General features: G+C 47.7%; 1 protein-coding gene across 1 annotated transcript; it reads right to left on the reverse strand.

Moving 5' to 3' along the window:
* Positions 1–286: 286 nt before the first annotated feature.
* On the reverse strand, positions 287–31,128 carry CALHM2 (calcium homeostasis modulator family member 2). The gene is made up of 3 exons (XM_073685340.1): positions 30,939–31,128; positions 26,165–26,750; positions 287–2,148 (listed from the first exon to the last, which is right to left on the reverse strand). Exons 2-3 carry the CDS (start codon positions 26,705–26,707, stop codon positions 1,732–1,734), a joined length of 960 nt encoding a protein of 319 aa, XP_073541441.1. The 5' UTR covers positions 26,708–26,750; positions 30,939–31,128; the 3' UTR covers positions 287–1,731.
* Between the last annotated feature and the right edge of the window lie 39,816 nt (positions 31,129–70,944).

Consider the following 70,944-nt stretch of genomic DNA (forward strand, 5'->3'; position numbering starts at 1 on the left):
TATAAAGATCCAAATATTTTGCTTTATTTAGCGCCAATTCTGCAGCAGTGATGCCAATATACCGAGCACAATGTGCACAATCCCTTTCTTCCTTCAAGATATGTTCGGTTGTAATCTGTTGGTCTCACAATAGGTCCTATTTGTGATCACGTCAAACTAAAGATTTGGGGCATTGTACAAGTGCCAGGTTCTCCATTTATTACCAAAGCCATCAATAGGATTTACAATATTGTTCAAGGTCCCAGCAGCAACAGTTACAAAATTGCAGTAAAAAATAAATATCATCTTTACTTCTACATTTGTTTTATTTCAAAGAATCTGCCGCAGAAAAACTGATCACATGTCCAACATAGGCTCCAAGAGAGCTACATCACCCAATGGGTCCTGCACTAGACATACTATAGAATACAAGTATCCCAAGAATGCTTTATTTTTAAGAGAATCTATCTGCAGGTTTTTACTTTGTGATACAAGAGCAGCATGATGTAGGGGCAGAGACCCTGATTCCAGCAGTGTGTCACTTACTGGTCTGCATTTTGCTGTTTCAATACAATCAGTGTTTTATCAGCAGGGGATTATCACTGCTGGACTAGTTGTCTCGTGCCTCCTGGTCCAACCTTGTCCCCAGTACTGATTAACAGCTTTCTGTCACTATGCACAGAAAGCTGCCAATCAGCGGTGTAGGTGGGTTATACCAGGATCAACATCAGAGCACTGCTAGATCTGCAGCAGAGAAAACAGTTATTGTATCACAACTGCACCTGGTAAACTAAGTGATATCTTGCTGGTATCAGGGTCTCTGTCCCTACATCGTGCTGCTTTCAGATTACATAGCAAAAACCTGATGACATGTTTCCTTTAAAAGTTGTACACCTTCTACAAGTCCTTTAGGACCTTTCTGTTTCCAAAGATGCACAACTTGCGGGGATCACTGTGCTATGAGCAACTGTGCTAGTGTGGAAGCTGATATTTAATTTACCTAGTCTTCCTGAGATCGTGGGCGTTTATGGATTTCAAATGGAAGCATAAAGTCTTCTAGAGAACAGAGGAGACCGAAATACAAAGAGAAACTGATATTCCCTCAATCCATCACCCATCATCAGCTCCACGTGTGGGGAACTGTCTAAACTAGGCACCTATGCAGGCCGAGTTCACATCCCATCTGTTTCCCAGTTCATAACTCCATCTGGGGCTTCCACCTCAATCCCCAAAAAGCAGGATTCAGAAAAGTCCCCAGATGAGAAGTAGACTGAACCAGTCTGGCTAAAAAGAGAAAGGAGGTAAAAACAGAGTCCGTTTGCATCATTGAAGATCCATTTGATGAATGTCTGAACTCCTTTCTTTGGGATTCAGACAAAAGTTCCAGATGGAGTCATGAATAAAGACACCAACAAGATGGGATCCCTTATGCTTTGAAGATTATTGGCAGTGCAGAATGTATAAAATAGCATATAACAGATTTAAGAAAGTGGTTGCAGATATCAGACGGATTCATAAACTTCTTCTCTGAACCATAGTCAATAGTTGAATATACCACTTTATGTATAAAATGTAATCCCTGTACAAGATATGAGATTTAGCTCAAGCACCGTACACAATCAGAAATGGATTGACCTCTTGGATTGATCTGTTTTGCCCTTTAGGAAGGTGCTCGTTAAAAAGAGCTCTTTTAGTACCTTTTAGTTCTCGTATTTATAGAAATTGTATATAGTTTGTGTAATGATCCCCACCTCACACTGCCAGCAGTGCCATTTCTCTGCCTCCACCATCTGTGCCATTTCCAATCACCTTTTTAGCCCATTTGTGCAAGCGACTGTAAAGGGGTAAGCCTTTGTTTTCCCGATACAGGTATAATCCCGTTATTTCATTCCACTGGGGACTCGGCTGAGCTTCGTCCACTGGATATTCTGCTACCATTTCTTTTTCTTCTTTATTCAAAGCAACAAAACCAAAAAATTGCTTGACGTTACCAGCTGCTAGGATCTTAGCGTGGACTTCGGCAGTGCGGTTAAATAGCTCCTTCTCGGAGAAACGATACTGGTGCCAGTAAGATTCCTGGTGGTAACTTAAAGGAGAACAACAATGGTGTAAGCACTTAAGAAGGAATATAGTTGAAGCAACCACACCAATTAGAATCCAGCCGAGAAACTGCAAGAGAATAGAAAAGAACACGTGAGTTCAACTTATTAACAAAATGCCCTTTTGTTACTTTACTGTTACCACTTATTAAATCTGCTGGACTAAAGTGATGGGACAAGAAAAGAATATATATTATATATACACACACGCACATTTTTTTGCTTGCATCAAATCCAAGTTTTCCTTCCTATCTAGATGAAGAAAAGCCAAAGTGAGAGTACAATGATCTTAATCGTGCACGTACAAAGAACATATAAGCTGATAAATGTAAAAAAAAAAAATTAAACCGCCAGGTTTACACACCAATATCTAAATTTCCTCATGAAATCAACCCATATGCATATGTACTACTAGAAGCGTCCCCAAATCAGCCAAAACTGAGAAATTTATGGTCATATAGAAAATGCCTGACTGACCATCAGTGTCGGACTGGGATGCCAAGGGCCCACCAGTAACAGCAACTCCAGGGCCCCACGCAAATATGACTATCTTCATTCACAAAATTCCATAGCAATAAACTGGGTTAATTGTTAAATTAATAACATGTTGCCTTTGCCTGTATATGGTGAATCAAGTATATTGTGTGAAGTACTGTTTATATACAGTACAGACCAAAAGTTTCTCATTTAAAGATTTTTCTGTATTTTCATGACTATTAAAATTGTACCTTCACACTGAAGGCATCAAAACTATGAATTAACACATGTGGAATTATATACTTAACAAAAAAGTGTGAAACAACTGAAAATATGGCTTATATTCTAGGTTCTTCAAAGTAGCCACCTTTTGCTTTGATGACTGCTTTGCACACTCTTGGCATTCTCTTGATGAGCTTCAAGAGGTAGTCACCGGAAATGGTTTTCACTTCACAGGTGTGCCCTGTCAGGTTTAATAAGTGGGATTTCTTGCCTTATAAATGGGGTTGGGACCATCAGTTGTGTTGTGCAGAAGTCAGGTGGATACACAGCTGATAGTCCTACTGAATAGACTGTTAGAATGTGTATTATGGCAAGAAAAAAAGCAGCTAAGTAAAGAAAAACGAGTGGCCATCATTACTTTAAGAAATGAAGGTCAGTCAGTCCGAAAAATTGGGAAAACTTTGAAAGTGTCCCCAAGTGCAATTGCAAAAACCATCAAGCGCTACAAAGAAACTGGCTCACATGAGGACCGCCCCAGGAAAGGAAGACCAAGAGTCAACTCTGCTTCTGAGGATAAGTTTATCCGAGTCACCAGCCTCAGAAATCGCAGGTTAACAGCAGCTCAGATTAGAGACCAGGTCAATGCCACATAGAGTTCTAGCAGCAGACACATCTCTACAACAACTGTTAAGAGGAGACTTTGTGCAGCAGGCCTTCATGGTAAAATAGCTGCTAGGAAACCACTGCTAAGGACAAGCAACAAGCAGAAGAGACTTGTTTGGGCTAAAGAACACAAGGAATGAACATTAGACCAGTGGAAATCTGTGCTTTGGTCTGATGAATCCAAATTTGAGATCTTTGGTTCCAACCACCGTGTCTTTGTGCGACGCAGAAAAGGTGAACGGATGTGTGGCACCCCAGGGGTCTGGTTTTCCACAGTAATGTAATGTTATGTCTGAGAGCAGGTGGGAGGTCCTTTGGTCAGGGATCCTGTGCATGCCACACCTCCTGCCCAGTCTTGGGAGGGGAAGAGCTTCCCCTGTAAAAACCCGGGGCTGAGGCAGGGAGAGTCAGACAAGGAGAGTGGAGACAAGAAGCAGCATAGAAAACAGCAGAGTTACAAGGAGTCAGGGGCTGGCAGCTGTAGAGTTCGCCCTGACTAAGAAGATTCTTTACCGGACCCGGAGTCCGAGGCTGTGGGGACTAACTCCTACCCAGCAGCAGAATCCGACAGGCAGGGGATTTCAGGTCCTCTGGCCCAGAAGCCCGAAGGCACGGTCACACGCGTGGGACCAGCACCGCCATCGTGGAGCGGAAGCCATTAGAAGGCCCCGAGTCACCGGCCATACGGGTGAGCACCACACGGTACACTCAGGGACGTGGGCTACTTACATCAGCTTCTAGCAAGGTAGCCAGAAGAGTACAGTCAGTTTGGGAGGCCTACAACTACACCTGGCCAGGGGAGATCCCATCTGCTCAAAGACTGACCAGGCCCCGTTTGCTAGCAAGTACTCCGGGAGGGTCTATCGTTGTTACCAGTAAAGACCCTGAACTACACCGTACCGTCTCTGAGTGGTTCCTGCTACCCCCATCATCCACGTCGGCTGCCCTGAGGTCATACCCTTCCCGTTGGGGGTTATACTATCACGCTGCACAATCCTACCACCGGCCTCAGCGGTCTGCCCTGCAGCAGCAGCTCCCTGGCTGCACTCAACGGGTGGCGTAGTCATCAACTAATTACTACTAATAGACAGCCGTCTAGTTTGACTCCCTGGGCACGGACCGGGTCACCGCCACGAGACTACAACCCTCCACTGATCCGGCTCCGGGTAGGCTCCCGCGTGCGCAACGCAGCGCGACACAGGCCCAGGGGCGCGTCAACTTTGGCGTAGTCAGCAGGATTTCGTGCCCGCAACCACCGGGTACTGCGTGCCTGAAAAGCAAAGACTGTTCAAACTTACCAGTGGTGAAGATTCCCGCTATCCGTGGAGGTTTCCCGCCATCCGGCGCCATCTTCTACCTTCTTCCCGCCATCGGTGAAGTTTCCCGCCATCCGGCGCCATCTTCGGCCTTCTTCCCGCCATCCGTGGAGTTTTCCCGCCGTTGGACGCCATCTTGGGGACGCCGCGCGGGAAGAAGAGGGGCGTGGACTCCGAAAGCGCGCGAGAACTGAAGCCCCGCCTCACGTCCGGACGTTGCGTAAGGTCCTGGAAGGAGCCCAGCAGACGCCGACGTCACAGGAGCGCGACGGAAGGTCCTCAACCCTGACGATCCACTGCGGAGCCGCGGCCTACGGAAGAGGATCATCGCAAGGTAGGCCACGGTCCACTAGGGGGGAGGAAGATGTCGGATACGGAGGAGAGCTTCACTGCCCCAACCCCCGCCAGCGCTACCGCTGCTGCAGTTATGCCCTTCACCATGCCCTATATCCCGGGAGCAGCTTGGCTACCCCAGTATTCAGGGGAGTCACATACCCTGCATGACTTTAGAGAAAAGCTGGATAGCCTCTTCCAGGTGTACCCCCTCACAGAAGAGCAAAAAGTGAGCATCCTGGTGGCCCAACTAACCGGGGCAGCCAAAAGGGAAGTAAAATCCTGGCCACCTGGGAGGAAGACTGTCGCAGGGATACTAACCCGGCTGAAGGACACCTTTGATACCCGCACCTCAGCCGAGATTAAGCTTAGATTCTACGGGTGCAAGCAGCGAGCGCATGAGAGTATAAGGGACTATGCACTAAACCTACAAGAGGCCCTGAGGGCCATAAAGCAGACCGACCCTGATGGGGTGGGAAACGAGGACAGGCTGTTGACTGAACAATTTATAGAGGGTTTATATTGCAATGCCCACCGAACCCAGTTGCGGGCAATGGCCTTACAGGATCCCCATCTGGACTTTGCACAGTTCAAGGACAGAGCCATCCGGGTGCTCCGAGAACCGGCACCAGGTGGCGTTGTGACCCACAGACGCCCCACTACCACTTACTACCAGGAGGCGGCGCCCTTGTCAGCAGGGCCTGTGGGAGCTGATGCGCAGGCTTTGGACAATGACCCGGCTCCAGACCTACACCATCAGGTCCAAGAGCTAGCTAAGAGCGTTGCTGTGCTAACCCGAACTGTGCAGTCTTTACAGGTTTCCACCCCAGGGAAGATCCAGCTGGCATCCGGACCGGAGGACATCCCGTGGCGTCGACCAAGGAGGACCCCACCGGCCAGAGGAAGACCCAGTGACCGATACAGCGAGGACGGACGACCCATCTGCCGCCGCTGCAATCAACCCGGACATATGGAAAGGTACTGTTCTTTAAACGGGCACAACCTGGGGTAGAGGGCCAACCCCCAGGAAAAAGATCACCAGGCCCATCGAACTGGCGCGACAGATATGTGGGAGGACGTCCAGTCTTGCCTGTGGTACTGGATGGCATTCCCATGAGTGCCCTACTGGATACCGGGTCACAGGTCACCACCATCCCGTACGTGCTCTTCAAGCAGTACTGGAATGACTCGGATATTACCCACTACCCTGACGACGACTTGAGTATCATCGCCAGCAATGGCCAGCCCGTGCCACAGATCGGATTTAAGGAGGTGGCCCTCAAAATCGGTAGAGTCGAACTGGCCGCACAGGGACTGATCATTGTAGATATTGATAAACATGAGAGTCACCCAAAAATAACTCTAGGAACTAACGTAATTGAAAATTGTCTTGCAGAGGTGATTTTCCTTTTACAGCAGGTTGCCAAGAACGCCAGCTCCGGCGAGCAGCGGGTGCTCCAGAAAGAGATCCGGGCACTGATGCAACGGCAACAAGTGGAACTCTCCGGCGGTGAGATTGGTAGCGTAAGAATGTGTGACCCTTTTCCTATTGCCATGCCCCCAAAAAGTGAAATGATGATTTGGTGCCGGGCAGCTATTGGTCTGAGAGGAAGAGATTACCAGGCAATGGTAGAACCAGTTTACTCAGACAGTAGGCCCACCATTTTGACAGCACGGGGGGTGGTCAATGTACGCCATGGGAGGGTGCCCATTCGCATAATAAATATCGGGGAGAGGGAAGTGTACCTGCCCCGGTATGCCACGCTAGCCAAATTATATACCACTAATCAAAATTCTATACAATCTGTGGAACCCTTGCCTCCATCTCACCCGGAGGAAGGTAACGGCTCTAAGAAAGACATGGAGGACTGGTGTCAGCAACTACATTTGGGTACTGATTCCACTCCCTCACATCAGAAACAAGGAGTCTATCGGGTGGTTCAAGAGTATGAGAGAGTGTTTAGTAAACACCCGTTAGACTTCGGGCGAGTCAAGGGGGTAGAACACCGCATCCCCACGGGAGATCATCCTCCCATAAAAGAGAGGTATCGACCCGTACCCCCTGCACATTACCAACACGCTAAGGGGATGCTTAGAGACATGAAGGAGGCTGGGGTAATCCGGGATAGCTGTAGCCCCTGGGCAGCCCCACTAGTTTTAGTCAAAAAGAAAGACAACACCATGAGAATGTGTGTAGATTACCGGAAAATCAACCGTATCACACACAAGGATGCGTACCCCTTACCAAGGATAGAGGAGTCATTGGCTGCTTTAAGATCTGCTAACTTCTTCTCTACCTTGGATCTCACTAGCGGGTACTGGCAGGTTCCTGTAGCAGAGGCGGACCGGGAGAAGACCGCATTCACCACCCCGATGGGACTTAGCGAGTTCACCTGCATGCCGTTCGGACTCTGCAACGCCCCAGGAACCTTCCAACGATTAATGGAGTGCTGTCTGGGCCACAGAAACTTCGAGACGGTCCTGTTGTACCTGGACGATGTCATCGTATACTCCAAAACTTATGAGGACCACCTGAAACACCTGGCGGAGGTGTTCGAAGCTCTGGCGAGTTACGGCCTAAAGGTGAAACCCTCCAAGTGTCACCTCCTGAAACCAAAGGTGCAATACCTGGGACACGTGGTGAGCGCTGACGGAGTGGCTCCCGACCCCGATAAGATCACCGCAATTAAGGGATGGCCAAGCCCCTCCAGCGTAAAAGAAGTGCGGCAGTTCCTAGGGTTGGTAGGCTACTACCGAAGGTTTATTCCCGGTTTCACCAAAAAGGCAGCGCCTATGCAGGACCTCCTGATAGGCCAGTCCCGGAAGGCCAAGAACCAGAAGCCGCCCTTCAAATGGGAAGAGCTAGAAGAAGAGTCCTTCCGCCAGCTGAAGATGGCCCTCACGGGGGATGAAATCTTGGCGTACCCAGACTATAGCCAGCCCTTCATCCTCTACACCGACGCCAGTAACATCGGGCTAGGAGCCGTACTATCCCAGATTCAGCAGGGGAGAGAACGAGTGATCTCCTATGCCAGCCGAAAACTGCGACCCACCGAAAGGAATTCTGAGAATTACAGCTCATTTAAGCTAGAGTTCCTGGCCGTGGTATGGGCAGTCACCGAGCGCTTTAGGCATTACCTCGCTTCTTCCCGGTTCACCGTATACACGGATAACAACCCGTTGATACACCTGGACACGGCAAGACTCGGTGCCCTGGAGCAGAGGTGGATGGCCCGTCTGTCCAACTACGAGTTCACAATCAAATACCGGGCAGGACGCTCCAATACTAACGCGGATGCCCTGTCCAGGATGCCCAACCTGCCGGACGAAGGAGAAGATCCGGAGGGACTGGAAGAAGTTGAACTCCCTGCGTTCCACCGTCATGGGACTATCCAGTATTCCCACCGGGTAAGGGGTAAACAGGCTGCTACGTTGAACCCCTTACCCCACTACAACTGGGCGGAAACGCAAGACAGCGACCCTGCCGTCCGACTGGTGAAGGAGATGCTGACTCGGCCGGAGGCTCGACTTGAACCAGACGCTCCGGAGGAAGCCAAACAACTATGGGCGGAGAAGAGTCGACTATTCCTTTACAAGGGGAAGTTGTGCCGCAGAATGGTCAACTCCCGGACGCATGAACTACTCTGGCAAGTAGTGGTGCCACGAAGAGACGCAGCCATGGTGATGGAGGCATACCACGACGGAGCTGGACACTTCGGGTGGAAAAAGCTGGAGTTCCTGCTGCGCGAGCGGTTCCACTGGGTAGGCATGAGGGGAACCATCGAGAAGTGGTGCAGAGACTGTGGCCCGTGCAATCTGAGAAGGAAGGACCGGGCCAGCCAGAAGACTCCCCTGCAGTCCATCGTCACCCGGCAACCGTTGGAACTGGTAGCCTTGGATCAGGTAAAACTGACCCCAAGCAGAAGTGGCTACGTCTACGCGTTAACCATCGTGGATCATTACTCCCGGTTCTTGGTTGTCGTCCCCGTCAAGGACTTAACGGCTCAAACAGCAGCTAGAGCCTTCCAGCAGCACTTCTGCCGTCCACACGGGTACCCGGACCAAGTGCTGACGGACCAGGGACCTGCCTTTGAAGCGGAGGTCTTCCAGGAATTCTGCAATCTGTATGGCTGCCGGAAGATAAGGACGACACCCTACCATCCGCAAACTAATGGACTTTGTGAAAAAATGAACCAGGTGGTAATGGATCTGCTAAAAACATTGCCCCTGGAAGAACGCAGTCTGTGGCCTGAGAAGTTGCCCGATCTGGTGGACCTATACAACCACATCCCGGTAGGTTCCACCAACTGTACCCCGGCTTACCTAATGAGGGCGAGACCTGGTAAGTTACCTGTTGACCTGGAAATGGGAGTCCTGACACCTGAGGACACTTCACCAGAAACAGACTGGGACACAGAGAGGCAGCAGCAGTACCGGAGAGTACAAGAGAGCGTGGAGCGAAGTCTCTGTCAGGCTAGGGAAAGACAAGAGAGGACTTACAACCAGTATGCTCCCGCTGTTCCCCTGGTACCCGGAGAGCAGGTCTTGAAGAGGAAAAGACGGCTCCACAAGTTGGATGACCAGTGGGAGGAGGACCCGTACACCGTACTGCCCTCAAGCCACGAGAACCCGAAGGTCTGTACCATCAGTAAAGACGGAGGGGAAACCACAGCCATTGTATCCCGGGACCATCTGAAGAAGTGTCCCGAACAACTGAGGAACCCTGAAGAGGAACAAGAAGACCATCGACCCGTGGAAGAAAGGGAAGATATGGTTAGTACCGTGCTCGGGGACTTCCCTCAGTCTTGGACTCAAGTCAATGGTGCAGTTGTGGTACCCGTACTCACCTTCCTCCAACCATCATCCCAAGAACCTACGGAGCAACGGGTAGAGCTGGAAGAACAGCCGGTCCAGGAGGCAGAAGACTCCACACAAGCAGAACAGGAGAATCAACCCTCTGCTTATAGTGAGCCTGCCGTACCCCTAGTGAGACAAAGAGCCGGTAGACAGCTGCCCAGTTTACCCTTGACAGCTCCTACACCCTGTAGTTCAGGGCCAGACAGTCAGCTCCGTAGGTCCACTCGGGCCACTAGAGGCCAGTTACCCGCACGCTGGAGAATTTAAAGTGTATAAATTGTTTTATTTATGTTTTTTTTTTCTGTGTATTGTTGCTTGTGAATAATTTTGTGTTTCCAGTTGTTTTTAGGAAACCTTGGTGGATTTACCGGGAATCCTTGTATATAGTTGGAGCGTAACCCAGGATGGACTAGAGACTGTTAAGGACTCGGGGTAGGACAGACCCCTACCTGGTTACGTCTCCCTGTGTTGGTGAAATGGACACCTTTGCTTTTCTTCAAAGACTGCACCCGGTTGCGGACACGCCGCAACCATCTTATGTGTTTTTCTTATTGTGTTGTTATTGTTATACTTTGTTATGTTTTTCTAAATGTGTTTAGTCCCGGAGTACTAAATTTCACTAGGGGGGAATGTGGCACCCCAGGGGTCTGGTTTTCCACAGTAATGTAATGTTATGTCTGAGAGCAGGTGGGAGGTCCTTTGGTCAGGGATCCTGTGCATGCCACACCTCCTGCCCAGTCTTGGGAGGGGAAGAGCTTCCCCTGTAAAAACCCGGGGCTGAGGCAGGGAGAGTCAGACAAGGAGAGTGGAGACAAGAAGCAGCATAGAAAACAGCAGAGTTACAAGGAGTCAGGGGCTGGCAGCTGTAGAGTTCGCCCTGACTAAGAAGATTCTTTACCGGACCCGGAGTCCGAGGCTGTGGGGACTAACTCCTACCCAGCAGCAGAATCCGACAGGCAGGGGATTTCAGGTCCTCTGGCCCAGAAGCCCGAAGGCACGGTCACACGCGTGGGACCAGCACCGCCATCGTGGAGCGGAAGCCATTAGAAGGCCCCGAGTCACCGGCCATACGGGTGAGCACCACACGGTACACTCAGGGACGTGGGCTACTTACATCAGCTTCTAGCAAGGTAGCCAGAAGAGTACAGTCAGTTTGGGAGGCCTACAACTACGCCTGGCCAGGGGAGATCCCATCTGCTCAAAGACTGACCAGGCCCCGTTTGCTAGCAAGTACTCCGGGAGGGTCTATCGTTGTTACCAGTAAAGACCCTGAACTACACCGTACCGTCTCTGAGTGGTTCCTGCTACCCCCATCATCCACGTCGGCTGCCCTGAGGCCATACCCCTCCCATTGGGGGTTATACTATCACGCTGCACAATTCTACCACCGGCCTCAGCGGTCTGCCCTGCAGCAGCAGCTCCCTGGCTGCACTCAACGGGTGGCGTAGTCATCAACTAATTACTACTAATAGACAGCCGTCTAGTTTGACTCCCTGGGCACGGACCGGGTCACCGCCACGAGACTACAACCCTCCACTGATCCGGCTCCGGGTAGGCTCCCGCGTGCGCAACGCAGCGCGACACAGGCCCAGGGGCGCGTCAGATGGACTCTACATGCCTGGTTTCCACCGTGAAGCATGGAGGAGGAGGTGTGATGGTGTGAGGGTGCTTTGCTGGTGACACTGTTGGGGATTTATTCAAAATTGAAGTTATACTGAACCAGCATGGCTACCACAGCATCTTGCAGCGGCATGCTATTCCATCCGGTTTGCATTTAGTTGGACCATCATTTATTTTTCAACAGGACAATGACCCCAAACACACCTCCAGGCTGTGTAAGGGCTATTTGACCAAGATGGAGAGTGATGGGGTGCTACACCAGATGACCTGGCCTCCACAGTCACCAGACCTGAACCCAATCGAGACTGTTTGGGGTGAGCTGGACCGCAGAGTGAAGGCAAAAGGGCCAACAAGTGCTAAGCATCTTTGGGAACTCCTTCAAGATTGTTGGAAGACCATTTCCGGTGACTACCTCTTGAAGCTCATCAAGAGAATGCCAAGAGTGTGCAAAGTAGTCATCAAAGCAAAAGGTGGCTACTTTGAAGAACCTAGAATATAAGACATATTTTCAGTTGTTTCACACTTTTTTGTTAAGTATATAATTCCACATGTGTTAATTAATTGTTTTGATGCCTTCAGTGTGAATGTACAATTTTCATAGTCATGAAAATACAGAAAAATCTTTAAAATAGAAGGTGTGTCCAAACTTTTGGTCTGTACTGTAAGTGAGTGGTGGCCCAGTTTTGCACGGGGGCCCACCGGAGGATTCTTCTGTTCTCCTGTGGGCCAGTCTGAGCCTGCTGGCCATGGCTTTCTCTTGCAAAATTAGCCACTAGCCGGGAATGGTAGGAGGTAGACATGGGCGATCAGCTGATTTCCCTAGAGGAAAAATTTTTCAAAGACATTGCTTCTAATGAGACAACCTCTTTAATAATCTAGCTAGGTGCAGACAGGACTCTACATAGGGGAGACTCTGCACAAGACATTCTCCCCCTGAGTGGGTAGAAGCCTACTCATATAATTTAATTGTATGGTCGTCACTAAAGGCCTCCATACACATTAGACTAAAGTCAGCCGAACCTGTCGATAGCGTCCCTCCCCTGAATTTTACTGGCCATTGCTTTTAAGACTGCTGGCGACTTTCTCATAGAGAACACCAGAGCGCCGGCCAAGAAACCGTTCCTGTGTATGGGGGAGTTGGGATCACACAGCAGTTATTAGATTAGGATAGCGTGATCTTCAGCTTTTGCATTGTTCTGTTAGAGGAGATTAATTCTGTAACAGGAAACCAATTTCAGCAGCCGGGCACATAGTTACAGTACATTGTAGAAAAAAAGACAAATATCCATCAAATTCAGCCAAAGAATGTGGGGAATGGGATATATGTACATCCAGAATACATAATCCAGTCTGTCTTAAAAAGTAAGTTTTTCCTTCTTGATCCCGAGTGTTGATCAACATTTAGAACTTTACATAAGTATTTAAATTTTATGTTATTTTTTTTAATTATCTGTGACCAGATTTGTAGTTTACATGGTAAAGAAGACCTGTCTCCTATGGAGACTGAACCTTTTTTTCTCCAGACGAAAGGAGTATCCACTTGCCTTTTGAGTGGGTTTTACATGAAACAGCCTTTGATCATGTTTTGTGTATTGGCCATTTATGTACTTATACAAGTTAATAATGTCCCCCCTTAGGTGTCGCTTCTCCAGAATAAATAAATGTAATTCTTTTAATCTTTCCTCATAACTAAGATCCTCCATGTCCCTTATGTTTTTGGCTCTTCTTTGTACCTTTTCTAATTCCAGAATATATCCTTTCAATGAAATGGTTCTCAGAACTGAACTGCATATTCCAGATGAGGCCACACCAAAGAGGTCGTATTAGGCTATGTTCACACATCATGTTTTTTTCAGCAGCAAAACGTGATCTCTTGTCAGAGGGTTGTTCAGGATTTTTCTTGCTTTTTTGCTTGTTTTTTGGTGCGGTTTTTCAGCTTTTTTTTTTTTCACTGTCCTTTTGTCTCTTATGCATGTTCATGAAGTTCAGTGATAAAAAAAAATCTCATTCTGGTTATGGCACTAAACACACTGAAAAAAAAAATGCTGAAAACCCTGACACCTGCATTTTTGCAGCGTATTTTCAGCACCCATTACTTCCAGTGGCTGAAAGAGGTGACATGCTCTATTTTGCAAAATAACATGCAAAGCACAAAATCCTCAACAACAAAAAAAAAAAGCCAAGCCGTGTGCATGAGATTTCTGGAATCTCAAAGACTTTGCTGGCACTGTAAAACACAGCTGAAAAAAACCCATGATGTGTGAACATAGCCTTATATCCCTGTTATGCGAGTCCATGCCTCTTTTACTACATGACAATATCCTACTGTCTATAGGAGCCGTTGATTGACATCACATGCTGTCATTTAGTCTTTGATCTACAAGTACACGCAGATCCTTCTCTACAAGTGACTCTCCTAGTTTAACTCCTTCTAAAGCATATGATGCACACATATTAGTGTTCAGGTGCATAACTTTACATTTCTCCACATTTAACCTCATCTGCCACATGGATGCCCAAACATTCAGTTTGTCCAAGTCAGGCTGTAACTTCTGAACATCCTCCATAGACTTTACTATACTAGATAGCTTGTATCTGCATAAATAGAAACAAACACTATTCATTTATTCTTGTATATCATTAATAAATATAGTTGAATAATAGTGAATCCAGCACTGAACCTTGGGGTACATAGAACTGGAGGCCATTCGGAGAGGCCTTCATTCACCAGTTTTTTATCCAATTACAAGCCTTACTTTCTAAGCCTATAGACCTTAATTTATCCATCAGGCATCTATGTGGGACATGTATCCTTCAAGCCGAGGGTACTTTGAAGGAGTAGGGCATGTACCACTGTAGGATAGGGACAAGATACAACTGTAATCAGTGTTGGGAAATTGGAGGTATAAATTATCAGGCTTATTCCAGCCTTAAATGTTTAAGAAACTTAAAATACAGTTTATCCCATTGTCTGTAGCATCTTCTTGTCAAGGCCATTGGTTTAAAGGGAATGTGATGAAATGTCCTATTATTTAAGAGCTAATTCCTGTCCTTTCAGAAGAGTTTTCAGCAGTCTCTTTATCATGAGAGGCAGGGTTACAATAACTGGTAAACCCCCTATAAACAGCTGATAACACAGGATCCAATCACAGAACATGTTCTCACAGTTCCCCCTGTTCACCATCCTTTCACAATGACACTTGAACACGCTCAAAATATGCTTGAATACAAAAGATAGGGTCAGAGTCTGTTCATTAATGCCATTTTTTATGAAATATTAACTTTGAAGGTCTTTCAGCACAAGATGACAATTTGATATACCCTTGGGGTAGCCAAGTTGTACAGTGCATTTTCTCATCTATTGTTTTCATCTATCTCCGTCCTACTTTTCCTTGCAGGTCTGGATATACAGGAGTCAGAGGGGAACAGAGATGCTTTAAAATTAAGAAGGTGGGAAGGTGAACTGTTTGGAAATGCCAAGATACCAGCCAGTGCCTGAGCTTGGTTTGAACAGTCATTTTATGCTGACACACTAGTGTTGAACAGAAGGAAACAGCAGGCACTGCACATGGGTTAGTATTCAGTATAAATGATCCAGAAGTGAGTTTGCACCTTTTATACTGTATGTCAACACTCCATAAACCAGTCCATGTACAGAATATTAATATGCGATAGAAGTGGGGCACAAGCGTACCCCCGTGCAGAAGTTGGGGTATTAGTTGACATTTAGCCCAAAATATTCAAACTTGTAACCCATATCAAGATATTGCCTTTGTGGCACCCCAGGGGTCCGGTTGCCACAGTGGCATTGCCTCCCTCACAGAGAGTGATACCATGCAAGGAAGGGGTCCCCTAATCAGGTTTATCAGCATACAACACTATCCTGGCTCCAGACCAGCAAGGGGAGCTCCTCCCCTTCAAACTGGAATCTGGAGGCGGGGTTAGTAAGAGTGAGTTGAGAGGGGTTGGAGACAAGGCAGCCACGAGGAAGGACCTGGGGAAGGGAGCTGTAGACAATCTCACCCCAGAGAGAAGCGCAAGTGAACCGGACACCAGAGTCCAAGGCTGTGGGGCACTGAAGGCCCAGCAGCAGAAACCGGAGGGCAGGAGACTGCAGGTCTCCTGGCCCCATCAGACGGTCGGCGGCACAGCAGCTCCATAGAGCCCAGCACCGCCACGTGGGAGCGACACTTGAGGAAGGCCCGAGCTGCCTGCCATACGGGTGAGGAAAAAGACATTTTACTCAGGGACGAGGGCCAAACAGCTTCAAACAGCAGGGCCAAAAGAATAACGCAGAGGGAAGGCCTACAACTCCACCTGGCGAGGTGGATCCCCAACTTGCTTCCAGGCCGCCCAGACTTCCACTACCAGCTAGGACCCGTGCCCTGATCTGCTCTGACAAACCGCAAGTAAAGCTAAGAGGAAACCGCCATTAATGTGTTGTCTGTTCATTACCTGCGCCCTCAGCCCTGCACGACACTGTCCCAGCCGACAACATCTACTCTTCAAATCATCTACACTGCCCTGGAGCTAAGCTCTGCCTGTGGAGAGCTGAACCAACTCGGCTGCGTCACCATCAGCTCCAGAGGATCTGCACCACAGCGGCGGCTCCATAATGCCACATACCACAGGTGGCGTCACGAACATTATTATCCTAAAAACTTTATTCCCTTTTACTTTCCCTTTAATTGACCACCCTAGGTCGCGGACCGGGTCACCGCCACTGTGACATCCCCCAGCATCGACCGGCCCGGCTACCGAGTACCCTACGGCCCAGGGGGCGCGTGACCTTGATCATCAGATTTTCTGTGGGTAAGATATACTGATATTAAGAAATTTTAAGGTACCCTTGTAGCTTTTGAGAAGTATGATCTTTTTTTTGCAAAGCAAGTTGCGCTTGATCCAATTTTTTATTGTGAAATGACATCAATGCAAAGATATTCTGACACAATCCAAAAAATGTTATCAAGGCAATGTGCTCTAGTTGTAGGAAAAAGTGTCATTGACCGCTTGCACTGCTCTACATAGAGAAAATGATACAGTTTCCAAAGTTTTCCTACTGATTCGGCTGATTGTTCTGTGCTGGACTTTTTAGATATTTGTCCACCTTGCCAATACCCAATATTAGCTTTAGACTTCTCAACATACATATATTAATACATCAATCAAATGTTCAGAATTGCAGAACTTGTATTTGTGGCACCCCAGGGGTCTGGTTTCCACAGTAATGTAATGTTATGTCTGAGAGCAGGTGGGAGGTCCTTTGGTCAGGGATCCTGTGCATGCCACACCTCCTGCTCAGTCTTGGGAGGGGAAGAACTTCCCCTATATAAACCCGGGGCTGAAGCAGGGTTAGTCAGTCAAGGAGAGTAGAGACAAGAAACAGCAGAAGCTCAGTGGGAGCAATACTACTACGAGTCAGGGGCTGGCAGCTGCAGAGCTCGCCCTGACTGAGAAGCTTTCTTACCGGACCCGGCGTCCGAGGCTGTGGGGACTAACTCTTACCCAGCAGCAGAAGCCGACCGGCAGGGGATTTCAGGTCCTCAGGCCCAGAAACCCGAAGGCACGGTCACACGCGTGGGACCAGCACCGCCATCGTGGAGCGGAAGCCATTAGAAGGCCCCGAGTCACCGGCCATACGGGTGAGCACCACACGGTACACTCAGGGACGTGGGCTACTTATATCCGCTTCTAGCAAGGTAGCCAGAAGAGTACAGTCAGTTTGGGAGGCCTACAACTCCGCCTGGCCAGGGGAGATCCCATCTGCTCAAGGACTGACCAGGCCCCGTTCGCTAGCAAGTACTCCGGGAGGGTCTATCGTTGTTACCAGTAATGACCCTGAACTACACCGTACCGTCTCCGAGTGGTTCCTGCTACCCCCATCATCCACATCTGCTGCCCTGAGGCCATACCCCTCCTGTTGGGGGTTATACCATCTACGCTGCACCATCCATCCACCGGCCTCAGCGGACTGTCCTGCAGCGGCAGCTCTATAGCTGCATTCAACGGGTGGCGTAGTCGTACAACATCTACCGCTGATACATCGCCGCTCAGTTTGACTCCCTGGGCACGGACCGGGTCACCGCCACGAGACTACAACCCTCAAGAGATCCGGCTCCGGGTAAGCTCCCGCGTGCGCAACGCAGCGCGACACAGGCCCAGGGGCGCGTCAACTTTGGCGTAGTCGGCAGGATTTCGTGCCCGCAACCACCGGGTACTGCGTGCCTGAAAAAGAGACTTTTCAAACTTACCTGTGGTGAAGATTCCCGCCATCCGGCGCCATCTTCTGCCATCTTCCCGCCATCCGTGGAGTTTTCCCGCCATTGGACGCCATTTTGAGGACGCCGCGCGGGAAGAAGAGGGGTGTGGACTCCGAAAGCGCGCGAGAACTGAAGTCCCGCCTCACGTCCGGACGTTGCGTAAGGTCATGGAAGGAGCCCAGCAGATGCCGACGTCACAGGAGCGCGACGGAAGGTCCTCAACCCTGACGATCCACTGCGGAGCCGCGGCCTACGGAAGAGGATCATCGCAAGGTAGGCCACGGTCCACTAGGGGGGAGGAAGATGTCGGATACGGAGGAGAGCTTCACTGCCTCAACCCCCGCCAGCGCTACCGCTGCTGCAGTTATGCCCTTCACCATGCCCTATATCCCGGGAGCAGCTTGGCTACCCCAGTACTCAGGGGAGTCACATACCCTGCATGACTTTAGAGAAAAGCTGGATAGCCTCTTCCAGGTGTACCCCCTCACAGAAGAGCAAAAAGTGAGCATCCTGGTGGCCCAACTAACCGGGGCAGCCAAAAGGGAAGTAAAATCCTGGCCACCTGGGAGGAAGACTGTCGCAGGGATACTAACCCGGCTGAAGGACACCTTTGATACCCGCACCTCAGCCGAGATTAAGCTTAGATTCTACGGGTGCAAGCAGCGAGCGCATGAGAGTATAAGGGACTATGCACTAAACCTACAAGAGGCCCTGAGGGCCATTAAGCAGACCGACCCTGATGGAGTGGGAAACGAGGACAGGCTGTTGACCGAACAGTTTATAGAGGGACTGTATTGTAATACCCACCGAACCCAGTTGCGGGCAATGGCCTTACAGGATCCCCATCTGGGCTTTGCACAGTTCAAGGACAGAGCCATCCGGGTGCTCCGAGAACCGGCACCGGGTGGCGTTGTGACCCACAAGCGCCCTGCTATCACTTACCATCAGGAGGCGGCGCACTTGTCGGCAGGGCCTGTGGGAGCTGATGCGCAGGCTTTGGACAATGACCCGGCTCCAGACCTACACCATCAGGTCCAAGAGCTAGCTAAGAGCGTTGCTGCGCTAACCCGAACTGTGCAGTCTTTACAGGCTTCCACCCCAGGGAAGATCCAGCTGGCATCCGGACCGGAGGACATCCCGTGGCGTCGACCAAGGAGGACCCCACCGGCCAGAGGAAGACCCAGTGATCGATACAGCGAGGACGGACGACCCATCTGCCGCCGCTGCAATCAACCCGGACATATGGCAAGGTACTGTTCTTTAAACGGGCACAACCTGGGGTAGAGGGCCAACCCCCAGGAAAAAGATCACCAGGCCCATCGAACTGGCGCGACAGATATGTGGGAGGACGTCCAGTCTTGCCTGTGGTACTGGATGGCATTCCCATGAGTGCCCTACTGGACACCGGGTCACAGGTCACCACCATCCCGTACGTGCTCTTTAAGCAGTACTGGAATGACTCGGATATTACCCGCTACCCTGACGACGACTTGAGTATCATCGCCAGCAATGGCCAGCCCGTGCCACAGATCGGATTTAAAGAAGTGACCATCAAAATCGGTAGAGTCGAACTGGCAGCACAGGGACTGATCATTGTAGATATTGACAAACATGAGAGTCACCCAAAAATAACTCTAGGAACTAATGTAATTGAAAATTGTCTTGCAGAGGTGATTTTCCTTTTACAGCAGGTTGCCAAGAACGCCAGCTCCGGCGAGCAGCGGGTGCTCCAGAAAGAGATCCGGGCACTGATGCGACGGCAACAGGTGGAACTCTCCGGCGGTGAGATTGGTAGCGTAAGAATGTGTGACCCTTTTCCTATTGCCATGCCCCCAAAAAGTGAAATGATGATTTGGTGCCGGGCAGCTATTGGTCTGAGAGGTAGAGATTACCAGGCAATGGTAGAACCAGTTTACTCGGACAGTAGGCCCACCATTTTGACAGCACGGGGGGTGGTTGATGTACGCCATGGGAGGGTGCCCGTTCGCATAATAAATATTGGGGAGAGGGAAGTGTACCTGCCCCGGTATGCCACACTAGCCAAATTATATACCATTAACCAAAATTCTATACAATCTGTGGAACCCTTGCCTCCATCTCACCCGGAGGAAGGTAACGGCTCTAAGAAAAACATGGAGGACTGGTGTCAGCAACTACATCTGGGTACTGACTCCACTCCCGCACACCAGAAACAAGGAATCTATCGGGTGGTTCAGGAGTACGAGAGAGTGTTCAGTAAACACCCGTTAGACTTCGGGCGAGTCAAGGGGGTAGAACACCACATCCCCACGGGAGACCATCTTCCTATAAAAGAGAGGTATCGACCCGTACCCCCTGCCCACTACCAACACGCCAAGGGGATGCTTAGAGACATGAAGGAGGCTGGGGTGATCAGGGATAGCTGTAGCCCCTGGGCAGCTCCACTAGTCTTAGTCAGAAAAAAGGACAACACCATGAGGATGTGTGTAGATTACCGGAAAATCAACCGTATCACACACAAGGATGCGTACCCCTTACCAAGGATAGAGGAGTCTTTGGCTGCTTTAAGATCTGCTAACTTCTTCTCTACCTTGGATCTCACTAGCGGGTACTGGCAGGTTCCTGTAGCAGAGGCGGACCGGGAGAAGACCGCATTCACCACCCCGATGGGACTTAGTGAGTTTACCTGCATGCCGTTTGGACTTTGTAACGCACCGGGAACCTTCCAACGATTAATGGAGTGCTGTCTGGGACACAAAAACTTCGAGACGGTCCTGTTGTACCTGGACGATGTCATCGTATATTCCAAGACTTATGAGGACCACCTGAAACATCTGGCGGAAGTGTTCGAAGCCCTGGCAAGTTACGGCCTGAAGGTGAAGCCCTCTAAGTGTCACCTCCTGAAGCCAAAGGTGCAGTACCTGGGACACGTGGTGAGCGCTGACGGAGTGGCTCCCGACCCTGACAAGATCACCGCAATTAAGGAATGGCCAAGCCCCTCCAGCGTAAAAGAAGTGCGGCAGTTCCTCGGGTTGGTAGGCTACTACCGAAGGTTTATTCCCGGTTTCACCAAAAAGGCAGCACCTATGCAGGACCTCCTGATAGGCCAGTCCCGGAAGGCCAAGAACCAGAAGCCGCCCTTCAAATGGGAGGAGCTGGAAGAAGAGTCCTTCCGCCAGCTGAAGATGGCCCTCACGGGGGACGAAATCCTGGCGTACCCGGATTATAGCCAGCCCTTTATCCTCTACACCGACGCCAGTAACATCGGGCTAGGAGCCGTACTGTCCCAGATCCAGCAGGGGAAGGAACGAGTAATTGCCTACGCCAGCCGAAAACTGCGACCCACCGAAAGGAACCCCGAGAATTACAGCTCATTTAAGCTAGAGTTCCTGGCCGTAGTATGGGCAGTCACCGAGCGCTTTAAGCATTACCTCGCTTCTTCCCGGTTCACCGTGTACACGGACAACAACCCGTTGACACACCTGGACACGGCAAGACTCGGTGCCCTGGAGCAGAGGTGGATGGCCCGTCTGTCCAACTACGAGTTCACAATCAAATACCGGGCCGGACGCTCCAATACCAACGCGGATGCCCTGTCCAGGATGCCCAACCTGCCGGACGAAGGAGAAGATCCGGAGGGACTGGAAGAAGTTGAACTCCCTGCGTTCCACCGTCATGGGACTATCCAGTATTCCCACCGGGTAAGGAGTAAGCAGGCTGTTACGTTGAACCCCTTACCCCACTACAACTGGGCGGAAACGCAAGACAGTGACCCTGCCGTCCGACTGGTGAAGGAGATGCTGACTCGCCCGGAGGCTTGCCTTGAACCAGACGCTCCGGAGGAAGCCAAACAACTATGGGCAGAGAAGAGTCGACTGTTCCTTTACAAGGGGAAGTTATGCCGCAGAATGGTTAACTCCCGGACGCATGAACTACTCTGGCAAGTAGTGGTGCCACGAAGAGACGCAGCCATGGTGATGGAGGCATACCACGACGGAGCTGGACACTTCGGGTGGAAGAAGCTGGAGTTCCTGTTGCGCGAGCGATTCCACTGGGTAGGCATGAGGGGAACCATTGAGAAGTGGTGCAGAGACTGTGGCCCGTGCAACCTGAGATGGAAGGACCGCGCCAGCCAGAAGACTCCCCTGCAGTCCATCGTCACCCGGCAACCGTTGGAACTGGTAGCCTTGGATCATGTAAAACTGACCCCAAGCAGAAGTGGCTACGTCTACGCGTTAACCATCGTGGATCATTACTCCCGGTTTCTGGTTGTCGTCCCCGTCAAGGACTTAACGGCTCAAACAGCAGCTAGAGCCTTCCAGCAGCACTTTTGCCGTCCACCCGGGTACCCGGACCAAGTGCTGACGGACCAGGGACCTGCCTTTGAAGCGGAGGTCTTCCAGGAATTCTGCAATCTGTATGGCTGCCGGAAGATAAGGACGACACCCTACCATCCGCAAACTAATGGCCTTTGTGAGAAAATGAACCAGGTGGTAATGGATCTTCTAAAAACGTTGCCCCTGGAAGAACGCAGTCTGTGGCCTGAGAAGTTGCCCGATCTGGTGGACCTATACAACCATATCCCGGTAGGTTCCACCAACTGTACCCCGGCTTACCTAATGAGGGCAAGACCTGGTAAGTTACCTGTTGACCTGGAAATGGGAGTCCTGACACCCGAGGACACTTCACCAGAAACAGACTGGGACACAGAGAGGCAGCAGCAGTACCGGAGAGTACAGGAGAGCGTGGAGTGAAGTCTCTGTCAGGCTAGGGAAAGACAAGAGAAAACTTACAACTAGTATGCTCCCGCTGTTCCCCTGGTACCCGGAGAGCAGGTCTTGAAGAGGAAGAGACGGCTCCACAAGTTGGACGACCAGTGGGAGAAGGACCCGTACACCGTACTGCCCTCAAGCCACGAGAACCCGAAGGTTTGTACCATCAGTAAAGACGGAGGGGAAACCACAGCCATTGTATCCCGGGACCACCTGAAGAAGTGTCCCGAACAACTGAGGAACCCTGAAGAGGAACAAGAAGACCATCGACCCGTAGAGGAAAGGGAAGATATGGTTAGTACTGTGCTCGGGGACTTCCCTCGGTCTTGGACTCAAGTCAATGGTGCAGTTGTGGTACCCGTACTTACCTTCCTCCAACCAGCATCCCAAGCACCTACGGAGCAACAGGTAGAGCTGGAAGAACAGCCGGTCCAGGAGGCAGAAGACCCCACACCCGCAGACCAGGAGGGTCAACCCTCTGTTTGCAGTGAGCCTGCCATATCCCTAGTGAGCCAGGGAACTCGTAGACAGCTGCCCAGTTTACCCTTGACAGCTCCTACACCCTGTAGTTCGGGGCCAGACAGTCAGCTCCGTAGGTCCACTAGAGCCACTAGAGGCCAGTTACCCACACGCTGGAGGATTTGAAGTGTATAAATTGTTTTATTTATGTTTATCTGTGTATTGTTGCTTGTGTATAATTTTGTGTTTCCAGTTATTTTTAGGAATCCTTGGTGGATTTACCGGGAATCCTTGTACATAGTTGGAGCGTAACCCAGGATGGACTAGAGACTGTTAAGGACTCGGGGTAGGACAGACCCCTACCTGGTTACGTCTCCCTGTTTTGGTGAAATGGACACCTTGCTTTCTTCAAAGACTGCACCCGGTTACGGACATGCCGTGACCACCTTTATGTGTTTCTTATTGTATTATTATTGTTTATATCTTGTTATGTTTTTCTAAAATATGTTTAGTCCCGGAGTACTAAATTTTACTAGGGGGGAATGTGGCACCCCAGGGGTCTGGTTTCCACAGTAATGTAATGTTATGTCTGAGAGCAGGTGGGAGGTCCTTTGGTCAGGGATCCTGTGCATGCCACACCTCCTGCTCAGTCTTGGGAGGGGAAGAACTTCCCCTATATAAACCCGGGGCTGAAGCAGGGTTAGTCAGTCAAGGAGAGTAGAGACAAGAAACAGCAGAAGCTCAGTGGGAGCAATACTGCTACGAGTCAGGGGCTGGCAGCTGCAGAGCTCGCCCTGACTGAGAAGCTTTCTTACCGGACCCGGCGTCCGAGGCTGTGGGGACTAACTCTTACCCAGCAGCAGAAGCCGACCGGCAGGGGATTTCAGGTCCTCAGGCCCAGAAACCCGAAGGCACGGTCACACGCGTGGGACCAGCACCGCCATCGTGGAGCAGAAGCCATTAGAAGGCCCCGAGTCACCGGCCATACGGGTGAGCACCACACGGTACACTCAGGGACGTGGGCTACTTATATCCGCTTCTAGCAAGGTAGCCAGAAGAGTACAGTCAGTTTGGGAGGCCTACAACTCCGCCTGGCCAGGGGAGATCCCATCTGCTCAAGGACTGACCAGGCCCCGTTCGCTAGCAAGTACTCAGGGAGGGTCTATCGTTGTTACCAGTAAAGACCCTGAACTACACCGTACCGTCTCCGAGTGGTTCCTGCTACCCCCATCATCCACATCTGATGCCCTGAGGCCATACCCCTCCCGTTGGGGGTTATACCATCTACGCTGCACCATCCATCCACCGGCCTCAGCGGACTGTCCTGCAGCGGCAGCTCTATAGCTGCATTCAACGGGTGGCGTAGTCGTACAACATCTACCGCTGATACATCGCCGCTCAGTTTGACTCCCTGGGCACGGACCGGGTCACCGCCACGAGACTACAACCCTCAAGAGATCCGGCTCCGGGTAAGCTCCCGCGTGCGCAACGCAGCGCGACACAGGCCCAGGGGCGCGTCATATTTATAATAGTTTGTGCCATATACACAATATTATTGGTGATTTACACTATTGAAATAACGCTGTATCGGCTTTGTACTTTATAAGATATATGCACACTGGGAAACATATCACAGGGTGAACAGAAATAGCACAGCTTTCCCTCTGCCTCTTGAACATATTTCCAGTACGTGGTTGGCATTTATGATAGGTCACAGGAAACACCTGGCAGATCCCGAAGGCAGGAATTTGCTAGTGCAGAAAATGTATTATTTTAATTTAATTTAATTCTCTTTATTTGGTCCATTGACATAACAATAAGGCGGATGCTGACCCCGAATAGGAGCGCATGTCCGCCCAGTCAGCAGAAAATTACCATTTTACATTTTCATTATCTAATGAAACTCAAGCCCACCCTGTCCCCACTTACCAGTTCATCTAAGGTAGAACATCATATAAAGGTAATGTCATCTAAAAAGCAAAGATAAAAGGCCAATATAGAAATTCAAAGCCTCACATTAGTGCAGTAAATCTTACTCTATCGGGACTGGATTATTTCCAGATAGTGTGGAATATCTGAAGAAAAGTCCTGGTGCACGCTCAATGAAACAGAAGCAATTCATCTATGAGGCATACAGCATGGGAAAGATGACATTATTGCCCGATCATGTAATGCATGGACAGGCTGAGTCCTAAGGGTTAAACATGTCTGCAGTTCATAGCTTAAATCATTGTTGGACTTACTATGAAGGTTGCATCCAGTTGAAAACCATTGTGGGTAACACAGGGTCAAAGTGGCGCCATAGCTTAAGACTTGGCACAGTGGGTCCAATAAATGGATCATATAAGTTGACCTGTTTCCCGACTCAATTGGTTTGTGACCCCTACTAGAAAAAAAAACAAATCGTTCCTAACTGATCACAAAAACTATGTACTAAGTCAGTTGTCCCCAACCGTTCTTACCTTGAAAGCCACATTCAGTTCTGAGAGATGGTCATGAGCCACATCCAGTGCGCTTCCCCTCCCCCACTGCAGTGTCCCCCACTGCCCCAATTACCGGCATAATGACAGCTAAAGCTTCACCACAGAAAGAACCTTGTGCCAACCTCTCAAAGACAGTATACTGAGATCCAGGGGATCCCACATTCAGAATTCTCGCATGAGGCATTCCCACCATAATATCGTATGCAGCTTCAAAATCACCCCTATAAGTAATATGATGATACCATCTCCAGCTCACCATATTTATTCCCCCACCCCTCTTCCACCAACCAGTATCTGTGCATCCAGATCTACTCTTCTGCGAAGGGCAACTCACAAAAGTCACCATGACTGATGGAGACCTTCTCTTCACGGCTGTTTGCTAGACCTAGTGCTAATGCACTAAGTTGGCAGATAGCCGCAAGTCACGCGCCCTAGGACCAAGAGCCACGCGCCCTGGCTCCACGAGCCACAGGTTGGGGACTTCTGTACGAAGTAAAATATACCTACCTCCAATGGTCACTAATGGGACAAAAATACGATGATGTGATGGGAGACGTGGAAAATCTTTTAGCATACATAAAAGTTACCCAACATATAATGTATCACCTATATTTATCGGCCATATTTCAGGACTATAGAACTTACCTGTGATTCGTACTTTAATCTCCGTATAACTTCTTCTTTGAAGACCAGAAGCTCAGCTGGTGTGTCTTTGCATGGAAATTTAGCCATGTCTTCTCGTCCTTTGTCCAGAGGAAATTCGTGAAATGTTATGGGGTTTAAGAACTCGCTGCGGGCGCACACGTAAGCCTCTCCCCGGAGCAGTGAAATAACCGACCAAGTCACAGGGGCAACAGCTGCCCTCCCTGCTATGGATCCAAATAATAGGAAGGTAGCGGGGATCGAACAGTTCCTCACTGCCCTTTTCCGACATTCTGCTACTAGATTCCAAGTGTGGTTATTTAATATGATGCCAACGAGAAACAAGACGAGGGCGGGCACTCCAATAGCTGCCAGTCCGTACATATAGTTTCTCTCTGGAGAACAAGGGCAGTGAAATGCCACTACAGAGAACAACTCCTGGCTGCCAACCGTTCCCAATGCCACCAGTCCATTGAATATCATCACATCTCTGCTCTTGAAGAACAGAGAAAAGAACTTCAAGTTTTCAGATATTAATGAAGCCATTCTTTTGTGGTTCCAAGGTCCAGAAAAGCGTGCAAACTTTACACTGCAGAGAAAAAAAGAAGGTTTCAACTCAACAGAAGAAAAACTAAATGAAAATGATAATGTGATCTTATTTTAATGTTTTCGCTGCCTTTTCCGGTTTCCATTTCCTTTTCAGACTTGACAGTCTAGAGATAATATTGTGGTAGAAGGAAAAACAAAATGACAAATAATGTGAGCTCAGCACAAAGTAAAGTTCAAAACTACTTTGTGTTAATTGATCATTTCATGCAAAATGCATTTCAAAATGCAAAATGTGACTTTCTACAATATAAAATTCTAGATAAAAAGCTATAATGTGAATCATATGATGAAAAACCAACATGAATCCTCTATGTGACAATGTAGGAACCAAAACCTTAGTGTATGTGCACATGTTAAGTATTTGGTGCAGAAATTTCTGAAACGTTTTTGTATCTCTTGGTAGGAAAAACGCAGCGTAAAATACGTGAACTTTTTATTCTTTTTTTTTTTTTTTTCTTTTTTACATGTTTTTGTTGCAGATTTCTCCCCATTCATTAGTATGGATGAAAGCTGCAGCAAAAAAACTGAAAGAATCGATCTAAATCTGCACGGAAAAATAAACAGCGTGTGCATGAGACTTCAGGATTCTCATTCACTTTGCTGATATCAGGAAACCTTTCAGGTTTTGTGACAATTCTACACTGAAAAAAAACACGACAACGTGTGCACACAGCCTCAATGTATGCCTGCTTATAGTTATTGTCTGGTGTGCGAGTGTATGAATAATGTACAGTATACGGCTCTGGTTGTCACAACAGTAACAAGCTTCACACAAGCACATTCAAGTTCTGAAAAGCCTTGTTAGACTGCAAAAAATAACATACAACGTAACAATAAAAGTACAACGTCTCTGGAATAATTATTAAAAAAAAAGGAAATAAAAATGTGCTTTTCTCTTCAGAAAAGAAAAGAAGTAAAAAAAAAAAAAGAAATAGAAGGAAAAGTTTTCACAAACTTGATGTATCCACAGTATAACCTAGGAAAAATTACCAGTGAAGTTTTCTGTATTACAATGTGGATCTGCATGGTGATTCTGAAGCCATTTAAAAGAACGGATACAATTCACAGCTTTTACAATAGTAATAGCATACAGCGTATTGTTCTTGATTATATTTTATCTATGTTTCTTACCTGTTCTGTGGCAATCACTCTCTTTTCACACTTCACCTACCATTGTACAATAAATGGTAAGGGAGCAAATGCCCAAAAAAAGCACTATACACCTGGAACATGGGGCCTTTGCAATTATTTGGCTTAGTTTAAAAAAAAATGGGGGTTGAAGATTCTTTCCTGGCATAGGAATCTTGCATCAAGCGAGAAATGTCAGGATCATGTGCATGGAACTGGTGTGGCTCTGTAGTACAGGAGAATTCAGTCCCAGGTGATGCGGTAAAGCCACAGTCTGGTATGCACCTGGAATTTGTGCAGAATCCTTAAAATACTATGTATGAAAAATGGCTGCAGGGAAATGATAGAGCACAATGTAGAAACATATTGATCTCTGTATTGCAGTTTGTGCCCCACGCTGTATTGCCCTGTACCGAAACAGATTTCATTTTACGTTTATTCCACATTAGAGGTTTTCCAGGAATAAATATATTTATTGATGCTCTCTCCTTAGGGCAGGCGATCGATATGCAATCAGTGGTGGTCTTATTGTACTTGCAGACATATCTGACACTGCATCGTTGTTCCATTAAAAACATTTTACCAAGCACTTGTGGAAATAAATGTGAAAAATCAATAAGCAGGGAGGGAACATACATATATGTTTTTATAACGTAATTATTTTTTTTTCAAGAGAAAATGATACTGATGTATGTGAAAGTGTCCCATGTAAGGCAATATTAGATCAACGCCCAAGGCGAAGAATTCCCCTGTGTATGTTCACATGTAATGTTACCCTACAGAAACTAGTACAGACCTGTTTGTGATACTATTCAGGATGTTACCTAGAAAGGAAAAAAAGAAGGGTGGAGGTGACATAACAGGTGAAGAGAAAAAAAAAGTGAGAAAAATGCTACAAATAATAAAGGGTACTAATACCAAGTACAGAGATTTAAAGGGTTGTGGATTTCACTGCAGATCGGTCCCGTAGGATCATTCTCTTACCTAATAAAATGCACACTGAAGTCTGGAGCCATACAAAAAGTTTAGCGAGCAGCTGAGACACTGTCTATTGTATGAATTTTTCTTTTTTGATGCACATTATTTTTGCTTGGTAATTTTTGCATTTTTTTACATTTTGACAGATTGAAAAATAAAGACTTTAATATGCTTCCACAGGATTTGCATAGATTAACCACATTTTAGAACACATTGTAGGAAAATGCATATATGTTTACATGCACTGGAAAAGGCAATAAAAATGTGCAACAGCTGTGCACTGAACGATTTGTGGGACCCCCATCTGGAGTCACACACGGCTGTGAGCCATCAAAGTCCTAAATATCCAACTCTCAGCAGCATACTCATTACGGCCACATGGCAGGAGAAGGAAACAATGGTGTGAAACAACCAAACTTTACCATAGATGATTGAGGTGCTGCTTCTGGTACAGTTCAGGGGCCCCTTCAGTCTAGTGACTACTTGCAGGCACACACTGGTGTGTGTATCCATGATGGAGCACACCGCCCACCCTCAGGGCAGTAATGAACAGGCTGCAATGTATATATCCGCCCAATTTTTTCTTTTTTAAACGGATGAGAGCGGTATAAAAACATAAAAAATCTCAAACTTTGGTGCAAAAACAGCAAAATTTATAACTTTTTAAATTCCCCCTGAATGTTCCATGTGGACATACCCTTAATGCAATGACAAGAGTGTAAAGAAAACAAACAAAAAAAATGTCCAAAAAAGTGTGCGTCCCTCCGCTAACACCTTTTATGAAACTGACTTACTGAAGGTATATTTAGATAAAAGCAACTGTGCCATGGCCGAGAGCAAAGTGGCAACAGATGCTTTAAGTTTTACCGTGAATTGCTATGTTTTTGCAAATTAGTTATTGAATGCACTAACCTTTAAAACTGTGCGGCCAATAACCACATTGCAAGAGTGCATGAATTAATGGTAAGAAGTATATAGTTTTCCATATAGCACATGGATGCAATGAAAGAAGCCGTGGTGGCCTCACTATATACCGTAGCGCTGTCCTGGTGGCCTCACTATATACTGCAGCGCTGTCTTGGTGGCCTCACTATATACTGCAGCGCTGTCTTGGTGGCCTCACTATATACTGCAGCGCTGTCCCGGTGGCCTCACTATATACTGCAGCGCTGTCCTGGTGGCCTCACTATATACTGTAGACCCTGAAGCGCTGCATAAGATCATTTAATACCATATGAGACCTAATCAATGATTAAATGATGTTACATAGTTACATAGTTTATAAGGCCGAAAAAAGACAAGCGTCCATCCAGTTCAGCCTATTTCTTGTGCACTGCAGCTATTCCGCAGCGTTGATCCAGGGGAAGGCAACAAAAAAACAAAACAAAAAAAAACAAAACATGCGGTATAGGCCAATTGACATCATTGAGGAAAAAAATCACTTCCCGACACCAATCTGGATTAATTAACTATCACTAAGCATAAGATGTAATTTTATTGTTCTCAAGAAAAGCGTCCAGGCCTCTCTTGAACTCATTAAGTGAGTTGGACATCACCACTTCCTCTCCCAGAGAGTTCCAGAGTCTCACGGCTCTGACCGTAAAGAATCCCCTTCTATGCTGGTGCAGGAACCTCCTTTCCTCCAGTGAAGCAGGTCAGGCAGTGTTACTGATTTTACTTGTTATCCTTCTTATTGGGGATGAAAATAATAAAGGCTATAACTTGCAAAAAGTTGATGATGTGGGATATATTGATCCCCTATGGGTGATCCGATGTCCACGTGTAATCTGAAGGGTGGTAAATATGTATCACATCACGGTTACAGTAACTTCACAGATATTTACTAACAAACACAAGATCATCTCCGAAATGTTACAGATGACAGCAATAGGAAATTAAGTCACATAAACCAGTAATCCGGTCCTGATTCAGCCCATCTATAGGTGCAGAGCTAATACAGCACAGCAGGAGAAAGTAATAGGAAAGCCAGAAGAATGAATCATTTTTTCCAGCTTCTTGTTATGGTGGACACATAGAGACCTGGAGGAGGCTGCATACGTACCGTGTTCCGTAATAATAAGGTTAGAAGTTACAGTTCCTTCAGAGGGTCTTCAGCTTTCTGCAGTCAGCCTTCCAGGGAGTCTGGGTCCTTGCAGCCCGGGCGGGACAGACTAGCAAGACTCTGCTGAGGAGCACAGACGTCTCTGTCCAGGAGTCTTCCCTGGGTGTGTGCAGAGGAAACGTCACGTGAACTCAGCTACAAGGGGGATCCGGCCAACAATCTAATACAGATGGGGATATTTTCCTGCTCCTCTTGCCATAAGCTCCAGAGCAGGATTGTAATGCTGGATCTTAGGACTCGCTCACACCACCGTATAAATCGGATGAGTGCAACCCGATAAAAAGAGGACCAATGTTATTCAATGAGGCAGTGCAGATCTGTGTATTTTTTCTCAGCTGTATTCTACATGAGTAAAAAAATCGCAACATGCCGTGATTTGACTCCAAAATCGGATGGGTGCGAGAGGAAAATCGTATGCCATAAGGACCATCAGAGTAGCATCTGATTTGTACAGATACATTCTAATTCTGTAAGATGGGAAACTGTAAATTACACATTTGCCTCCTATTCAAATCAATAGGAGGCAGATGTGCAGTACCCTGCAGCAGCCACTACAAGTAGACGGAGCAGCTCAGCAAGTGAGCAATTCTGGCTGGCCACCACTGCCTGCAAAAGCAGCTGATCGGAGGGGGTGCCGTGTGTCGGACCCCGGCCGAGCAGACATTGATGAGCTATCCTAAGGATAGGGCATCAATGTAAAAGTAGTGGACAACCTCTTCAATGGCTATGGTCAGACGGCCTTACATTCACTTATCTGCATAATTGGCCCGATTCTCTCAGATGCGAGAATCTGAGCACATTGTGAGTAGAAGATGGAGAACAAAATTTCTCCCATCCTCTCCATCCTGTGAGTCTGCATATATCATCCGAGTACAGTCCGATGTTTTCCACGCACCCATAGACTTGAATGTGTGAATAGCATCCGATTTTAAAGCGATTTTTTTCACTGACAGATTCTGTCATTGAGTAACATTGGTCCGAGAGCTATCTGATAAAAAAAAAAATCTGATAGCACTTGTCCGTGGAATACGCTGGTGTGAGAAAGCACTATAGCCTATTATTCCATAATAATTATACATAGTCATGGAATCATGTAAATTATAGGATCGATAAACATGTCAATGATAAGCAAATGATAAAAAATGGAAACAAAATTTTGAAAAAAATCTCAATTTATTCAGAAGGGAGTATGAGCGCCACATGCAGAAATTCCCATACTTATATGCCTCAGTGAGGGTATTAAAGGAGTTGCCCACTACTTTCACATTGATCATTAATGTATGATCGGCTGGGGTCCCGCACGCGGCACCCCCGCCAATCAGTTGTTATCGGTACCGGCGGCCGCCGGCCGGAAGTGTTTACCTGCGGAGCTTGACCGTCCATCTGTAGTGGCCACAGCAGGGTACTGCACATCCGCCTCCCATTGAATTGAATAGGAGGCAGATGTGCAGTAACAAGCTCCAGCCACTACACCTTGATGGCCAAGCACTGCAGGTAAGCACTTCCGGCCGGCGGCCGCCGCTACCGGCACTGGTACCAGCTGATCGGTGGGGATAAGGCATCAATGTGAAAGTAGTGGACAGCTCCTTTAATGGTTGGTCTGACTAATGTTCCTCTGTCCACTGCAGGCAGCTCCCTTTGCAACCGTTGACTAATGATGTCCCAGATGTGCTCTATGGGAGACAAGTCTAGAGAACCTGCAAGCAATGGTAGCATGTTTAGGCCACGCAGACTGCTCACAGTAGCATGAGTGACATGCAGGCTGGTGTTGTGTTGAAAAATGACTCCTGGGACGCTTTGGAATATTGGCGATACCACTTGATCCATGATTGACCGATTATATACTGCAAGCGAAATTGGACATCACATACCAAGTCGAAGGCGCCAAACAGTGTTTTCACAAACCATCAGAAAACGTTTGCAATCTTTTGGGCTATGGGCCAGACGTCTACCTACAGATGTTTCATTGACCTCACACCTCTGCTTTCAAAGGCTATAAAGGTGCAAACCAAGACTGTAATGGAGGCTGGAATGAAGGTCTATCCTCTTTGATGCAATGAGATTGGTCTGGAGAGCATGTGGTTAACACCGTGAAGAGGCCCTCACGAGGCAACATCACACAGGTCCTACTCATAGGATTATGGTGTGGGATGGCATAATGTATGGTAGCTGTGCCCCTCTAGTCTTCATTCTAGGTACACTAACAGCTCAGCGTTACATTAGTTTGGTTGTGGAACCAGGGTATGGCCATTTTATAGCCCCCCACATCAGATGGTGCCATCTGAGGATGAGGTGAAACACTTGGTTGAGCTAAAGATAATTCTTACTCTCTGCCTCTAGATACTTTTGTATGGTGTGTAGGGGATCCGCTGTCGGGTATGCGCTGGTGCACACACGAGGATCCAGTTCTTTGGTTCAAAACAAATGTGCGGTTTATTAAATGTCCATAAATTGTCCAGCTTAACAAAACAAAACAGCCTCCTCTGTGAACAAAAGGTATAACAAAACCAAAACGGAAAATAAGCAGTCCACATATAGCACAGGCTCACCCGTTTAGATGTCAGTCCTTCACTCAGCCTCTACTTTATATAGGCCATATAACACTCAAGGGTGGAGATATGGAAGCAGCCAGTCCCACTCAGCTCTTTCTGACTGCTCCTAAAAACCGAACCCTCGCTATGCCCTATTAACCCTCTCAGCACTACTTGTGCTGGAGCCTCCTTTTTCGGTCTTTGCATCACAGAGGCTAAGTACCTCTGTGACGCGTATCTCCCCTTGAGAACCTGTCTAGCTGCAAGCCTACAAGTGGCATAGCTGGAGATGAGAAGTGCCAGCATACAAGGATGGGACAAGCTACTTTGGTGCCTTTTCTAAGGAGATGGACACATTGTCCACAGGGCGTCTCAACTTGGCGTGGTCGGCAGGATTGCGTGCCCGCAGCAACGGAAGAAGAAAACTCCATTGCCGACGGGTACTGTGCGCCTTTTCACTAAAAAAACTGTCGTTACACACTCCATGTGGCGCCCGCCCAAGAAGAACGGATGCCATTATGTGCTAGAACGACAGCAACCAAAGTCCTCCCATCGTGGGCCTGGCTCCCCAATGGCGCCAAAAGTGCAGACCGCCCCCTCCAGCAGAGACTGTCCACGTAATGGTGTCCGTCAAAACGGATGGGATGTCCCTGGGAGTGCCTGTCAGCCAGCCGCCCTGGAGCCACCCCAAAAGGAGGAGGAGAAAGAGACCACACCTGGCAGCCAACATGGACGCAGCAGAAGAGAAGTCCTCCGAGGCCTCCGACGCTGTCCTACAAGCTGCCACCTTCCTCGGTATGAAGGGATTACACCTGACCCCGGAGGAGGCCGAGCTCCTCCGAGGAGAAACCCAGGACCTGACCCGGAGGGTCAAAGAGGCCCAGCGATTGGCCGCTGCGGAGTGGAGAGAGGCAGTGCTATAGAGGATCCAGGCCCGCCGCCAGAGCTCGTCATATCGGTCCGAGGAGGCCGCAGCCCAGGCGGAGGAAGCCACGGAGGCCGTGCGCAACCCAGGAGCGGGTAAGGCGGAAATCCCCATCCCGGGCGTGGGACGCACGGAAGGCCTCCTTGATCTCTTTACGGCACCCCTGTCCCCGGGCGCCATCATATGGGAGCAGCTATCGGCTCCGGAGGCCGTGGCCCAAGTCAACGCCGTAACCGGAGGCCTGCTATGCCTCCCGGCTCCTGGCCCAGAGAGTCCTGCGTTTCAAGGGGTATCCACCTGCCCCAACCCGGACTGGTCCGCATCAGTAGAGGGTCCGCAGTGGCCTCCGCTTTTGCCGCTCCCTGCACCTCCAGTCACCTGCCCGGCGGCTGACGAGTATATCTGGGACAACCAGGGGGGCGACCTGATGGGCTTCCCCCAGGAGACCCGGGCTGAAGCGCGGAGGAGGGAGGAGATGTGTCGAAAGCAACTCCTCCAATTTGACAAGGAGCGTCGCCAGAGGGAGGTCCGCTGCGAGCGCCTGAAGGTGTGTACCAAGGCCGCAAAGTCGCGGGGCCGCCAGGCAGAGGCCATCCGTCCAAGCCCCCGGGAGGAGGGCCTAATTGTGTGTTTCCACCAGGAGGCCGGATGGGGCTTCATTCGCGGCCCACAGTTCCACCGATATGTTTTTGTTAACCGGCGGAACGTCGAGCCGCGGCTGGAGCAAGGCCACCCAGACAGGAACCTTTACCCGGGTGACCTGGTGTCCTACACCCGTCACCACGGGGAGTGTGGGTGGTACGCCCTGGACGTCCACAGGGTGTTCAAAGTGGATCTCCTGGAGGTCCAACTCAGGATCTCCATGCCCTGCAGCCACCCCAGGGCCTACGTTGAGGGTTTGGGACAGGTCCCTCATGCTGCTGAACTGACACTTTTTCTACAATGTTTTCTACTGATCTGTCTACATGCATAATGTCTCTCTACTATTTTTCTACATTTATACTATATTATATTTATATGTATATTATGCAACGTTCAAGAATTTGAGCCTCCCATAAAGGTAATGTTACGCTCGCGCCCGGACTGACTGGCGTGAGCGTGATTAGTGATCCCACTGTACCATGAACCGAGGAGTGCCTGGAGGGGCGTAGCTAAGTATCTACCCGATCCGACCAAGGTCGCACGGCGGCTAACGACTTCGTGAACCAAGGAGGAACTGAGCAGAGGGACCAGGTGCGACTCCAGGTCAGACCCCGGTCACAGTTGTTGACCCACACCGGGGAATGCAGGAACAGGCAGGTAGACTGGCATACAGGCAGGTGGGTATTGACAGGCACGGCTGGAGTACAGACAGGAGGATACTGGCAAGCAAGGCTGGTATGCAGACAGAGGGGTACTAGCAGGTTGGAGCGCAGGCAGGATAGGGTCCAGTACAGACTGGGATTCAGGAACAGAACCGCAGATGCGGTAGACAAGCAGAGCAGAGAGGAACCGCTGGAGCGGTGGGCAAGGCAGAGCAGAAAGATACCGCCGGAGCAGTGAGCAAGGCAGAGCAGGAAGGAACCGCCGGAGCGGTGAGCAAGGCAGAGCAGAGTGGAACCGCCGCAGCAGTGAGCAAGGCAGAGCAGGGAGGAACTGCCGGAGCGGTGAGCAAGGCAGAGCAGAGAGGAACTGCCGGAGCGGTGAGCAAGGCAGAGCAGGAAGGAACCGCCGGAGCGGTGAGCAAGGCGGAGCAGGAAGGAACCGCCGGAGCGGTGAACAAGGCAGAGCAGGGAGAAACCGCCGGAGCGGTGAGCAAGGCAGAGCAGAGAGGAACCACTGGAGCGGTAAACAAGGCAGAGCAGGGAGGAACCGCCAGAGCGGTGAGCAAGGCTAAGCAGGGAGGAACCGCCGGAGCGGTGAGCAAGGCAGAGCAGGGAGGAACCGCCAGAGCGGTGAGCAAGGCAGAGCAGAGCGGAACCGCCAGAGCGGTGAGCAAGGCAGAGCAGAGCGGAACCGCCGGAGCGGTGAGCAAGGCAGAGCAGAGAGGAACCGCCGGAGCGGTAAACAAGGCAGAGTAGAGAGGACAGGGCTCTGTTCACACTGAACAGACTGGAAGGGACAAGCAGAACCAGATACACACAAGGTACTTGCAATGAAGTAGCGAGTGGACTCTAAACTCACAAACAGAAGTACAGAGACAACGAGTTGGAGTTAGGTGCAGGTTCAGACAATGCAGGAAAAGGGAAGGTACGGACATAGAGACAAACAGATAACAGGCTAGGATGCAGTTCAGACAGGAACTGCTACTGCAAGGAGATACAAGAACAGGTCTGGGAATGCTGCCCCCAGAGTGGCGGGAACAGACAAGAAGTCACAGGTAACAGGTCTGGGAATGCGGCCCCCAGAGTGGCGGGAACAGACTAGAAGTCAGAGATAACAGGACAGGACCTGGCAATTCAGTAGCAAGGACTAACTGAGTGAAGGTGTTGCTCAGGCGCCTCCTACAGGGTGGAGGGGGTTTAAATATCCAGTGACTCACAGCAATAGGCTGGAGACGCATAAGGGGTGCGCCCACAGCAGCTATAAGAATCAGGAAGTAACCGGGCCGCCGCCCTAAGCAGTCAGTCAAGGGACAAGCACACAGCATGAACTGGAGCAAGAATAGCAGACTGGACAGACAGGTAAGATTGCGGTCTTGCATACTGGGAGGTGGTGCACTATGCAAGCACACCGCCAGGGATGTTACAGGGAAGATCGTTTTATTGTTTAAAAGCATGCAAAAATTTCAATGTCTGTACCACATTTTACTCTATTGCAGCCCGCGGACGTGCTGTGTTTCACCAGGGGGGAATGTGGCGCCCCTGAGGGTTCAGTCGCCACAGGGGTACTGCACCTCAGCTAGAGGTGTGGTATCTCCTCTTCCGGGTAAGGATGGAGCATTTCTCAAGACCCCACTTCACCACTCAACACTACACCACTCCTGTCCTGTAGGGGGCATATATGCACTAGGGTGCTGCCCCGGCCCGGGATAGAGGAGATGGGGGGAACCAAAGATAGGGGGAACCATGTAGTGGGTGAGGGTGGAGGACACACTTTTAGGTTACACTTACTAATTCATATTTAATCTACGGCCATCTTGTGTACGTGGTCTTTGATTGTGATCTTCATCGCTGATTGTGGCTTTCTGTAAGAACCTGCAGGCTATTGAAGATACACGGTCCTCGTACTCTGGCCTTGAGGCGAGGAGCGGGTTGGAGTTAACCACTGTCTCTACCCGGTCAAGGTCCCTACCTAAGAAGGCCTGGAGGGGAGCAGAGGAGACAAGCTCCACAGGCAAAAGGATCCCAGGGGGATACGGACGGAGCGGCATATGCCACCTGTATTTCTTACTCTGGCCTAGTCAGAGGGATTACTGCTGCAAGAGGGGTGACCGGCCCCCGATATCTGACTTTGTTACTTCACGTCTCAGTCAGAAAAGCCCGGAGGCTTAGTGGATCCCAGGAGGGATACAGACGGAACGGCTTACGCCACCTGTACCCCTCTACCTGCGTTTATCCAGCGGGACCCGGCCTTACACCTTGTTCTAACCACACATACAGTTGGGAGAAGACTTAGTGGGAGAACTGGCAGAGGAGAGGAACACACACCAGAGGGGTCTCGACAGGTGCTCCTGATCTACCTGGAAAGTGCTGGACCCCCTTTACTGGTGGCCGCAGTACGCCGCGAGGAGCAGAGGGAAGCTTTGCGGCTAAAGTTCATCTGAATGTGAGTAAAAACCCTGGATGACTTCACACCCCGCTTCAGCCTGTTATTTCCTGAGATGGCCACATTGCCTTAAATGGGGACATCATGAGGGAATAAGCCCCTAATGTATTACATGGTCAAGTCAGGTTATGAGGTAACTGACAATATTACTTGGAAGTTTCAGAAGTGGTACAAATCTGGCCTTAACCGGTTTTTGAGCGGTAAATGGAGAACAGCTGATTGGTTCTGTAAGGAGGGGAGAGTGGGGGCATATGCCTATATAAGGTCATGGCTCCTGTCAGGAGGGGTCAGTTTTACCTCAAGAGCTGAAGAAGCCCCGCCCTCCCGCCCCGGTTATTTTGCTTTTGGTATTTATACTGCTAGGTTTGGGTGCTTTGTCAGAGGATGGGTCACCCAGATACTTGGGTGGATCCGTATGGAGATAATTATTAATGAGTCATTTATTAAATTATTTATTTATGTCTGGAGCATTTTTAATATTTAATGTATTTGATTATTTATGGATTTACTATATTGATTATTTGATTAAACTTGACAAAGGTACCCGACCAATAAATAAGTTTTACCCCATATATAATGGTAGTGTGGTTCTTTTATTAATTTAAGTATGTTTATCAATTGTGGGCTTTATGACCTCATGCGCGGCACTGCTCCCACCATCCTTCCTCGCACTGCCCTGAGGCCTGCTCCGCCTGCGGGGAGCCGTCCCATCTTAGCTGCCTGTAACACCGGTCTCAGTGGACTGAGACAGCGCTGGTGCTCATCACCGGAAACCGTAGGTGGCGTAGTCGGAAAAATACCACTCTCACTTAAAAAGCCCAATTTTTATGAGGCAGCCCTGGGCACGGAACGGGTCTAGGCCACGACTGCATCCCCTCCCCCGCAACACCTACACCGACCCGGCTCTGAGTAATCCCCATCCCTCAGGGAGGGTGTCTCATTAGCACCATAGCTCTCTTAAGGGGAGAGAAGATGTAGAACCGCGGGTTGGGTAAGGGACCATAGCTAACAAGACTGTAGTGTCAAACTAGGTTGTGGTGAGGAATCGTGAACACAGAGGGCAAACAAAGAGATTAACCCCTTTGCGACCTTGAACGTATGAGTACGTCGAAGGTCATATCCCTGCTCTGACAGCGGCATTTAACATGCACATGCTGGAAGCGCTTCACTAATCCCCCCCATCGGTGCCCGTGTCACATGACCGTGGGTTGCCGATGGTTTGGCATTACAACTGGGGTCTGCAGGAGATCCCTGCGGTTGTCATGCTTTGAGCACCACCCAGCGGTCGGTGCTCATAGCAAGTGAGCATTTTTGCTACACACAACAGGACTTCAGCCCTGCTGTGTGTAGCACAGGCGATCGGATGATCGCAGCTTCTAGTCTCCCATAGAAGCATGTGAAAAGTAAAAAAAAAATGTTTTTCAAAATATTAAAAAAATATAAAAGTTCAAATCACCCCCCTTTCGCCCCATTCAAAATAAAACAATAACAAAATCAAATATACACATATTTGGTATCGCCGACTTCAGAATCGCCCGGACTATTAATATATAAAATATTTAATCAGATCATTACACGGCGTAACGAGAAATTTTTTTTTTTTGGTCGCTGCAACATTGCAATAAAATGCAATAACAGGCGATCAAAAGATCGTAACTACCCCAAAATGGTATGAATAAAAAAGTCAAAATAAGCAAAAAATAAGCCCTCACCCAGCCTTAGATCTCTAAAAATGGAGACGCTACGGGTTTTGAAAAATGGCGACTTTGTTTTGTTTTTTTTTTTGCTAACTTTTGAATTTTTTTTTTACTACTTAAATAAAAAAGAACCTATACATGTTTGGTATCTACGAACTCATAATAACCTGGAGAATCATAATGGAGGTCAATTTTAGCATTTAGTGAACATGGTAAAAAAAAATAAAAAAATAAAGCAATTGTGGAATTGCTCTTTTTTTTGCAATTTCACAGCACTTTGAAATGTTTTCCCAATTTCCAGTACACGATATGGTAAAACCAATGGTGTCATTCAAAATTACAACTCGTCCCTCACATGGCCATATTGACCCAAAAATAAAAAGTTATGGCTCTGGGAAGACAGGGAGAGAAAAATCGAAAACGGAAAAACCCAAGGTGTTAATGGGGTTTAAGAGGAAAGGTGAAGATAGAGGACAAGAGGGTAAAGAGGAAGGAAAATGCTCCAATTTATGAAGGAAACGTTTATAAGGCTATGTACCCACTATCTCTTGTATATATTCCCTGCCAAGTTCCTCTTCAGTAAAAAGTTTAATTTTACTCATTGAACTGTCCAACACCTGGTCCTGGCAAACCAGCAACATCGGTTACATGTGGCCTGCACGGTTGTAGCGCCCTCACAGCACAAGTCCACACACCCAGCAAGGACCCCTACCTTCATGTAACGTGCTGTGGCGCAAGAGACGAGTCCCTCGCCAACAGGTGCCACCCCGCGCCATGTTAAACTTGACGCAGTCGGCAGAATCGAGCCTTGCCTCAGGAAGATATGAACAATGTGGGGAAGGCTCAAGTTACGTGGAGGATGGCGGCTTTTACGTGTTCTAAGATGGCTCCGAACATGGACTCTGTAATGGTGGTTGGAGGCGCAGAACAATGAGAAGATCCCAACCATTGTGGGCATAGGAAAAGCAAAAGGGCATGAAGCGGTGTCCAGCCCCTCAGAGGTTACGCCTACCGGAGGGAGTATTGGAACTTGAAGTGCCATCTTACAGCAAGGAGTGGGCGTTATAGGAGAACAAAGTGGAAGGAAAAGGTCCCGCCCAGTAAGATGTGACTCCAGAGAATGGACGGAGGAGTCAGAGAAACGGAATGGTAAGCCAAAGAAAACCCCACCCCATGAAAGGCGGCGCTGTATCAGGAACCAAGAGGCGAAAGAGACGGCGTCATTTGTGGGTTGGAAGTTGGAGAAAGAGCAGTGCGGTAATGGTGGAATCAGACCATCCACACCAAGAGGTAGAAGGAGATGCTGAGGACCCAGACCTGATTAGCTGCCTTACGGAAGAAACATGAGCTTGCGGCCGGGGTCGGGAACAAGGTGGTTCCACCAGTCGGACGAGGCCTGAAGGTAGGATGTGGCCTAACCCTCTGGGTATCCTAAGGACCAAGGAGGAAAGAGCAAGAATCCGTCTGTTCGTCAGCGACCTGAGGGGTCTTTGAGTTGTGAAGGAAATGTTCATAAGACAGTATATCTACTGTATATATTCCCTACAAAATTCCCATTCAGTAAAAAAAATATTTTTGACGGGTGGTCTCTCTCAATGAACTGTCTAACACCTGGTCCTGGCAAACCAGCAACATCGGTTACATGTGGCCTGCACAGGTGTAGCGCCCTCACAGCACAAGTCCACACACCCAGCTAGAGCACATACCTTCATGTAACGTGTCGGGGAGCAAGATACGAGTACCTCACTCACGGCTACCGATCAGTGCCTGTTTACACCTTGGGCATGTAAGGCAAATTGTGGTAACCCCCTCCCCACACTTGTACAATGAGCTTTGATGTGTATATTGGCTATATCTGCATTTAAAGCTCTTGATGCTTATAATAAACGCATGCACAGGGCCTTAATCACCTTTGTAAAACCAAAAAGGTTAAGTTATAAAGCGGAAAGAGACCACTAAGAAAGTGTATGTATAGGTTTTAAAATCTGAAGCATGCCCAGTTTTGGCCCAGAGCTGCCAAATGGAAGGGTGCAAAACTTCCAAAAAGTCCAATAGAAATTCTTATGGCGTAGTTTCTTTATGGTAATTATCTCAATTACATTGCTTCCTGGATGCCATCTTGTGTGATAGCGGGACCCCAAAACTCAGAATCATTTAGTATTTGAAGACATTGACAATATTTCAATTAAGAACTTGTCAAATTTCTTCTGGACTTTTTAGAAGTTTTGCCCCTCTGGAGACTGTAATCTTTCATTGTTGCAAGTGGTTATTCTGCCAGCACTTCCATTAGAGATTTGCAGTAATCTGCTGCAGTGGCCACTAAGCAATATACTTGGCTGCTGTTTACCATTACGTACCATTATGTACCATTACATACATCGCTTAGCAATTTTCAGCTGACCAGTGGGGTGCCAGGTGTTGGACCCCCAACAAGCTCATATTGATGACCTGTGCTACAGATAGACAAAATACAGCAGGCAGCCCCTTTCTCAGTAAGAGGTCACAAGGTCCATAGACCAAGGAATCCAACTTGGAAAAAATTAGCCAAAAAACTAAAGAAGTAGATGGCATCTGATTGTGCTGTGAACAAAATAAACTTTTTTTTCACTAATACATCACCGCTACGTTTCAACCTGTGTTTTTATCAGTTTATCCTAGAGATAGACCATCATTCATCAAAATGAATCTGTGCGTAAGCTAACCCCCTAAACCGGTTTAATGGGCATGAAGATCTTTGAAATATAAATCCATTGACACCTTCATATCTTTAATCTGTTGCTGCATTCCTAAGAAATCAGCGATTTAATCTAGATGCAAATGAGGCGTTAAGAACCATTGCCTCTCCAGGTTATTTCCCCGCCTAGCACCAGCTTCTTTAGCTTAATTGACAGCAGTTATATCAGTGCCAGGCAAGGAAATCAGACAGGGCTATCAATCAAGATAAGGGCTTGTGTACATGATCGTATTTTTGGTCCCAGTGCGATCAGATAAAACATCAGATTGCACTCGGACCAATGTTATTTTATCGGACCATGCATGTGTCCGATTTTTTCCTCAGACCCAAACAGTCCAAGGAGAAAAATCGCAACATGCTGAGTTGGATCCAATTATCGGATCGCTCTCAGCAATGCAAGTCAATGAGTCCGTGGAAAACATCGGACTGCACTCGGATGAATCTGCGTGCAGTCGGATTTTTCATGGGCTGACAGAATGGAGAAGATGGAGACTTTTTTTCCCCATCTTCTCCCCATCTGAGAAAATCAAGTTTGTTCAGAGTTTGATTAGAATAATCAATCCGTTCCGTCGGATGAGAGAAAATACTGTTGTGTGACCCTAGCCTGAAGAGACTGGTGCCAGGTGGGAAAACAACTTTAGGGGGCAGGAGTTCAAGTAGTGCTCTGTCATGGCCAAAGCACTTAAAGCCTTATTTGCATGAAAATGAAAACACTGTTTTTGACATTCTCAGGAATGCAGCCACAGATAGAAGATATAAAGGGAAGGAAGGATTTAGTTTTCCAAGTGTGAATATTTTGAAAAGCAGAGGCTAAGGCTAGGTTCAAGGGGTTGTATGAAAATTGTCCCAGTTACATCCGTGATTCGCGAATGAGATTGGCTCTATGTGCAGCTCCTTGTGCTTTTCTGCATTGCAGATGGGTGCAGGAGTTCCATTGCATGCACTGTTCTGGTCCATTGAATGGACCAGACTACTGCATATTGCAATTCTTGTGTTGTACACATAAACAGAAAACACAACAATACCAAGCCAAAATATTACATGTGTATAGTACATTGTAGAAGTAATACTACACCCAAAATTAACATCATAACACATATAGACATTAATGCACACAGATATAAAGACATACACGGTCATGTATTCCTACCCACCATATACAAAAAAAAAAATTTTCAGCTCACCTGATGAAACAAACTTTGAACTCTCAAGATGTATACGGACACTGAATCCCAGTTAGAAGGATAATACAACACATGTGAAAAAACGGTAATCTTGTCCAGCTCTCAATCTGCAAATTTTCAAAGTAAAAAAAGAGCTTTATTGATCCATTAAAAACATACAAAAAACGCACAAGTTTAAAAACAGGACATCCTGGAAAAAAACCTAGAAATATGTATGGTTCTTTCTCATGCCACTGCACTTAGATCTTCACTGCACTTAGATCTTCACTGCAATTTTCTCACCTTCTGCTATTAGAATCCAAATGTCCTTTTTAATATGATACCAACTGTTTCCAGTGCAACCGATCCATTGACTATCACTACATTCCAGGTCCTGGTTCTAGTCAACCTTCTTTCCACCTTAGGGTGCTTTTACATTGCGCTCCGGCTACCGCTTGGTGGCCCCGTCGGGACTTACGTCAGAACCCTCTGCAAAACGGGATTCAGACATATGTGCCAATAGGCCATACACTATAATGGTGCTAGCAGAGCAAATGTGCGTTCTGCTGTGTATCATTTTCGAGCATGTACGCTTACTGGAGGCGGACACTCAGGTGTAGTAGACCGTGTCTTAGTGTCCGCCTCGACATATATCAATACTAAGTACACATACATATTACCTGCAAACTAGAGTGATTATACCTTTTTTACTATTGTAAAATTCAATTATTGTTGGTTGCCTCAAGTTGCAGCTTCAGGAGCTCATCGCTTCATGCCCCTTATTTCCTGCTTTGCCGAAGTGGTGCGTTCCTGACGACCGACAATTCAGACCAGCGGCATGGTTGTGACGTTGCTCTGAACCGTGCCTTCTACAAGGCAGCTAGCAGAGGTAGCTTTGTCTCTGCAGCATGGGAGAAGCACAGAGGAACAGAAGCAAGCGAGCTATAATGCATAGAGCTTTCTTGCACAACGCGCTGTTTGCCTAGGTAGCTGGACAGGCTGGGACTGCTGGGTGATTGGTATCCTAGGCAAGAAGCTGTAATTTTGTCACGGGTGTGTCAGAAGTGACAGACAGTCGCCCTGCAGTTGGTTGCAGGAGAGCTCTACGTTTGGCATTACAGACATCTTCTTAGAGGCTGTCTCTAGGACCCAGAGGCTACTTCCCTCTGGCTAATTAACTCCCTGGCCTGGGGGTATAAATACCTAGTGTGTTCTAGAGGGAGGTGCCGGCAATATTCATTACTACCTGTGAAGGCCTTAGCAAGAGCAGTACTTTGTCCTCTCTGGAGCTTGAGGAAGCGTGTGCATTTGTCTGTGTAACATACCTGGCGGCGTCCTTGCATGGTGGTCCATCTCCCACTGTGCAAGAGCGCGCACTTGATCTCCAGTCCAGAATGTCTCTCTGGCTTCCCTCCTTGCTGTCTGTTTGTCTGTTTTCCCTGTATAGGGCGACGCCCGCTGAACTTCCTGTTTCTTGTACCTGCTGCGGACACGCCCCTGTTGCACCTTCAGCCTATTGCTGTCCATCTTTGGGTATTTATACCACCTTCTTCCTCAAGATGGCGCCTGAGCATTGTGTTCTGTCAGTCGGCTTTTTGTCTCTGACGTGCCAGGTCCTATCCTGTTTTCCTGCCTGTTCTTTCGCCTTCTAGGGGCTGTATTCCTAGATCTGCCTGTCTGTGCCTTGCGGTATCTGTTCCCGTCTGAACAGAGTCCTGTTTGTGTCCCAGCCTTGCTGTATTTGTTCCCGTTCCTCGGTTCCTAGTTGTCTGTGCCTCGTTTCTACTTTTGCCTTTTCTCCCTTTTCCCTCTTTGTCTGTTTTCTGCGTCTTTCTGCAGAGTCTGAACTTGCTTCTAAATTCCTTCTCGTCATCTCTGTACCTCTGTTGTGAATTTAGTGTACGCTCGTTACTTCTTTGTAAGTACTGTGTGTGCTTCTGGTTCTGCCTTTCCTTCTCCGTCTGTTCTTTGTGAACAGAGTCCTATCCCCCTGCCTTGTCTGCCGCTCTGCGGTTTCCGCTCTGCTCCTGCCTTGTCTGCTGCTCTGCGGTTTCTGCTCTGCTCCTGCCTTGTTCGCCGCTCTGCGGTTTCCGCTCTGCTCCTGCCTTGTTTGCCGCTCTGCGGTTTCCGCTCTGCTCCTGCCTTCTTAGCCGCTCTGCGGTTTCCGCTCTGCTCCTGCTTAGCTTGCCGCTCTTGCGGTTTCCGCTCTGTTCCTGCCTTGTTTACCGCTCTGCGGTTTCCGCTCTGCTCCTGCCTTGTTTACTGCTCTGCGGTTTCCGCTCTGCTCCTGCCTTGTTTACCGCTCTGTGGTTTCCGCTCTGCTCCTGCCTTGTTTGCCGCTCTGCGGTTTCCGCTCTGCTGCGGCCTTGTTTACCGCTCTGCGGTTTCCGCTCTGCTCCTGCCTTGTTTGCCGCTCTGCGGTTTCCGCTCTGCTGCGGCCTTCTTAGCCGCTCTGCGGTTTCCGCTCTGCTCCTGCCTTGTTTACCGCTCTTGCGGTTTCCACTCTGCTCTTGCCTTGCTTGCCGCTCCTGCGGTTTCTGCTCTGCATCTGCTCGCTGCTCCGGCAGTCCCGTCCTGCTCTGCATCTGCTCGCTGCTCCGGCAGTCCTGTCCTGCTCTGCTTGTGCTCGCTGCTCCGGCAGTCCCGTCCTGCTCTGCTCTTGCCCACCGCTTCGGGCGTTCCCTCTCTGCTGTGTTTGGCTACCGCATCTGCGGTTCTGTTTCTGTGACCCAGTCTGTACTGGGTCTTGTCCTCTCTGTACTCCAGCCCGTCCTTTCGGCCAGTACTTCCCTGCCTGCATATTCGCCTGTATCCACCCGTCTGCATACCTGCCGTGTTCGCTTATATCCACCAGTCTGTGCCAGCCTAACCTGCCTGTTCCAGTAATCCCTGTGTGGGTCAACCCCCGTGTCTGGAGTTTGACCTGGAGTAGCACCTGGTCCCTCTGCCCGGTTTCTCCCTGGTGCACTGGCGTCGTATGCCGTCGTGCCATCTTGGTCGGATCGGCCAGATACTTAGTCACGCCCCTCCAGGCACTCTCCGGTTCATGGTCCAGTGGAGCCACTTCTCCCGCACACGCCAGTCAGTCCGGGCGTGTGCATAACAGTCTGGAGTTGTCTAAAGCTAAGTTATTTCCCCCTGTCTGTCCTTCCTTGTTGTCTATAGTGTTTAAGGAGATCGACTAGTGCTCATCTCCTCCCTTTCCTACCCTGAGCCAAACGCCAGGGAAAGGTATGCGTGCGGCGATTGGTGAAGAGCCAATACAGGGACGTTAGGGGAGACAGGTTGACTCTAGATCAACCTAGGAGGTCTCCACCCCCCCTCCTTTCCCTTGAGTCTGGGCTCCCTTTCCCTCTTCCCTTTGTGTTGCACTAAGTCTTTCCCACACCTTGCGTGTGTGGCGCCCTGCTACGCATTGGTGTCACAGAACCCAGAAGGGTGCATGGATGGACTTCTCCACAAGAGGCCTCACACATTCACACACCTCCATCGTACCACCTCAGACCAGCAGAGGGAGTCCGTTAGGGATATATATAGGGAGGGTGGAGCCAGGCAGCTCAGATTAGTTCCTGCTTAAAGACAGAGAGGGACAGAGCTCAGAGTTGAGCGGAGAGCGTGCTGATGCTCAGAGAGCAGCGAAGAGGCAGCAAGCTGGCTGCTGTGCTTAGGCGAGCCAAGGACTACAGCACATGTGAAGGCCTAGCGAGGGCCTTGAGTGGGCCGAAGGCGAGAGGAGAAGGAAGAAGTAGTGAGGGGGCAGAGGAGCATACCAGGCTCACCCCGATATATATATACCGGACACCGGGTCCGCACCTACAGGAACCCTTTACACCCAGTAGGAACCACCGGAACCCCTGGAGGACTACAGGTCCCAGGTTCACCAAACGCGGATTACAGTACCAGGGCTAGGAGTCACGGAGGCCCCAGCATCCAGGGAGAGTGATCTCCAAGAAAAGGCCCTACCACCAAGTCAGCAGGTGCAAAGAGAGACAGTAACCAAGCTAGGCCTAGTTCCTGGCAGGCCAGAAGCTTAGCGAGTAAAGCAACGGATCGGGAGGCCCTATACCCGCTCACTGGGGAGAGTCCAAAAGTGCACCCTTCGTCCGGAGTACCCTGGACCGTGCCTGCACCATCACCAGTAAAGGTACTGAAACTTACCCCCGTGTGAGTGTCCGTCTTTCCTCCGGGACCGTCCTGCCGTCTCTCCCCTGCACCACCATCCATTACACCCCATGCTACCCTGGAGCTAGCTCTACCTGTGGAGAGCCACACCATCCCTGCTGCCGTAACACCAGCTCCAAAGGACTGCTCCGCAGCGGCGGCACCCCTTAGCCGCATTCCACAGGTGGCATCACGAACTTTCCAAATCCCCTATAAACTATTCCCCTTTTACTGACCGCCCTGGGTCACGGACCGGGCCAGCCACCGTGATATCCCCCAGCAACCAGAGGCCCGGCTGCCGAATACCCCACGGCCCAGGGGGTGCGTCAGCCTTGGCGTCACGAACAGGATTGCGTGCCCGTTGCCACCGGGTACTGTGCGCCTTAAAAGACTGTGATACTCACTGTGGTGAAGGTTTCCCGCCATTCCCGAGATTTCCCGCCATTGTCATCTTCCTGTCGCCGCACGGGAAGAAGAGGGGCGTAACCGCGGGAATCGGAGAGGCGTAACCGCTGGAAGCGCGCGAAGCCCAGGACACGCCCCGCCCCTGACGTCGAACCAGGAAGCATCAGGTCCTGGAAGGAGCCCAGAGGACGCTCTGACGTCAGACGCGAATGACGCAAGGTCCTGGAAGAAGACCGTCGCCCGCGAAGCTGCGGCCTACCTGATAAGAAAGTGAAGAAGGTAGGCTCCGGATCACTAGGGCGGCGCAACCATGGCCGACGACCAGCAAGCCGCCGGAGCACCGGTTAACGCTCCTGGTGCCCAACCTGCGCCCGGCGCTGCGCAGGCTGGTCTGGCCGCTCCACCAGCAGGGATCATGACCCCGTTGATACCCATGGCCCTGCCGCATATCCCTGGAGCGAAATGGCTTCCCCAGTATAATGGCAAACCAGACACCCTGTCCGGATTCAAGAGAAAAATATGCGGTGTGCTAGACATGTATTCTCTGAGAGCCGCTGTTGTGCTGGGACAATTGACTGGTGCCGCAGAACGGGAAGTTGAAACCTGGCCAGCCGCAGACCAGGAATCAGTATCCATCATCTTTAAGAGACTGCAAACTGTGTTTGAAAACCGCACTGAGACAGATCTCCGGATGAGGTTCTACCATTTTGTCCAGAAACCTGAGGACAGTGTCCGGGACTATGCCTGGTGCTTACAGGAAGCCCTGCGGGCCCTGAAACAGGTTAGTCCAGCCAGCATACAAAGTGAAAATAAAATGCTGACGGAACAGTTCATCCGGGGGTTGAGGTCCCAGGTGGAGAGCAGAACTGTACGGTGGTGGGCTTTAGACCATCCAGATGCTACCTTTGACACCCTTAAGGACATGGCTATAAAGGGGCTGCAGCCCCTGGAAACACAGATACTGCTATCCAGCGTTACCAGGGTGGGGCCACCCCAGTGCCCGCAGCACCCACTGCTCCTTCACTAACTGCGAAAAACAAAGATGCAAACAGTGCCCCCTAGCGAGCTGGACAGCCTGCGCTCTGAAGTGCGCCAGTTAAGTAAAACGCTGGCCACTGTCCTTAGCATCCTGCAGCTACAGGAGGAGCCCGAGCCGGAAGGAAGGATACTACTCGCTGACATCCCTGAGGATGTTCCCTGGATGAGAAGAAGAAGGAGGACAACGCCACCCTGGAGGAGGACAACGCCACACCGTGGGAGGACCCACGACCAACGTCGCCCTCCAGGAGAGTTCATCTGCTATTGCTGCCAGAAGGCAGGCCACACAGCGCGGAACTGTCCTTTAAACGAGCAAACCCTGGGGCCGGGGGCCTACACCCAGAAGTAAATCAAGCAGGACCATCAAACTGGTACCATCGGTTCGTGGAAGGAAGACCTTTCCTGTCCATTGTGCTGGACGGTATCGCGACACTTGCCCTGCTGGACACTGGATCTAAGGTAACCATCATGCCTGATGTCCTCTACAAAAGGTTCTGGTCCATAGACGAACTCTAGCTGCCAGCCCCGAACCTCTCCGTGTATGCCTCTAACGGCCTTCCTCTTAACCTAGTAGGGGTTAAAAATGTGACAGTGAAGGTGGGCAGAGCGGAGCTAAAGGACTAGGGACTAATTGTAGTGGAGTCTAATCCTGTGATACAGACTTGTATATGATACTTGGTACAAATATTGTCGGTAACTGTTTGGGAGAAGTGTTGTTTTTGCTCCAACAGATTGCTGACACCGCTAAACCAGGACAGAGGAAGGTGCTCCAGAAAGAGATCCGAGCCCTTATGTACCAGCAACAGGTAAAGCTATCAGGTGGTGAAATTGGTAATGTACGGGTGACAGACCCGATACCCATTGTGATTCCCCCAATGAGTGAAATGCTGATTTGGTGTACAGCAGCAATAGGTCTCAAAGGACAGAACTATCAGGCGGTAGTGGAGTCCATTAGTTCAGAGCACAGACCTACACTCTTAACTGCCAGAGGCGTAGTGGATGTACGCAATGGGAGGGTGCCCGTACGCCTCCTAAACTATGGAGAGGATGAAGTTAAATTACCAAGATATGCCACTGTTTCCAGGTTGTATACTGTGGATAACAATGCCATAAACATGGTGGAATCCTTGACCCCACCAGATACAGTGGAGGACAATGATTCCGAAGCTCAGTTGGAGGATTGGTGTTAACAGCTCCATGTTGGGACTGACGCCACTCCAGTCCATCAAAAACAAGGTGTATACAGGGTGGTCCAGGAATACGAGCAGGTATTCAGTAAACACCCACTTGATTTCGGGAGGATTAAAGGGGTACAACACTATATACCCACAGGTGACCATCCACCCATCAAAGAACGTTACACCAGCACACTACCAGAAAGCGAAGGAAATGTTGCACGACATGAAGAGAGCAGGGGTAATAAGAGATAGCTGTAGCCCCTGGGCAGCTCCCCTGGTCCTGGTCAAGAAAAAGGATGGAAGCATGAGAATGTGTGTAGATTACAGACAGGTAAATCGCATAACACATAAAGATGCATACTTTTTGCCCGGTATAGAGGAATCCTTGGCTGCATTAAAGTCTGCAAATTACTTCTCTACGCTTGACCTCACTAGTGGGTACTGGCAAGTAGCAGTTGCTGAGGAGGACCGAGAGAAGACAGCCTTCACTACCCCGATGGGACTCTGCGAGTTCAACAGTATGTCGTTCGGACTCTGCAACTCCCCTGGAACGTTCCAGAGATTGATGGAGTGCTGTTTGGGACACCGTAACTTTGAGACCGTGCTGCTATACCTGGATGACGTGATAGTGTACTCCAAGACGTATGAGGACCATTTGAAGCACCTGGCGAAGGTATTTGAGTCGTTGTCCCGGTATGGGATGAAATTGAAGCCTTCTAAGTGCCACCTGCTCAAACGGAAGGTTCAGTACCTGGGGCACATCATTAGTCCAGAGGGAGTAGCACCAGACCCGAAGAAGGTCACTGCCATCCAGAAATGGCCGGAGCCGAAGAATCTCAAGGAGGTACGTCAGTTCCTGGGACTGGTCGGGTATTACCGGAGGTTTGTGAAGGACTATACCAAGAAGGCAGCGCCTTTGCAAGATCTCCTGGTAGGACAGTCCAACAGAGGCAGGAACCCCCCCCCCCCTTCCAGTGGGGTAAAGAGCAGGCTGAGTCCTTTGCAGTGATGAAAGAGATCCTGACTGGCGAAGAAATCCTGGCCTACCCTGACTACAGTCAACCTTTCCTGCTGTACACTGATGCCAGCAACGAGGGACTAGGAGCTGTGTTGAGTCAGAAGCAGAATGGCAAAGAGAAGGTGATTGCCTATGCCAGCAGGAAGCTTTGTCCTACTGAGAGGAATCCAGAGAACTATAGCTCCTTCAAGTTGGAGCTCCTGGCCTTGGTATGGGCCATCACTGAACGGTTCAAGCACTACTTGGCCTCCAGAAAGTTCACGGCTTACACTGACAACAACCCCTTGACACATCTAGAGACAGCCAAGTTGGGAGCCATGGAACAGCGTTGGATGGCCCGGCTGTCAAACTATCAGTTCACCATCAAGTACCGGGCAGGCCACAAGAATGCCAACGCCGATGCCCTATCCAGAATGCTGCACCAGTTGGATACTGAAGAAGAAGTGGATGACCTGGAGGAGATTGAGCTACCTGCCTTCCACAGAAATGGGATGGTCCACGAGCAGCGCACCTCTAGGAGGTATCGTGGCAAGACACTAAACCCTTTACCTCACCACAGTTGGAAGGAGACCCAGGACAGCGACCCGGTTCTCAGCCGTATCAAGGAGCTGATAACCCAGGAAGGTTCCTCCCTGGAGAAGAACGCTTCTCCACAAGCCAAGCAACTGTGGAATGAGAGAAGCCGGCTGTTGATCTATAGAGAGAAGCTGTGCCGAAGGTATGTCAACCCAAGGACCCATGAGATGGTATGGCAGATCGTAGTGCGCAGGACAGACATCCAGATGGTGTTGGAGGCCTACCACGATCAAGCAGGGCACTTTGGCTGGAAAAAGCTAGAAACTCTCCTGAAGAATCGGTTTTATTGGGTTGGAATGCGGAGTTCCATAGAGAGGTGGTGCCGGGATTGTGGACCCTGTAGCCTCAGAAGAAAAGACTACAGCAGCCAGAAAGCACCCCTGCAGTCAATCAAGAAAACCCAGCCACTGGAGATCGTCGCCCTGGATCACGTCAAGCTGTCACCCAGCAGGTCGGGCTACTCTTATGCACTGACCATGGTGGATCACTACTCCCGGTTCCTGGTGGTAGCTCCCGTCAAGGATCTGACGGCAGAAACTGCAGCAAGGACGTTTCAAGCATACTTCTGCAGACCCCATGGATACCCAGATAAGGTGTTGACAGATCAAGGCCCTGCCTTTGAAGCCGAGCTGTTCAAAGAGTTTTGCCATCTGTACGGGTGTAAGAAGATCCGGACTACACCATACCACCCCCAAACCAATGGGTTATGTGAAAAGATGAATAACATAGTCATTGACCTGTTGAAGACCTTACCTTTAGAAGAAAGAAACCAGTGGCTGGACAAACTACCTGACCTGGTAGATCTGTACAATCACATACCTGTGAGTTCCACCAATTGTACTCCAGCGTACCTCATGAGAGCAAGACCCGGAAAATTGCCCATGGACCTGGAGCTTGGAGTGGTAGAGCCGGAAGCAGATATGTCCACTGAAGACTGGGATACGACTCGACAGGAGAGTACAGGCCTGTGTCGAAGACAGTCTAAATAAGGTGAGAGATAAGCAGGAAGCACAGTACAACAAGAGTGCACCAGCCGAACCCTTGACACCTGCAGAAGTTGTGCTGAAATGAAAGTGAAGAAGCCACAAGCATGACGACCAGTGGGAAAAGGAATCTTACACTGTGTTGAATTCCAGATTCGATAATAGAAAAAACTGTCTAATTAGCAAAGACGGAGGAAGAACAACTGCAACTGTATTGAGAGACCATCTGAAGTTGTGCCCAAGTCCGCTGAAGCCCCAGGAGGAAGTGCCTCTCACCGTACCGGAGAAGCCTAAAGAAGAAGTACTCCATACTGTCTTAGGAGATTTCCCGGCAGATTGGCCTCAAGTGGATGGAGCGGTAATAATACCTGTGCTACACTTCTACCAACAGCCAGAAGACTCTCCATTGCAAGTAAGACCTGTAAGTGCCCCGGAAGAGCCTGCTCAGGGACAATCCCCGGAAGAAGGATCACCGGTAGAAGCAGAGCCAGTAGGCCCAGTAACCAGTGTACTTGCCAGTCCTGTAGAGAGGTTAAGGCAGTCTTGCAGTCCACCAACACATAGAGCTGATAGAGCGGAAAATAGCACAAGCATCCACACTACACGCATCCCAGTACTACGTAGGTCATCACGTAGCACAAAAGGCCAGACCCCTGTCGGGTATAGAGAGTGAATAGAGAAACACTGACAGTATAAATAGTTACCCCGTAGGGTGTGTTCTTGTAATAATTTCATGTATTTATTTATTTATCTTGCCTTGCTAATAGACAATTTATGTGACACGGACACTTCTCATTGCATTTAGTTACCCGTAAGGGTATATATAAAGGACTCGGTGGCTGAGGACTGTGAGCAGCCCAAAAACTGTTCCTATTCATAGTTGCACTCCCTGGAGTGCCCCTTAAGTGACCACGGAATAAAAACCTGTTTGGCGTGGCAGAAGATGTGGTCCAGCACCTGGATCACCTATGCCCTGTAGCCACGCCCAGGGCCTACGTTGAGGGTTTTCAGGCGGGTTCCTCATGTTCCTTCATTGGTGAAATGGACACCAAGTTACGGGACTTGCTGTAACTTTAATGCTATTTATAATTGTTATTATCGTATTATAATGTTACCAGTAACGTTTAAGAAAAAGTGCCTCCCATAAAGGGAAGAAATGTTATTGTTAACCTGTTTTGAGAAAAAAAATGCTTCAGTCCAGGAGTACTGAGTTTTACTAGGGGGGAATGTGGCGCCCTGCTACGCATTGGTGCCACAGAACCCAGAAGGGTGCATGGATGGACTTCTCCACAAGAGGCCCTCACACATTCACACACCTCCACCCTACCACCTCAGACCAGCAGAGGGAGCCCGTTAGGGATATATATAGGGAGGGTGGAGCCAGGCAGCTCAGATTAGTTCCTGCTTAGAGACAGAGAGGGACAGAGCTCAGAGTTGAGCAGAGAGCGTGCTGACGCTCAGAGAGCAGCGAAGAGGCAGCAAGCTGGCAGCTGTGCTTAGGCGAGCCAAGGCCTACAGCACATGTGAGGGCCTAGTGAGGGCCTTGAGTGGGCCGAAGGCGAGAGGAGAAGGAAGAAGTAGTGAGGGGGCAGAGGAGCATACCAGGCTCACCCCGATATATATATACCGGACACCGGGTCCGCGCCTACAGGGACCCTTAACACCCAGTAGGAACCACTGGAACCCCTGGAGGACTACAGGTCCCAGGTTCACCAAACGCTGATTAAAGTACCAGGGCTAGGAGTCACAGAGGCCCCAGCATCCAGGGAGAGTGATCTCCAAGAAAAGGCCCTACCACCAGATCAGCAGGTGCAAAGAGAGACAGTAACCAAGCTAGGCATAGTTCCAGGCAGGCCAGAAACTTAGCGAGTAAAGCAACGGATCGGGAGGCCCTACACCCGCTCACTGGGGAGAGTCCAAAAGTGCACCCTTCGTCCGGAGTACCCTGGACCGTGCCTGCACCATCACCAGTAAAGGTACTGAAGCTTACCCCCGTGTGAGTGTCCGTTTTTCCTTCGGGACCGTCCTGCCGTCTCTCTCCGGCACCACCATCCAGTACACCCCACGCTGCCCTGAGGCTCGCTCCACCTGTGGGGAGCCATTCCATCCTAAGCTGCCCTACCATCTGCCTCAGAGGACTGCTCCGCAGCGGCGGCACCCCTTAGCTGCATTCCACAGGTGGCGTCACGAACTTTCCAAATCCCCTATAAACTATTCCCCCCTTTTACTGACAGCCCTGGGTCACGGACCAGGCCAGCCACCGTGATATCCCCCAGCAACCAGGGGCCCGGCTGCCGAGTACCCCACGGCCCAGGGGGCACGTCACGTGCAAAACTACAAAATGAAACAATTTTGAGAAAGTATATTTTTAATAAGATGTAAATTGCAAATTTGCTTGTTTTTATAACTATTTTACAATTTTTCCCATTTATGAAATTGAGACAACCCCTTTAATGAAAATACCAAAAGAAAAATGGTATTGTGATCTTTCAGTTCCTGAATGCCATTTTCCTTCATTTGTCTCTTATCTTTCAAGCTCTAGCTACAACTTTTATCAAATAGCAGTCAAGAGATAACAAAGAAAACATCATGAACAGGCAAATGTGCGCTCTGCATAATCCTCTGCATAAAGTGGTGCTGGTTATGATTGAAATCATATGATAAAATAGTACAAACTATGTGAGAATATAGCAGCAGAAACAATCTCTGCATATATTTGCCTATGGTTAGTATTTTATGTGCTTTTGTATGAATAATGTATACAACTCATGTAGTCACAACTGTAACAAATTTCGCTCAAGGACATTCATGTTGTAATAAACCTTGTTAAAATGTCAAAGATAAGATTCAATATAACAAAGTAAAAATACAACTTTCATAGTATAATAAAAAAAACTAAGGAAAAATTTTATTTTCAGAAAGTGCATTATAGAGAACAATAGAAAAGTAAGGGTGGGTTCACACAATGTACCCTTTATGTTTATGCAGCAGAACATGGAAAAATAATTTTTACGCGTAAATGATTACCTTTAGCTGATACAATTGCACTAAGTTTCGGATTTTGTTCTTCATTCCTTCAGTGATTTTCAGACCTCTTGATATTTAGTTTGCAGCCTGACGTAAGTTTCATATTTTTCTCTTGTGGGAGTGTTTCTCTCAGTAATATAGGCTGGATGTGAGGTTTGTGTGTATCCAGGATGTTGTTTCATAGTTTTTAACCCCTTCAAGACCTTTGACATACATGTACATTAAAGGTCGTGTCCTTGACTTTGATTTGGGCTCGCACGCCGAATCAGCATCTTTCCAGCCAAGTGATGGCTGATATAATCAGTTGTCATGTGCCTCTAACAGCCGAGGGTGGAACTCCGTCTACGGCTATTAAACTTTTAAATGTTGCTGTCAATCTCTGGCAGCGGCATTTAACACATGCCTGCAGGAGGCGTGTCATTTCACCCGCCCATCAGAGCGCCCTTGACATGTCGCAGGGCGCCAGAGGGTTGCCGTGACAGCCAGGGGTCTGCTAATGACCCCCTGTGTCTGTTATTATGATACTCCTGTGATAGCCAGCATTTAGCTGGCGTTCATAGGAGATTGTGATTTCAGCTATACATAGCAATGCTGATGCACTGCTATGTATAGCACAAGTATCAGTCGATAGCACCTTCAAGTCCCCTAAGGGGACTAATAAATACATCATAAAGTTAAAAAAGAAAGTTTTCAAAAATATGAAAACAATTAAAAAAAAAACACAAGTTCAAACCCCCCTTTTTGCCCTATTAAAAATAAAACAATTAAAAAAATACAAACATTTGGTATCACTGCATTTGTAAGAATCCAATCTATCAAAATATAAAATAAATTAATTTGATTGTTAAATGGCATAAAAAGAAAAAAATCGAAATGCCAGAATTATATTTTCTTTGGCCCCTGCAACATTGCAATAAAATGTAGTAAAAGGCGTTTCAAACATTGTATCTACCCCAAAATGGTATCTCTGAAAACATCAGCCCAGGGCACAAAAAATAAGCCTTCACACAGCCCCAGATCCCAAACAATGCAAACGTTACGGGTCTCGGAAAATGGCGACACAAGCAAATTTTTGTTGTTTACAAATTTGTTTTCACCACTTAATACTGAATTTAAAAAAAAAACGATGAATGTTTGGTATCTGCATAGTCATACTGACCTGGGCAGTCATATTGCCAGGTCAGTTTTACTATATAGTGAACATGGTGAATAAAAAAAACCAAAAAACTATTGTGAAATTGCACTTGTTTTGCAATTTCAATGCACTTGGATTTTTCCACTCCGCTTTCTAGTGCATCACATGAAAAATGAATAGTGTCATTCAAAAGAACAACTTGTCCTGCAAAAACAAGCCCTCTAACGGCTATGTGGAAGGAAAAGTAAAAAACGTTAAAAAAGAAAACAAAACATGGAAAATGGCTCGGTCGTGAAGGGGTTAAGGTTGAAGGTAGACTTAAGTCCACTGAGATCAACCAATAGAGTAAAATCATGATCTAGAAGAAGGCAAAATCCCCAAGGGGCAGACACTACTGCTCATATTAACCAAAAAATTTGTTCACATACAGCAATTATACTAGTTCCCTGGATCAACGCCCCATCATAGAATCTAGTGCCCATAACCTGTATTATATTTTTCAAGAAAGGCATCCAGACCCTTCCTGAATTTTAGTAGCGGGTCAACCATTACAACATCATGCGGCAGAGAGTTCCATAGTCTCACTGCTCTTACAGTAAAAAATCTGCATCTGTGATTATGATTAAACCTTCTTTCCTCTAGATGTAGAGGATGCCCCCTTATACTTGTCACAGGCCTAGGTGTAAAAAGATCATTAGAAAGATCTCTGTAGTGTCCCCTCATATATTTGTACATTGTAATAAAACTGCCCCTAAGTCTTTGTTTTTCCAAACTGAATAACCCCAATCAGGGCCGCCTCCAGGTTTTTGTGGGCCCCGGGCGAAAGAGTCTCAGTGGGCCCCTTTAGCACATACCACGATTCATGATGCACAGATACGGCAGAGAAATATATATATATATGCCATTGCTGTCTAACGCTACTTTCCCCCGATGAGTTTTTGCTGCTGCACAATTTCTGGATCCATCAAGTAAAATAGGTTACTTGCATTTCTTAAAAAATATGCAGCGTAACAAAAAACTTATTGTGGGAACCAGGGGCAGACACTGACAGCTAGGGGCCCCTGTGCAAGAAATGTCTCTGGGCCCCCCTCCTTTTGTGGCGTCAAACCAATATACAGTACAGACCAAACGTTTGGACACACCTTCTCATTTAAAGATTTTTCTGTATTTTCATGACTTTGAAAATTGTACATTCACACTGAAGGCATCAAAACTATGAATTAACACATGTGGAATTATATACTTAACAAAAAAGTGTGAAACAACTGAAAATATGTCTTATATTCTAGGTTCTTCAAAGTAGCCACCTTTTGCTTTGATGACTGCTTTGCACACTCTTGGCATTCTCTTGATGAGCTTCAAGAGGTAGCCACTGGAAATGGTTTTCACTTCACAGGTGTGCCCTGTCAGGTTTAATAAGTGGGATTTCTTGCCTTATAAATGGGGTTGGGACCATCAGTTGTGTTGTGCAGAAGTCAGGTGGATACACAGCTGATAGTCCTACTGAATAGACTGTTAGCTGCTTTTTTCTTGCCATAATACAAATTCTAAGTAAAGAAAAACAAGTGGCCATCATTACTTTAAGAAATGAAGATCAGTCAGTCCGAAAAATTGAGAAAACTTTGAAAGTGTCCCCAAGTGCAGTTGCAAAAACCATCAAGCGCTACAAAGAAACTGGCTCACATGAGGACCGCCCCAGGAAAGGAAGACCAAGAGTCACCTCTGCTTCTGAGGATAAGTTTATCCGAGTCACCAGCCTCAGAAATCGCAGGTTAACAGCAGCTCAGATTAGAGACCAGGTCAATGCCACAGAGATCTAGTAGCAGACACATCTCTACAACAACTGTTAAGAGGAGACTTTGTGCAGCAGGCCTTCATGGTAAAATAGCTGCTAGGAAACCACTGCTAAGGACAGACAACAAGCAGAAGAGACTTGTTTGGGCTAAAGAACACAAGGAATGGACATTAGACCAGTGGAAATCTACATGCCTGGTTCCCACCGTGAAGCATGGAGGAGGAGGTGTGATGGTGTGGGGGTGCTTTGCTGGTGACACTGTTGGGGATTTATTCAAAATTGAAAGCATAATGAACCAGCATGGCTACCACAGCATCTTGCAGCGGCATGCTATTCCATCTGGTTTGCGTTTAGTTGGACCATCATTTATTTTTCAACAGGACAATGACCCCAAACACACCTCCAGGCTGTGTAAGGGCTATTTGTCGATGAAGGAGAGTGACGGGGTGCACCGCCAGATGACCTGGCCTCCACAGTCACCAGACCTGAACCCAATCGAGATGGTTTGGGGTGAGCTGGACCGCAGAGTGAAGGCAAAAGGGCCAACAAGTGCTAAGCATCTCTGGGAACTCCTTCAAGATTGTTGGAAGACCATTTCCGGTGACTACCTCTTGAAGCTCATCAAGAGAATGCCAAGAGTGTGCAAAGCAGTCATCAAAGCAAAAGGTGGCTACTTTGAAGAGCCTAGAATATAAGACATATTTTCAGTTGTTTCACACTTTTTTGTTAAGTATATAATTCCACATGTGTTAATTCATAGTTTTGATGCCTTCAGTGTGAATGTACAATTTTCATAGTCGTGAAAATTCAGAAAAATCTTTAAATGAGGTGTGTCCAAACTTTTGGTCTGTACTGTATATATATATATATATATATATAGTACAATGCCGAAGATTTCACTTACTTCTTACATTACATGAGTGATATCTATTGTAAATTCTACAATATCTCAGAAACCGGCGAATCCTCACAGGTCACAGTGCAGACCGAACAGTATAGTCCTCCATACAGTATTATGGGTACCTCATAGTCCTCCATACAGTATTATGGGCCCCATATATTGCTGCATACAGAATAATGACCCCACATAGTCCTCCATACAAAATAATGGGCCCAACATAGTCCTCCATACAGTATTATGGGCCCCATATATTGCTCCATACAGAATACTGGACCCCATATAATGCTCCATACAGAATACTGGACCCCATATAACGCTCCATACAGGATACTGGTCCCCATATAACGCTCCATACAGGATACTGGTCCCCATATAACGCTCCATGCAGGATACTGGTACCCATATAACGCTCCATACAGGATACTGGCCCCCTTATAATGCTCCATACAGGATACTGGCCCCATATAACGTTCCATACAGAATACTGGCCCCCACATAATGCCCCATGCAGGCTGTGCCTCCACATAATGCCCTATGTAGGATGTCACCCCCCCATATAATGCCCCATGCAGGATGTCACTTCCCCCTATATAATGCCCCATGCAGGATGTTACTTCCCCCCCATATAATGTCCCATGCAGGATGTCACCCCCCCATATAATGCCCCATGCAGGATGTCACCCCCCCATATAATGCCTAATGCAGGATGTCACCCCCCCATATAATGCCCCATGCAGGATGTTACCCCCATATAATGCCCCATGCAGGATGTCACCCCCCCATATAATGCCCTATGCAGGATGTCACCTTTCCTCCCCATATAATGCTCCAAGCAGGATGTCACCTCCCCCCCATATAATGCCCCAAGCAGGATGTCACCTCTCCCCCTCCATATAATGCCCCATGCAGGATGTCACTTGTTTCCCCCCCTTTTTAATCCTCCATGCAGGATGTCACTTCCCCCCAATATAATGCCGCATGCAGGATGTCACCTCTCCCCTCATATAATGCCCCATGCAGGATGTAACCTCTCCCCCCCATATAATGCCCCATGCAGGATGTAACATCTCACCCCAATATAATGCCCCATGCAAGATGTAACCTCTCCCCCCCCATATAATGCCCCATGCAGGATGTAACCTCCCACCCATATAATGTCCCATGCAGGATGTCACTCCCCCCCATATAATACCCCATGCAGGATGTCACTCCCCCCCATATAATACCCCATGCAGGATGTCACCTCTCCCCCCATATAATGCCCCATGCAGGATGTCACCTCTCCCCCCATATAATGCCCCATGCAGGATGTCGCCTCTCCCCCCATATAATGCCCCATGCAGGATGTCACTTCCCTCCCCCATATAATGCCCCATGTAGGATGTCACCCCCTCATATAATGCCCCATGCAGGATGTCACTTTCCCCCCCATATAATGCCCCATGCAGGATGTCACTCCCCCCCATATAATGCCCCATGCAGGATGTCACTCCCCCCCATATAACGCCCCATGCTTCCATACATATAGAAAAAATTTTTAAAAAAATACTCACCTCACTTTTCCCCTGCTGCCGCTGCTCCAGATTTCTCATCCGCGTCGCCGCTGTCTTCCCGCTCTGCGCTGCCTGTGACGGCTCAGGAGAGAGCGCGGTGTAAAGACGTCACCACGCCCTCTGACCTGAGACGTCACAGTGCAGCAGCCGCGGAAGAGACCGGACCTGCTGCGGAGGCACGGGGAGAGGTAAGTATTGTGCTGCCGGCTGCCGGGACCCTGAGCAAGAGGGGGGGGCACCGCACCGCTCACGGGTCCCATAGCGCGCCGGGGTGCCCGACGGTGAGTGGGCCCCCCCGGCTGCTCAGGGCCCCGGCACTTGCCCGGGTGCAGACGCCGGGCCTGACCCCAAGTTTGATAACCTGTCTTGATATTGCAGTCCATCCATTCCGTTAACAACCTTGGTTGCTCTTCTCTGCACCAGCTGTAGTTCAACTATGTCCTTCTTATACATCGGGGACTAAAATGGTACCCTGTATTCTAAGTGTGGCTGCACTAGTAACTGGTATGGAGGCAAAACTTGTCATGAGCATTTAGGCCTCTTTTAACCCCTTTCTGACATCGGGCATAATAATACGTATCTGTGCCCTGGGCCTATTGGACCAGATACATATTTTACGCCCTGGCGACTGCGCCCGCACAGAGGCACATTAACCCTGGAAATCGCAGCATTTCCGGGGAAAGCACCGGTAAGAGTGACCCCTCTTACCTTCTATTTGGCATCCCGCGCTGTGTATGCCGGGTCCGGATGGTTGCCATGGTGACCCGATGTCGTCATGAAGACATCCGGGTCACCAGGCATCAGCAAGATAGGTAGATCGTGCTCAATACACAATCTACCTAACTTTTGTGTGCAGGGCTGACAGCATGCACAGCATTGGGGATGATGCTGCATCCCCATGCTGTGCGAGCGATCAGACTGCAAAAAATGAAAGTTCCATGGTGGGACAAAGTATAAAAGTAAGAAAAAAGTGTCAGAAAGTGAAAAAAAAAAGTTGTAAAAATATATAAAAAAAGAAAAAATAATCCAAAAACATAAAAATATACTGTACCCATAAATAAATATTATTATGAAAAAAACAAAAACAAACCAATAAAAGTACACATATTTGGTATCGCCGCGTCCGGAATAACCTGACCTATAAAACTATCCCACTAGTTAACCTTTATCATCATACCGCCAAACAAAAAATGGATTAAAATGCGATCAAAAAGAAGAATGTAAATAAAAATGTTACCGCTGAAAACGTCATCTTGTCCCGCAAAAAACAAGCCGCCATACAGCTCCATCAGCTGAAAAATAAAAAAGTTATAGCTCTCAGAATAAAGAGATACAAAATTATTTTTTTTCTATAAAATAGTTTTTATTGTGTAAAAGCGGCAAAACATAAAAAAACTATATAAATGTGGTACCGCTGTAAACGTACTGACCCGAAGAATAAAGCTACCTCATCAATTTTACCACCAGTGGAACGGCATAAAAAAAAAAAACAATTCTGATTTGTTGGTTTTTGTTTATTCTGCCTCCCAAAAAACGGAATAGAAAGCGATCAAAAATTGTCACGTGCCCGAAAATGGTACAAAAAAACCCGTCAACTTGTCCTGCAAAAAAGAAGCCTTTATATGACTGTCAGCCGAAATATGGAAAAATTATTGCTCTCAAAATAAGGCAATGCAAAAACTGGTCTTTGAAAAAAGAAAGTTTTTTTTTAGTGTGTGACAGCTGTTAATCATAAAAACCCAATATAAATCTAGTATCGCTGTAATCGCACCGACCCAAAGAATAAAGTCGTCTAATCACTTATACCGCACGAGGAACAGTGTAAAAAATAAATGCTAGGGTTAGGGTCAGGGTTGCGCTAGGGTTAGGGTTGTGCTAGGATTAGGGTTGGGGTTGTGTTAGGGTTAGGGCTATGCTAGGATTAGGGCTGTGCTAGGGTTAGTGTTGTGCTAGGGTTAGGGTTGTGCTAGGGTTAGGATTACAGTTAGGGTTGTATTAGGGTTGGGGTTGAGATTTTTTTCAAAAGTAAAGAAATAAAGAATGATGACAATATGGTGACTAGTGTTGAGCGCAACTACTCGCTGCTTGAGTTTGCATCGGGTGACAATTAATTGGTTTTTAATGGTGTCCATATGTGTACCTAATAAACTTTGTACAGTCAGGGCCAAAAGTATTGAGAATGACACCAAAATTATATTTTCACATGATCTGCTGGCCTCTGGTTTTTATTAGTGTTTGTCTGATGTTTATATCACATACAGAAATATAATTGCAATCATATTATGAGTACCATTAGGTTATATTGACAGTTAGAATGAGTTAATGCAGCAAGTCAATATTTGCAGTGTTGCCCCTTCTTCTTCAAGACCTCTGTAATTCTCCCTGGCATGCTCTCAATCAACTTTTGGACCAAATCCTGACTGATAGCAGTCCATTCTTGCATAATCAATGCTTGCATTTTGCCAGAATTTGTTGGTTTTTGTTTGTCCACCTGTCTCTTGATGATTGACCACAAGTTCTCAATGGGATTAAGATCTGGGGAGTTTCCAGGCCATGGACCCAAAATCTCTATGTTTTGTTCCATGAGCCATTTAGTTATCACCTTTGCTTTATGGCAAGGAGCTCCATCATGCTGGAAAAGGCATTGTTGGGCGCCAAACTGCTCTTGGACGGTTGGGAGAAGTTGCTCTTGGAGGACATTCTGGTACCATTCTTTATTCATGGCTGTGTTTTTAGGCAAGACTGTGAGTGAGCCGATTCCCTTGGCTCAGAAGCAACCCCACACATGAATGGTTTCAGGATGCTTTACAGTTGGCATGAGACAAGACTGGTGGTAGCGCTCACCTCTTCTTCTCCAAATAAGCTGTTTTCCAGATGTCCCAAACAATCGAAAAGGGGATTCATCAGAGAAAATGACTTTGCCCCAGTCCTCAGCAGTCCACTCCCTGTACCTTTTGCAGAATATCAGTCGGTCCCTGTTTTTTTTTCTGGAGAGAAGTGGCTTCTTTGCTGTCCTCCTTGAAACCAGCCCTTGCTCAAAGAGTCTCCACCTCACAGTGCGTGCAGAAGCACACACACCAGCCTGCTGCCATTCCTGAGCAAGCTCGGCACTGCTGGTAGTCCGATCCCGCAGCTGAAACAGTTTTAAGATACGGTCCTGGCGCTTGCTGGTCTTTCTTGGGCGCCCTGGAGCCTTTTTGACAACAATGGAAGCTCTCTCCTTGAAGTTCTTGATGATGCGATAGATTGTTGACTGAGGTGCAATCTTTGTAGCTGCGATACTCTTCCCTGTTAGGCCATTTTTGTTCAGTGCAATGATGGCTGCACGTGTTTCTTTAGAGATAACCATGGTTAACTGAAGAGAAACAATGATACCAAGAACCAGCCTCCTTTTAAAGTGTCCAGTGATATCATTCTTACTTAATCATGACTGATTGATCGCCAGCCCTGTCCTTATCAACACCCACACCTGTGTTAATGGATCAATCACTAAAACGATGTTAGCTGCTCCTTTTAAGGCAGGACTGCAATGATGTTGAAATGTGTTTTGGGGGTTAAAGTTCATTTTCTGGGCAAATATTGACTTTTCAAGTACAGTAATTGCTGTTAAGCTGATCACTCTTTGACATTCAGGAGTATATGCAAATTGCCATTACAAAAAATGAAGCAGTAAACTTTGGAAAAATTACTATTTGTCTCATTCTCAATACTTTTGGCCATGACTGTATATACTTTTTGGTTAACTCATGGTTTTATGGGCTACATTTATTGGTACTATAGAAATATTTTATGTTCCGGTGCTTCTTATTGCACTATAGTAGATTACAGTTCAGGAGTTTCATTTGTGGGTGCAATTGCACGGAACATTCTTATATACCTTTGTAGAATGCTGACCTTTCCTTTTGTTCCACTTAGTAATAGTGCCCTCCTCTGTCCTTCCATATAATAATAGTTGCACCTGTGGGACTCCCTGTAGTAATAGTGTCCCCATTGTGCCTCCATATTGTAATAGTGCTTCCATTTGGGTCCATGTAGTAATAATTCCTTGTCTTTGCGTTCCTATGGAAATATTGCCCTCTTTGTGCCATCATAAAGTAATTAGCTATTGAACCCCTTCTACGCCCGGGAGGCGAGCATTTTTATTGGTAGATTTTTAATTTTATTAATGGCGCCGGAGTCAGCACGTGCGCATACAGCGCTATCGTGCGCCATTTTTTAAAGACACTGTCTGCGAATTCGCATATACAGTGTCTTCAATAAAATGGTGCCATAGTGCGGTTTGCACACGTGCTGACTCTGGCGCCTCACTGCGCAGGCGCCACCCATCCCGGCTTCAGACAGAAGGACGCATCCAGCATATATAAGATGTACTGAGAATACAAGGGGGTGTACTCACTTACGCTGAGCGCTGTATATATAGCATACTGAGAATACAGGGGGGTGCACTATCTTACGCTGAGCACTGTATATATAATGTACTGAGAATACAGGGGGGTGTACTCATTTACGCTGAGCTCTATATACATAACGTGTGACATGCAGAAGTGGTGCTGTTGCTTCAAAAGCATCCAGCAACTATAAGAGTTAACACAGTCACAAGAGACAGGAAGTGTTCTGCTTCAGAATCATCCAGCAACTAGAGGGGTTAACAAATTCACAGGAGACATGGAGTGTTTTAGCAGAGCCCCATGGGGAGTGTGGGGAACTTGGTATTGTAGTCTGGTTGAAGCCGAAGAGAAAGGTGGTGTGTTATCTGTATCTGACAGAAGGCAACTGAACAGGATTCAGATCAGAAGAGAAACTAAACACAGGTCACTTACAGTGCAGAGTATTATCGGGCAGGAAGATAAGGACTGGAAGGAATTGTGTCACAGGGGTCATCTCCCTCATCAAACCCTCCCCCCTCCATCTCCATGCAGGATAAAGAATGCTGTGTACTATTGTGTACTTGTGAATGAAACGCCTGTGGTTGTGTATGCATAGACGTGTGCTGCTAAGAGATCTAATCTATGCTGAATTATGCTACTGAAGAGACTGTAATACTGTGCCTTGTGAAGAAACTACTGTATTGTTACTGGAGCCGGTTGCTCAAGATACTCAGACTGTACTGTAATGAAGATTGTTGCTGTAATAACCCTGAATTGCACTGGCCGTGCTTCAGATTAAATTCCACTGTTAAACTGTTGAAAAAGACTCTTGTCAGATGTGTCTGGTCAGCAATTGAATCTATCGTGTGCCTGAGAGAAGCTGCAGCCTATGGTCGCCCTGAGTAACGATTCCCTCAGGATTCCAAAGAATTCATGAAATCCGTCTTGCCCTATCTGAACCTAGCGGCGCTGAGAATACAGCGAGGTGTACTATCTTATGCTGAGCACTGTATTTATAATGTACTGAGAATACAGGGGGCTATACTCACTTACGCTGAGCACTGTATGTACAGTTGTGCTCAAAAGTTTACATACCCCAGTAGAATTTTACCTTTCTTGGCATATAGTTATAGTACCCCTTCTGTGCATCCATATAGTATTAGTGCCCCCCTGTGCCTTCATATAGTGATAGTACCCCTTCTGTGCATCCATACAGTATTAGTGCCTTCTTTGTGCCTGCATATAGTTATAGTACCCCTTCTGTACATCCAGATAGTATTAGTGCCCCCTTTGTACCTTCATATAGTTATAGTACCCCCTTCTGTGCATCCATATAGTATTAGTGCCCTCTTTGTGCCTTCATATAGTAATAGTGCCTCCTTCTATGCTTCTTTATAGTAAAACCACCCCTCTGTCCCTTCATATAAGTGCCTCCTCTATGCCTTCATATAGTCACACTGTGTCCCTTTTGTGCCTCCATAAAGTAACAGTGCCTCCTCTGTGAGACTACATATTAATAATGTCTCCATTGTGCTTCCATATAGTAAGTGTCACCCCTGTGCAGGTATAGCATAGTAATCGTTGGTAAATGTTCTAATTTTTGTCTCATCCTTGAAAATAGAACAGATGTTTGGATGCTTTATACATCAGTAGCTTTACATAAATTAATTTCTGCTATTGTATTTCTGCCATATTAGAAAATGTAGAAGAGTAAAACATTTTTACATCTCAATTTACATAAACGTCTTTAAGTGTCTCTTTAAAAATCATTAAATAGTGCGTGAATAAGTTTTGTTCTGTTTGTAGTATGTCAGAAATATTTCCTCTGGGTGATGTAGAGGTTAAGCAGGTTTCAGACAGGTTAAGTGACTTATGGAATAAAGTCTTTAAGATCACTGAAGAAAAGTGTGCTTAATATCAGGGCTTCAAAACTAACAAAAAACACTTTATCAAAGAAAAAAGAGTAAAATTTATAGATTCAAGTTGATGTATAATTTCAAATGTTATTTTATCATTTGGATGGAATTATTATTTAAAGGGATTAAAGAAATAACCTATTGTTTAAATCCGGTTTTGGTGTTACATGTTTATTTTTTTTAATTAGCAATGTTTTTTTTAATCCATAACATGATTTGTATTAAGAAAAACTAAATTAATAATCCTGTAATTTTCACACTGTCCACTGAGGCTATTTCAGAGTTGTACTTTTTGTCCTTCCTAAAAGAGCAGGCTCCGCAACATCAGAGACAGGATTACGCTGACAGGTAACACCTCTACACAACTGAGGATCCTCCATTTAGAATAGGTGATGGCACAGCTCTCCCTCCCTTCACAATGACCTTTGCACACGCACATTAGATGCTTCAATACAAAAGATAGGTCTGAATCTATTCATTGTTGCTAATGTGCATGTGAATTTCCTGAAACAATAGGTTAAAATCTAAAAAAAAGAGTCAATGACCAGTGTAAAAATGTAATTGTTAATTACGATTGTGATATGGGAAAAAAATATTTCCCAAATTTTTTTAAACGAATACACTTAACACCAAAACCTGATTTAAACAATAGGTCATTTTCTGACTAAACATTTCCTTTAACTACTTTTATGTACAATTAGCTACTTGGGGACTTGTATCAGTGAATAATGGGGTATTTGGGGCATATGTATAACTATGCAATTCTCTTTAAGTTGTCAACTTACCTAATTCTTTTCTTCATTGTTCCCCGATGTTTTCCTTGTTCTTTTTTGTATGTTACATATCTTTCTTTTATTTTCATCTTAATTTAGGGTTGTTAAGGCTGCTAAGCTCCTAGAATTTCAGTTTATTCCTAATAGAGACCCGAGTATTGTCATGTACATGGGCCGTAAAACTGTCCCTTTTAATCTAGGACTATAACGTGACACAGCCACACACGTATTGTGGTAAGATAGTTATAACTCTGTGATGCAGGCTTACTGTTTCTCTATGGGTAATCTTATGATCATCGTAAAAAGTATTTTCTGATGTTCAGATGGTCGCCTCCAACCTTGTTTCTTATATGTAATAGTTGAGGTTGCATTGTAGTAAAGCTGAGATTTAAATGCAGCTTCTCAAATATCACAGTGTAGCCCCAGACTTATTCTTGCACTTTTTTAAAAAAATCTGGTTAGATATTTGTCTTTTTTCTTATCACGACACATGAAATTTGAAGTGAGCCTACATATAACCTGCAGTGCATTTTTTGTCCACATGATGGCAGACTAATGCACTGAATGGTATGATAGAAAACAATGTACACCTATGCATACTCACAAACAGGAGTCTAAATGGAGCGAATGTCCCTAGAATAGAAATCAGACCTGGAAAGCTTCTTCTAGTGCTTGTTCATATCACACCTCCAGCTGCTCTTCCCACCCTCCCCTGCCCTGACTCTTCAGATTGGCTGTTGTGTATAGTCGCAAGTTTAGCTCAGGCTCACATTGGAGTCAGGGCATGGAAAGCTGAAGTCTGACCATGATCATGCAATCTAAACAAAGCTTGTTTATCCAGGTTTTGTTATGTTAAGCAAATGTTAAGTAGTCAAAACATTCTTTTTTTTTTTTTGCAGCATCTTTTAGTTAGTGGATGGACCAATTGTGGATATCACATACAAGTAGTATTTAACCCTCAGTATACACCTACATCAAGATGTTAAGGAAGTGTTAAAGGGGTACTTCGGGGAGATACAAAAAATTTGTACTGTCCCTACCTTCATAAACTATAAAGATGAAATGGTCAGTGCACTTTAATTATCTTTAGAACACTTGTAATTTCGAGTGACAGGAGCTGCTCCCCCCTCCTGTCTGGGACAATAGGTCACACAGCCGTGTGCAGCTCCCCACTGTGAGTAACAGCCAGTCGGAAGTGAGGGGGCGTGGCCTACCTGGCTTCTAGCAGCAGCCAGCCCCCTGATAATGTGTCCTTCACTGCAGCATGAGATGAGGGGGCGTGGCCTGCACCCTGACTTCTAGTAGCAGCCAGCCCCCTGATAATGTCTCCTTCACTGCTGCATGAGATGAGGGGTGTGGCCTGCACCCCAGCTTCTAGTAGCAGCCAGCCCCTTATAATGTCTCCTTCACTGCAGGGCTACCAGCAGGGAGCAGGCCACATACCTCACCTCGGACTGCAGACAAGGAGACATTATCAAGGGGCTGGCGTGACAGGAGCTGCTCTTCACTGCTCACCCCTCCATCTGGGACATTACAGCAGTGTGCAGCTCCATGCCATTACTATCAGCCAGTCTCCTGATAACACCTATTTCTCTGCAGATAACAGTTTTCAGACTGACTGTTCCTCACAGGGGGAAGCTTCACACTGCTATGTGACATATTGTCCCAGACAGGAGGGGGGAGCAGTGAGGAGCAGCTGCTGTCACACGGCATTTCAAGTGTTATAAAGATAATAGAAGAGTATCTCACCTTTATAGTTTATTATGGCAGGGACTGTCCACCATTTTTGTATTCCCCAGGAGTACACCTGTAAACACTTTCTAGTTGCGTGACTACGTTTATCAGAATGCTATAGGCTTCCTATCTCTGTGTGTAAAATAAATCACACAGGGGTAATGATAATTGTGTTCATTTTTGTTCTATTGATGATGGATGACAGCACATTGCACAGTAACAGAACCATAGTTTCTATTGCATTTGTCTGAGTCACACCCATGATGTGGGGTCAAGGAATGTGCCTGCTAGCACTTAATGTTAGTTAGTAGACCACTTGCACCCAGAAATGCTGCATTCTTGCTTGCCATATAAGGTGAGTTCCTTTTAAAGAACAGTCATTAGGTATGAAGAACTTCTCCTTTTCGCACATGATTCACACCAGTTTAATGCAAAGCTACAGAAAGTAACACAGAAAGTATGCTAAGCACCCAATAGTAGGCGAGATGACGTGTACTGCGGGGGCAGATCTACAAGACAACCTCACGTGAACCTCACATTGTTTTTCTTCTGTTTCTTTTAGTGTAAACCTGAGTTTTAGGGTTAGTTC

The sequence above is a fragment of the Phyllobates terribilis genome, unplaced genomic scaffold (genome assembly GCF_046119375.1).
Source record: "Phyllobates terribilis strain yellow unplaced genomic scaffold, ASM4611937v1 Scaffold_5__5_contigs__length_657084704, whole genome shotgun sequence".
Lineage (NCBI taxonomy): Eukaryota > Metazoa > Chordata > Amphibia > Anura > Dendrobatidae > Phyllobates > Phyllobates terribilis.

Bases quoted from the DNA above. Each gene is read 5' to 3' on its own strand.
- CALHM2 (XM_073685340.1), bottom strand. From the start codon at position 26,707: ATGGCTTCATTAATATCTGAAAACTTGAAGTTCTTTTCTCTGTTCTTC. The intron at 2,149-26,164 runs GTAAGTTCTATA...ATTCTCTTGCAG, and splicing joins GATTAAAGTACGAATCACAG to TTTCTCGGCTGGATTCTAAT.